Below are 63,440 nucleotides of genomic sequence, written 5' to 3' on the forward strand. Positions count from 1 at the left end.
ACAAATCCATCAAATATCGAAACTTTACACACGTTCACGTCATTGATTTTCAGTTTGCAGGGTGTAAAGTTATGTTACGCTGGATGGATACGACTCGCGGCACATGATTGACGATCCTCTTTGCTCTCCTGTGCAGAGCCGAGCTTTCTGCTGCTCAGCTTTCGGCCGTATATCACCTCTGCTCCAGAACTGTAAAGCTGAACGCTCGACAAACGGCACAACAGGTACAAACATATAGCTTTTTCATGTACAGGTCCATTTGGAGACACTTTTGGGGCCATTTCATTTGATACTGTGTCTTCTTCTTCTGTCAGATTATAGTGAAAAATAAACATCTATATCACACACATAGGTGTTTATTTTAATGCACTTTACCCATTTGTATTTGTATATTTCAATAACAATAAAGGCCATTTTCTCAAAATGTATGTGTTTCTCATTCTCTGAGGCAGGAATCTCTTCTTCTTCCATTCCCCTCGTCCTCTCCTTCCACAGAGCTTCAAGACAATCGCTTCTGCAGGTTTCGGTTCAGTCGTATCTGGGATGTGGATGGAGGTTTGTATTTAAGCGCTACCCCTTTAATATTACTTATGTGTGTGTTTTTTTAATAAAAGAATCATTTGAAGATTGGAGATTGGATCTGGACACGGTAGATGTCAGAGCCCTTATCGGCTCAGTTTCCTGGAACAATCTCCTGGACTCAGTCTTCCAGCCTGTTCACACCAATTCATCCCTCTGAATCGTTTCTATATTAAATACCTAAAAAGCCTCTGAGTCCACAGTTCTCTCAAACTCTTGACAGACTTAATTACGGGGGTGATGATAGAAACGACTTTTAACATTTCTTATGTTCCCTGTCTCTTTTACGTCTACAAACCACATCATTCTCCTGGATTTGGTTGTGGTCATAACTTTCCTGCGTAAAGAACTTTTTAATTTAAATGTCAGATGTGTTTGTGTCATTTTTCATTGGGTTTTTGTGCTTGGTTGAAAACACGCTGGGAGAAATGAACAGGAAGCCCGATGTTATTTCTTTCTTCTAATTTTTTTGGTGAAAATAAAATCCAGCGCAGAAGCAGGAGTGAGGTGATTTTCTTTCTTTTCCCACAATTTTGATCCATATCTCATTCATCACTGTATGTCAAACAACTTGGGAGGCCTCGGCGTAATGATCCCCATGGTATAATTTTGACTGACATGGCATGCCATTTCCATACACAAATTAATCGGCACCACATGCATAGAGATTAATGATTTATGTCACAGGGCACGGTTCTGCTGTTACAATCAGGAGGCGAGGCCGTCGAGCACAAGGATCCTTTTGTGTTGTCTAGAGAAATGCTCGCCGGTTTGGCTCCGAGCCAAGTGCGATGGACAACTATGTGCCATTCCAGAAATATGTCAGGCTGGATTGAACCAATCTGCTGTGGTATTATACCTGGCATGCAAACCACATTTCTGCTACTGCTGCAGCCAGGAAGGGTTACGCTAGTTTTCAAATTCTTATTCAAATGAAAATGAAGCTTTTGAACGACTTGTGTGTGTGTGTGTCTGTGTGTCTGTGTGTGTGTGTGTTTCGTTTTAATTCACAAGTGATTGTCAGTTGTTTGAGCTTCGTGGACGTAACTTCAGATCAGTGACGAGATAGACGACTTGGAGCAGGGAGAAGCAAAGAGAAGCTGCCAGACGGAATTCATGTAAATCACCAAAGATGGAGATGAAACAAAGGGCTGACAGACAGGGAGGATTTGCAAAATATGTGCATATGTGATATATTTTCAGTTCTGCATGTGCAAAGTCGATTTCATCCTGGATTTTGAGTGATTTTGATAAGAAGACAAGTTCTACATGATACAGAAACAAAAAGCACAAATGGAAATAATATAGAAAGTGGTATGGCCATCAGTAGAGCACGTACCTCCACCAAGACCCAACCAACCCCCAAAATGCAATCAAGCTGCACCAAATTAAAAACACTCTTAGACATCAGTTACTTATATATTCTTATTTATTATTTCCAGAAAAATCTGTTAAACAACACGTCTCGCAGTGTTTCTGGATATTTAAAAAAAACCTGCCTCTTTGCCCACATTGGCATCCAAAGGTTATGAACTTCCACCAAGTTTCAAGAAAATGTGTAGTTTATCTTTATTTCTGCTGACAACAAACAGCGACACTTAAACTGCCTGGAGGTAATATAAAGAAAATAAAGTTGGGATGTATAACTGTAATTTATGCAACTGGTGCCGCTTTGTAAGTCAAGGGAGTGTCATAAATTTGAGTGGTTGTCTGCAGCAGTAACTTCACGATGAAGAAGAATCTTGAATCTTTAACGTGCCTTCGTTTTGCTTTGATGCTTCTCTTTCGTCTTCCTTTAAAATGTGCAAATGGAAGAAATCAAGCAAACAGCTGTAATATAATGAACTCCACTGACTTGAGAGGAAAAGTCCTTTATTTTCCGGATCAATGTCCTGATTGCATCGGCACAGGAGAACAATGACACGTTCATTACCGACTTGATCCTGTAGTTGCTGAGTTCTCCCTTTAGTTATTGACGGCAGTCCCCCCCCCCCACCTCCTCCACTTATTTGTGCTTCCTGTGTCTGACCTGTTAACATGGATGAACCAGAATTAACACTAATACAGAAATGAAGCAATTCAACGTAGCACATACTTGAAACATCATCTCTCGTCAGCACATACTCCACGTGCTTTGTAAATTCAGAAGGTCGGAGCACAGACGCTGCCGCTTCACAGATGTTCACTGTTATACAATCCATCACCGAGCGGCTGCAGCTTCCAGTACAACACCGTCCTGATGAAGTCTGGCAGTGGAGTCGATTTGACCTCTGGATCATTAAATAAGCAGATTGTCATAATGGAAACTGAGTCTCTCCCGTCAGCAGATGTTCACGATGAGCAGGATTACCACGACGGAGGCATCGGGCCAGGGAGCTGTTCGGCAGCGGGGATCCTCCCCCTGGTGCTTTTTGGACGTCTCTCAATTCCGACATGAGGAGGGAAATCCTCAAAGAGCAGAAAACGACACGTTCGACCATTTTCACCTGAGTGTGACGACGGGTTTTTGCTGGAATTTATCGCAGAGCTGCAATAAATTCAGCTCTGCTTTCATCAGAGGAGCTCCTGAAACTTTAAAACCTGCTGGAGATCAGCTTTTCTCTCTCTGCTCAGTAAATATTTCATCTCGGCAACACAATGAGTTTAAATCAGGTTCGTTGCCTTTGCCGTCACGGTGCAGAAGTCCTCCGGCAGCAGGAGTCCGTCTCGTTTCCAGAGCATCAAGCTGTGATGAAACAGAAAAGTAGATTTCAGTCGAGTTTAGTTCAGGTTCTGATGTGAAACACAAGCTGCAGATTTAATGAACTGAATAAAGTTTTTTTTCGGACATGAGTATTATTCAGCTTATTTAAATTTTAGGTCAAAAACTGAAACATCACAAACAACACAACACCCGTCACTAACAAGTAAAGATACGAGACAGACAAACGCCTAAAGGGCCGACCTATCATTTAAAATCAGACAGCTGATACATCTTTAACCCTCCCAAGGATTGCAAAATAAGAAAGAATAGTTGGTGAAATGTAATTTGCAGATAAACGTGAATCTATTAGGTTAATCTGACTGTGTGTCACTCAGACAACAGGCAGCCAATCAGGAGAGAGGCTCAGAGATGGAACAAAATGTCCTGTTGGTGTTGGAGCTCCAGAGAAAAGCACTAGAGAGGAGAAGTAAAACTAAGATGAGATGGTTTTTGGTTCTTAAAATCACATTTGTCTTCAAGCTTCAAATACAACACAGGAACATTGTTAACTCTGGAACCTTTAACTCTTTCAACTCGGCCTCCATGAACTTTACACATCGTCAGAACATTCCACGAGTGGTTCCTTATGTTTGAGTGTAGTTGACACATTCTTTTTTTTTTTTTGCCTTCTCAGTGGATTTGAAATGAAGCCTTCAGGATGTGACTGAAGTGTCGACTTTCAGCTTTTATGCAAATGGTGAAAAATATCATAATCCCTCCATTTTCATAGGCTCATGCACCAACAGCCAAGTACTTTATCATGATGTACTTTATGGTACTTTGTCCTAAATTTAGATCTACTTGACAACAGCAGATACTGATTGTGTTTTCTCATGGAAAATAAAGGATGATATGATGCAATGTTCCAGATGAAACTGATCAAAATAAGCTCCAACTGAGTGACCTGAGTCAACATTTTTGAAAAGTTGATGTCTTTTATTACATTCTATAATCAGTTATTTGTGTTATAACAATCGAGCAATCTGACAGGTCTCCTGAGAAGACATTGAACAATTCAGTTGAGCACAACAGATCAGGAAGAAAAAGCATTTTCCATAATCTATAAATAAGTTATTATTAAAGGATATTTAATAAATGTAAACCTCTTTGGTGCACGGCTCAATCTGAGAAGCAGCATCGTAGCCATACAATCTGAACAGTAACCACAAGCAGTGGCTCACCTCTCTGTGCTTTGGTGATGAATTAGAGCTGGAAATCAAATGTGCACGAAGATGAGCGCTCCAACTCCCAGTGACTCTCAACACGATACACACATTAGGAGATGGTTGGATGGATGAAACCATTAGGAGACAACATATTCATGTTTTTATTTTAGTTGAATCACATGATGAAATAGGTTTCTCCTCAGTTCAGGCAAGAACCGAAACTGGCCAGTAAGTGTTAAGGTAGGCACCCACCTGGCTGTAGCCCTGAGGGGCACCACCAGGGGGCTCTGGTTTCAAAGCCAAGTGCAGCCAGGGGCAGTTAAACGTTCCCATCCAGCCTATAACATTAGAATGTCATTGATATATAATGTCCACATGCTGAAAGACACAATGATAAGAGCTCATCAGGACTTCATTTTCTTTAAGATTGAGAAAACTTCAGTGAATTCTTTCCAAATTCCATCGTTGGCACTTTTCCCATCGGGACTGAAACCACAGAAACCCCCACAGGACCACACAGCAGAAAACTACTGCTGCTGCTGTTACAGGAGGTTTTACCATCTAAATGAAGTCATCTCACCGGCCTTCTCTTCGTCAAGGTGCCATAATGAGGTGCAATCTAGATTTAGCAAACATGTCCTCTCCCCTGTGTTTCTTTTCATTTCACCTGGAACAAAACCACAGACGCTGTGAGAGACGAGTTGTGTAACACAGAGTGTTTGGGAGACGGCATTTGTTTGTTTAACAGTATCTGTCCCAAAAAGGCAAGCACGTCTAATGGGATTTTGCCGTGAGCCAACGACTGTAAAGTCTCTATTGTATACATTTCCATCTCCAGTCTGCGGACGCAGAGTCCTCCTGGCTGACATGTCTCTGTGTGTTAGCCGTGACCCAAAAGGTCTGCCTTGTTTCTAATTTCCTCTGTTTATTATATTTTCTTTGTATCAAAGCCTCAAAGTTTCACAGGACCACCGTGGAAGCGGCAATCAAACGTGGACAACGAGACAAAATACCCCGATTTTTACAGACAAAACCTCAAGGGCCGAAGGAGTGTGTGTGAGTGTGTGCAAAAGGGAGAGGGATTCCACAATGTGAAGTGCTGACATCTGCTGCAGGCCCTTGCAGGGCTGGAATGTGATACTCTCCTTTACACAAAAGGCCTTGGCCCTTGCAGCAGGCACAAGCAGACCCCTATATGCCCCTCTCCACGGGGGCAACACACGTATGAAATGACTGTACCAGTGCCCCATGCCTCCTTTTTCCCAGCCATTAACTTTGATTAAAACCACAGAAGCCTCCCCTCATACCTTGATGCTGGGGAGATGTCTGCTCGGCACTTTCTTTGAGGTGGTGGTTTCTGAGCTTTGTGAGACCGGGGGTAAATTGCTGCAGCATTGCATCATGTGTCTGGCTCAATGGTTTCAATATGTCTCCGGCTCTCCTTTGATTGTTGTGTCTGTGCTGCTGCAGACGGACCATTCGACTGGGGGATACACCAGTGCACTTTGCCAACAATAGGGATGGGAGGAACCACATGAATCGGTGCTGATGAGGTACAACCGTGCGCCGGGGAGAAAGGAAATTGGGAACAGGAGGGAGTATTGTTCCAAGTGGTGTCTCTGCTTTGATATGACAAATTGAGGAGCCCTTAAACATTTCCTTCCACAGAAACATTCCGGCAGAATGCACAACAGCCGGTTAGAGGAGTCTTGTGTGGGAACACACTCATCTTTCATCTCTCTATTGGGGAAATGATTCAAGGCTCTAAACAGTCCCTCCGCGGCTAAAACAAGCTTACATAGACATATTTGCTTATGGAAACTTCCCTTTTGGTTCATAAAGGTCCCAATGTGGATGTAATCTGCCGATTCCTTTGTTTAACCACGTATGAATTTGATGAACCGTGAGACTCTGGGCAGAAAAAAGTGAGAGGACCACAAGGGGCCACAAAACTGTGGGCACAGACAATGAGTCAGAAGATGGTATGTTACAGAAAGAATTCTGTACTCTCCATAAATCATCAAAATAATATAAAAGGGATATCAATAAAAATGTACTCATGTATTTTTTGTGCTGGAAGATGTATAGAGGATGAAAAAATACATCCCCTAAGAAAAGCTGTGAGGCGACAAGATGGGACACAATATGATATGATTCAATAATCCTGTATTGGTTCTTACATTTGGAAATTGTTTCTCAAATGTATTATTAAAGTTCAATATTTGTCCAAAGTGACAAATGCAGCAACTATAGAATAAGATGCCTTTGTTTTTATTATAATTATTATTAAATAATAATGAGATAATTTAACTTTTTAAAGGTTTGTGTACTAATTGACAAAAGTTTAGAATTTGTTTAGATCTTATCCTTTTCTAATCTGGTGTTTGAGTGTTGAATGTTGTTTTCTACTGTGGAGGAAACAGTCTGTGAAGTTGCTTCATGGAATCACATTGTCTTCAGTATTCACTCTGAGCTGCTTCTCTGTTCTCTGGAGATGCTGCTGACGCTTTTCCTGCAGAACAGTTTCTGACTGTGTGTGTGAACCGCCTCATTGGACCAGGCAGCAGCGGAACAGTTAACATCCCGGGGAGTTTCCTCGGCTGTGAACTTCTACTTTATGCACAGCACCTGTTGTGCCGTCAGTCTCCAAAAAACCCAACCCCAGTGTCGTGCAGCGATATTTCATCTGCGTCGTCTCCTGCGAGTTATGACTTCGAGCCCTCGCCAGACAACAGAACTCGTCTCGCTGGTGTGAATGGTTTCTGGGTACACACCGTATCAGGTTGCTGGACTCTCTCTCTCTCTCCCCGCATCTGCTCTGTGTGTGTGAGTGAGAGGTTTTGCTGTAATGCGTAAAGATCTGCGGGGGATATATCCAGACGGAGGCGAGTACGCACCGCGGACGCACGCTTCAGCCAGAATGCGTGTGTGTCTCCAAACGATCTCCTACCACAGATGATCTGCCTGCGTGTGGACGCGCACACAACTAATTCCAGGATTATCTTCACTTAAAAATCAAAAACTTTCTCTAACTCAGTGTACCAACTTTTTGCCCGAAACCAACAGGTGCGCACTTGCTTTGCGCAGCAGCGTCAGGGTCTGGGAGCTTTGGAGGAGGCTTAGTCTTGATTTAAAGAGTGAAAACCGAAAGAAATCACTCTCTCCGGGACTGGTGATTAAGATTATGTGGATTCTACTCTGCTTCTATCGTCTCCAAATGTGTCCCAAGCAGCACTGGTGTCCTGCGAGCGACCCATGTGCGTGGTGATCCAAACCATCCCGTCTACAGCGCCCTGCGATCGCCAGCCACCACTCATCCAAATGATCCTTCCATTCTTTTTCCTCCTTGCATCGCTTCTCCAACATTATGGCTCGGAAGCTGAATCAAGTCATGTCACCAAGTTTCACCTTCCAAGTATAAAGGAGCAGAACGGTGAGTTTTTAGAGCGTTTTTTTTAATTTTTTTTGTCTTCACCAGTAAAAGTCAAACATGAACTTGTTAAACTCATCACACTGTTTTCACTTGGCTCGGATCCATTCTTTATGGAGAGAACACATCTTGCTTGAGTTTAAACTGCAATGAATGAGCGTTTCATTCATTCTATCCCCGGATAGGAAGTGCAAAATTACCTTCTTTTTTCTGTTTTACCTTTAAAGGCTTCTCGTGTATGTTTAAGGGGGAAAACCCTCTGAAATTTCAGGTCCCCCAGGGGAGAGCTTTTCCCTGTGATCATTAAAAAAAGGCTCCATTCATGCAGCAGTCGTTCCGGGCGATGTCATTCTGTTGCCCTCTGAACTGCACTGAGCTGCACTATCAAATTCACAGACCCCGGGTCTGTTAATTTTTGATGACACGTCCAGGTTATGGGCTGAAACTGATCTGTCTTCATCTATTTTCTGCTTTGAGCTGAATGAGTAGATAATGACCCTCCGGGGATCTCTTGCCATCGTGGCTTATTGGCAATCGAGTTCTTTGTGGTTATAAGTGTGTGTGTGTGTGTGTGTATGTGTGTGTGCAGAAGCAGTGGGAGGACATCATTCCAACTTTTACATTTTCTGTTTTTGCACTTATCTACGTACTGTTTATTTTCTCTCATCCGGCTCCTGCATTGATTCTTTGCTTTCTCCCCCACACAGCTTCCTTAGACACATTATAGTCTTCAAGTTGAGCTTGTTACAAAAGCACCAAGTCATGACATATTGATCCGAGATGTACTCTTGACAAAATGAGTCCATCCTTGTTTGGCATTTGACCAATCCTGTGCACGCAGGCTTAAAAATGCAAGAGCAGTATAATGTGAGGTTTTGAGTCTTCACATGCATTTTCAGGGCCCCGGGCTTCAGCCGAGTGTGCAGTACAAGTAAAACAATGTAAAGCCGTGTTTTGCATGTTTGAGCTGACACATTGTTGGAGATTTACAGGGAACAGCACAAAGACAAAACAGGACCTCACAGGGAACAGTTCAAGTAGCAAACAGGCCCCGTCTACCCTGCAGATGTTGCACCGGTCAAACCCTCATTCGTTACTCAGCCCTGTGCAGCCGCTGGGCTGGACTGGCCTTGTGTGAGGACACGCAGCGCTGACTTCACTACAGTGACAGTCGGGGCCGGTGAAATCAGAGCCGCCCGCCGGGATCTCCCGAGTTTAATCAGGACGGCTGAGAAAGGAAAACAACGGGGAGGAGAGAGAGCGCAGGGAATGAATGGTGTGGGGAGGAAGTGTGCGAGAAGGGACGTTAAACTGTCAAAGAGCTCACGTTGCACACGTTGGCCCGGGGTCGAAGCCGGCCAGGCCGTCTGTAACCTTTGACCGGAGCGTCTGAGTGCTCACCGTTCTGGCGCAGTCGTTGGCCGATGCTACCCGAGCGAGACAATTTGATATCGATCTGAGGGTCGGGAGCGAGCCGGACCCGTCTGGCATATTTAGTGGTGGTTGCCTGGAGAGTCACAGTCTCCTGTGGCATTAAAGTTAGCGAGCGGCTGCTGAGGACTCCCTGAGATCCCAGAGGGGGCCGCGTCTCCCAGTGTTGCAGAGCCGCTATCTGTCACAGTCAATGACTCCGTCTCACACGTCTCCACAAAGCTAACACAATGGGCATGAACCCTGAAATGTAAATGTTGTGTGCGGTGGTCACACATAATGAGAACATTTCCTTCCTCCGCCACTGAAGATTTGGTTACAATAACATGCATTGCACATGTTGTTTTCATGTGTTCGCCACATGGCTATAAGGTTTCATGGTTATTAAGAAAAACCATTGCATGGAAATGACATCTGCAGTTGCACCAGTGGAATGCTTTGTACAGTTTCAGGATTTTTTAAACAGGGCTGAAGGAAAATGCATGTAGCCATCCATCACGGCCTCCACCGCGACGTCTGCTTACATCTTCAAGTTCTGCTTTCAACTCCACCAGGGAGGTCATGTTGTCACCCCCGATCACTTCTTTGTTTGCTCGTTAGCAGGTGATTGCAAACACCACTGAACAGACTTTAAATAAACTTGGTAAAAGGATGGTTAAAAGAGAATCCATCCTTTTTTGGTGTTGATCTGAAAAAAAGGGGCGATACAGGGTGGGTTTGTGACATTATCACATATTTCCAGAGAATTTAAGAGAAGTGTTGGGTTTTGGCGTGGTACTGCATTCTAGAGAACCATTAGAGGAGGCACTACCCCTGTTTGTTTGTTTGTTGGTTTGTTTTGTTGGTGGAAACTTGGTGGAATGATGGAGCCTGGGCCAAGAAGCAGCCCCGTTTAATTTTGGTACACATCCAGGAAGTCTTTATGACTCTCTTTAACTTTTAAAGAGGGAACTTTTCTAAACATTTCCACTGTTTTCCCAGAGGAAAAAAGTCAGACATATGCAGGGGACTGAAATCCAAGAGGGTGTGAACCTGTTCTGCAGCTTGATTGAGTGTAAGTGGACTGATGGGACTTGGCCCCTCGACATACAGTTAGTTTGGTTCAAGCCCAAAGAGCTTCTGTTCATATACAGTACAACAGCTTTCACTGGTATATATAGTTTACAAGAGACATCAGGCCACCAGACAGCAAACATGAAAACTTTACAGTCAACGGGTCCATAAAACATTTTGGCACCAACACACAACATTGTAAACAAAATTTTTTTTTGAAATGTTTGCTCCTGGGAACTAAAGCTGATGTTTTCTTATTGTTTTGTTCAAGCAACTCAAAGCGCTCGGTTGTGTTTATGAGTTAAAATACTGAACTGAAACTCAAATTATTTCTCTCTAACCTTTTGATTAGTTGCGTAAACTTAACAACATGTGGTGCAGGACATAGACTCAGACAGGCAGTGGGAAAGAGCTGAGCCTTGTTTAGCCTATACATCCTGGAATGGAACAAATAAATACTGAAATAATCCAGGCAGGATTATATTTCTACCTCAAATAGTGAAATAGTGCAGAAATGTTTATACAATATATTTGTCTTTTTTCTGTCTGAACAACAGGATTTAAAGTTTGTGCCTCTTCAGAGAAAGTTCCATTCACATCGTTGTCTAGACCCGGACACACCACACTGCATCTCCCTCCCCTGCCTCTTCTCTGGAGCTACCTGGATCAAATGATCTTTTTTCATTACAGTGAAGAGGCCTTTTTGTGCATGGTGTAATATTTACAGTGCCTCCTTCCATTAGGCGGTAATTTGCTGGCAGCACCGGTGGTTTTATCACAGCGACGGCTCATCCTGCTGATGATGCATCACAGGCTCCCTAATCATGCAGGTCATCTCTTCAGGAGACACCTCGTTCATATCACTCCTCTGAGTCTAAGTGGTCTGCCCTTCCTTTCCCCATCGAGGACCACGTTCTCTCCCTGTCCCGGCCCACCCATGAGCCCGGGCCCGGTTCTTATTAGAAAAATCCGGCTGCAGATATGTGGATTACCTGCAGATATTCCCACATATCCTCCTCTGAGCGCCACTGGAGGAAGGTATGCAGCGCGCTAGACCTGCCAATGATCACAGAGACGGCTGTTCCGCTAGAGATTACAAGATTAGTTGGAGAACTGGGGTCACAGGGGTCACGGGCCTGAGGGGGAACATGTGCAGGTTTCCACGCATACACACATAGATACGTGCACAGAGGGTTGAAGGTACAGAGTTGCATTGTGCATTCATTAGATTATGATGCAGACAAATAAGTAGTTTAGAGAGAGCATTTAAAAACAGGAAGGAGACTGGGTGGCCTTGTTGGGATTTGGGACTGTTTCAGGTGGAATGGGAAGTGTTCCTCGCCCATTCATTCATTCATTCATTCATTCATTCAGTCATAGGCAACTGGGAACATCTGTGAATAGCACATTCAGAGATCTGAGGAGTTATTTTGGTCGATCAAGGAACCGCAAGTAGAAGTAGTTTTTGCTTAAAGTTTGATAGTTGAAGTGTTTTCTAAGGCTCACACAAGCTTTTCTGTTTGATTGTTGAAGCAAATGGATTCACACCGTTATATTAAATAGTAAAATTGTTGAAATTAACCAAAAGTCTCCCAAAAACTGTTTTTAGAAATACAAACAAATCAGATCACAACATTTGTTTCATCTATTTTGAATTTGAAGTTAAATATTCTCGCTCAAAGAAACCTGATAATGCATTTACCAGTTCAAATTGGTTTGATATTCACATTCACACATTCACTAAATAGAATGGTATTCATTAAAGTCCCCTAGAATTAAATCAAGCTGCATGGAATTTTTCTAACAGTCAACTCAATCCACCAGGTTTTTTTCATCAAGATCCTCAAGTTGCTTCCTGGGAAATTGATGAAATAAAAAAAAAAAATCTTGCAATGTTTAACAAAGTAAAATAAAATAGCTGGAAATTCCTTTTGCCCCTTTGAAGAATCCACAATAAAATTGATTGTCCTGATAAACTGTTTGGGTAATGTGGTATTTAGATCCATCTTTCATACTCAACTGAAGTTAGTGTTAAAGAATAACAGTCATAACATTATCCTGAATTATTAAATCAGACAGGAAACAACATTGTTTCTGTTCTAAAGGATTTTAAATCATTCAAGATGAAGCATCATCATGTTGAATTATATATTGAGATGTATCAAAAGTCTTATTTTTTCATTTTTCTTTGCCTGACTTGAACAGATATAGTGGTTCATATAGGTTCAATACACATCCACTGGCATTTAGTGTTTCCAGCTGGCATTAAAGTTTCCACTATGCTATTTTAAGAGGTTTCCATAGTGGTCAGCTCTGTGTTTTAATTTGAAATTGCGATATGGGTCTTAAAGGGATGAAACGCAGCTTCCTGGAATCTCCATCCTTTGTTTAACACAGGTCAGATGTTTCCCGGGACCCTGGGAAAGCTGGTTTCCACTTAGAAGAAGCTGCACTTTGATCGATATGCTCGACTGAATGAATGCAGCACTATGCATTTAATCATCGGAGTGGGCAGCCGGTACGTTCGGCTGAATTAAAACCATCAAAGAGAACATATGGCTGGAATGTTGAATGAGCTCAGCAGGAAGCAGCGAGGGCAACAATTACACCGAAGTATATCACTGCTGTCAGATCAAAACCACATTTATAGAGAGGAGGTTTGTCAGGACGAGGCCAAGATGGTTTCTTATTTTCTCAATGAAGTCAATGCACTTCATAATGTGAAGCATGGATTTTTAAAACCGCATTGATGGCCTCGTCCATCTTGAAAGTCACAAAACACATCGGGTTCCCATGTAAACATTCAGTATGTATATGGAAAAAAAAGATGCCTAAATCTGCAGTTAAGTGATTTTTTCCACGATAGCAGCCGCAGGCTCCAACCCCTGGACCGGTGAATACAGGCAGGTCTATGTGCGCTGGCAGGAGGAGTTTCTCACTCCGGAGTGGAGGACCCGGGATAACAGTGTCTATGTTTTCCCTGTCAGCACTATTTGAACATGGAGTGCTGTATTTGGCAAGCAGAGCATGCCACCGCCTGCCTGCTGTTTGTCATTTCGGGCAGCGAGAGGGCCGCGTCTCCCTCCATCACCTTGAGAGGCCAAGTGACTTCTCAAGGGATCTGGGTCACAGGCTCAAGCTTTGCTGAAGAAAAGAAGAAATGTTCTCTACTGAGTCAATGTGAGTGCAGCTGCTGAGCCTGAGGAGCACGATGCATCGAACCTGCAACCATTGACTTGTTTGACCACGTGGGGGAAACACAAACAATCTGTTAAACATATTATTATTATAATGTGAACATGTGAGCAAACAGTGGACACATCCAGCAGCATTTTTATTCAGAGTCACAGGAGCAACACCATCTTGGTTTTTTTCTTAAACCAGAAGTAACCATATTTGGAGGAGCAGCCAATGGACGGCACAAGCTGTCAATCATAGAGTCTCTATGCACTCCTGAAGCGAATTTTTACTGAAGTTGTAAATCAATTTGAGAACTGGGGTCATTTTATTTAAGACTGCGATAGAAACTGACTTCTTATTGCCTCTGCTGGTCACTATTCAAGAGAACACAGGAAACATGCCCTTCAGCTTTTGGCTTCACTCTCTGGTTGTCCATTTTTATAGGCCGTCTGTGGGTGAGTAGTAAAGTGAAGTAAAGTGCATTTTGTCAACAGCTTTAATAAACGAGCACCGCAGGTAAATCCAAAACGAGTTGAGTAGAGTGAATACATCTGTTGATATTTACCAGGGCACAGATCCGACAACATGACGGATATTGTGACAATGTTCATTTCATATCGAAGTAGAAAGTGAACCTGCAAAAGAAACTGAGAAGTTAAAAGTTTTATAAGTTGACAAGAATCCATAAAATCTGATTTTCTCTTGGAAAGGTGAAGGAAGCGCCCGAGGCAAGATATTTAATCCCTGAGTTTCTGAGTGGCCAGAATCCGGAGTTCAGCGGGTGCACTCGCTGCTCCCAGGTGTGTCTGAATCTGTGTGAATAGAAACCAGGGTGTTGGTGAGGAAACACATTCATGCTCGGCAAACACTGCTGGACAAATAACACATTTAAATGATATCTTTGATGTGGCAGAGGCAGCGTTCCCTCTTTCAGCTTCTTATCGGCTCGGCATCTCTAGTGGTGTTGTTGCTGCCCTGCACACTTTCAGCGATATCAACAGTTTGCAGATAAAAGGGTCGTCAGCCGGTTGCACCATCGGCTTCACACTATCCTTTCCAAAGTTCGCCAGTTTGTCAGCGTGTTGCCTCGCGAGCAAAATAAATACAGATAATGTTTTCTCTCGCTTATCTACGGAATGAAATTACTCAAATCGGAAAGCGATTTAGTTTCCTCAGCGGAAGAACTTGGTGAATATTATCAGCTGCCTCTGCACAATGACTCAATTGGCTGCAGTCTGACCGGTTGCAACAAGAAACAGCCGGAATTAAACCAAAAACAAAGCGGCAGCAGTGAGTCAAGTGCAGAGAAATGCACAGTTTTTTAAATTTAGACTTCTAAACACGGCTCCAATGCTAACATTGATTCTGGCAGGCGGAGGAGAGAGAGAGTCTGCCTGGTCCAGTCTAAACATGAAGGGTGGAGCGTATCTGCCTTAAGTCAAGATTACTTGTTAGAGCAAATACCTGTCATTCACCAGGGCGGCGTTGCTTCCTGACCCCCCCCCCCCCCCCCTTTGTTTTTTACCTGACAGATTTTTTTCTGTTTGACCCGACGCACTGTTTTAATGCACTGACATATTGACGCTGTGTGTTTAAAAGGAAGTTGCGTTAAGTTTGTTTTTCCTGCAGCCCTGCAGGATGTAAGGGTTCATGAAACTTTATCAAAACGTAGAACACAGGCCAATCTTCATGCAAAGTCAAACTACAGTCATTCTAACATGGTTCCTAAAAAGGACAGTCTTCCTGACATACCACATCTGCATGCTTGCATTACAAGGGGCTCATCAGCATTTGAGCAACACTGTGGTGATTTCCATGGATTTTGCTCTGAGATCTGAGCGAGTCGAGGCAGGCAGCGTCTCCTGAGCGACACGGTGGGATCGCCTGAAAAAAGCAGAGCTCTCGAAGTTTGTTTGATCTCCTGTTAGCGCTGGCAGCGATGATCACCATTCCTGTTGTTGCAAAGCCGATTCCCTCTCAAGCAGCAGAGGCTCCCATTGATAAAACATTTGGCTCAAGTCGAGGCCGCGAGGTTTTGAACCGCTGCCAGGGTGGCACTGTTTCTACACAGACCTCAGTTGTGCTGTGAGCGCTGGACGTCTTACGGCTGCTGGAATCCCAGTTGGATGGAGAACCCTGGCAGCGGGATGAGTTGACCTTGGTTCCCGTCTCTGGAGGGCATGTCTGCATAGCTTGGCAGATGTCATCACCCCCTATCAGAGAGGTATTTCAAAGTGTCCTCCTCGATTCACTGGCCTTCATGGGCATCACCTCGCAGTTGAGTGACAGCGAGCTTGACCCAGAACAAATGCTGAAGGATCCCACAGCTGTGGCTTTTATGATAGAATAAGAGTTTCGTGGTGACACTCCTGGCAATGAAAAAAATGCTGAGAAGGATCATGTGAGAAACAAAACAGGAAGTGGATTACAAATCTTTGGCAAAAGCTGCTGTGTCTCAATCAACGCCTTTCCTTTGCATGTTAGTTTTGCGTTACATGTTGTTTTTGCAAACATTTTCCCAAGGTCAGAGTATCAGGGGACGTTCATGCACGGTTTAGAGTATAAATATGAGACCTTTTGTTGTTTTTGTTTATTATTTATGTGCTTTTGTTTGGCTCACTTGTTTCTTTATGTTGATTTAGTAAAGCTAGGGTTGGTTATCCTGGAAAAGATAGAAAGAGCAGGCTACAAAACATGCAACCAATACAACCCACCCCCTCTCATCTGTCATAACAGCGTTTACTGCAACTACAACTGCTAGAGGCCGTCTTCCTTTTCTGACTTTTGTTTTGTCTCTGCTGCAGCAGGTGTACGTTTCTTTTGTGACATCAATGTGCTGTAATTGATTTCTTAATTTATTATGGTAGAGATCTGTTCTGTGATTTTATATATGTTATTTGTCTGATGAAAACTAGTCTGAATGTCAAAATATGGCACATTTACACTGGATTTAAGTATGCAAGTTAATTAATGTGTAATTGTCCATTTAAAATAAATACACAAACATTCATGTCACACATCCATAAACACAAACAAGGAAGTGATGTACGCATGAATGGCAGCTGTTGGTGAAACAGATTTCTGGAGAACTTGTGATTAACGGACAAGGTCGTTGCAGAATTCTCAGGCACCGGTTGATGCTTTTTCTAAACTGTTGCAATCGTGACTCTCCCACATCCTGAAGATTTCCACAGAAACACTGCAGATAGTGTAGCTGGCTCTGCTTGAGGCCACAACACTGTCGCAGAAACCAACTGAAACGGTTTCGCTTCCTCTTCATTACAATATGTTACAATATGGATTCCTTCCTGGTGTGTGAAACCCAGCTTCTAGATTCACCAGCCACAGCAGAGACATTTCATGGTTATCAAGCAGCCGTCGTTAAATATGCTAATTCTACAAAGAGGGAAAGAGAATCACTGATGCGTGAACGTCCACTTTAGAAAACACATTGAAAATCCTCAACACAGAAATGACAGTTCCAGCTGTCGACAGGAGAATAAAATGATGTTTGTATAGTTACAGCTTTTCCAGAATGTATATGGAATATTTATTGCTTTTTGAAGAGGCTCATTTGAACCCAGATAATAAGGTTAAACAAGAAATTACACAATTGTCCACTTCTGGTTTTCTCTGCTGTTACTGAGCTGTGTGTTACTGTATAGATGATGAAATCTTTGTCAGGGAAAATGTTAATCAAATTGTTATTATTCTTATTTCTCTAAACCAATATTCCAATGTAAACCAGATGAAGCCAATAGTCTGAATAAAACCCTTTTTTTAATATCCGTAACCCCAAAGAGATCACACTTTTATTTTGACGGTAAAAAATGTAGACATGTATACGTCATGTATAATCGTACAATAACATCCTATTAGAGATTATACAGCATTTTGCAACATAGACATACAACTGTTACCAACTGAGGTCATAATAAATATATGAAAATCATTATCGAAACTAGAGGCACATTCTTCCGCCAAAGCGAATATCCTGTCTCACCATGTTAAAGTAGATAAAAAATAATAGTTTATAGTGATCCACTCCTAAATCTAAAATTAATAAGTTGTTCCTTGGGTCCTGCGCCACATAAATCCTGCACAAAATATTATGGAAATCAGTTTTTGCATAATCCTGCCAACTAACAAATGAATGCTAATGAAAACCTAACGTCCTTGGCGGTGGTAAACGTAGTCACTTCTAATTTGGTCAAATATTAGGACCAACAATGTCTTGGGTTTCATACATTATTGAAACTTTAAACTTTAAACCTTTTATACCATTATAGGAAACATAAGACATTTTGCTGTAGATTCAATTGAACGGTTCTCATTAAAATTAACTCTTCAGTTAATTGAACTTTCCATTTTCCACCATTAAAGTCTTGATTTATCCAGTAAATGTTAAACTATGTGTTTAAAATCTTTCTGAGTAGCTTTGTTATAGAAGATTTCAGTGTTCACACTTCATAGTGTTACTCTTTAATGCAGAGTCAGCTCATGTGCTTCATATCCAAGATGCCACTGGGACATATGTGTCTGACTAGCTTTCCTCAGTAGAGCTCGTTCACACCGAGCTGAACTGATGGACATATTAATAAAATGGACTCTTATTCTCCCTGCATGGCTGATGTGGCCGTGCAGCGCGTCCCAAAGCTGCAGCATCACTCGAATATCTGACCCGACAAAGTTTATACGGAGGAATGTTTCTCACTTCCAGCTCCCATTACCCTAAAATACCGAACCCATAAGCCAGGCACGCCCCTGGAAATCAAACTACCTCTAGTTCTTCTTTATGTGCCACCGACGAGTCGGAGAGTCAGAACCAGGAGCCATTAAATGGAGATGTGAAATATCCCGGCCCTAATGCATTTGGGGGGGGGGGGGGGTGGGTTGGGTGGGGTGGGGGGTATAAAAAAACACACCTGCCGCAGTAATCATCTGTGCCGCGCCGTCCCATGCTGCCTGGATTATGTCAGCTAACACATGGCGAGATGTGATATACGACGCCATGCCAGTGGCATACAGAGACGGTAACCCAATCACATACTATTTTGAGAATGTGTGGCTTTTCCCCAAAGCACGAATAGGTTTTCGGCGCAGACTGGGTACGCTCGCTGCCGCGGCATTCACACTAAGGGATCCCCACGGAGGGGGGGGGGGGGGGGGGGGGGGGGTATCCATTTCTACGGCCCAAATGGAATGAAAATGCACATTAGCTATTCAGTCTTATGAGGGACTGGAATGATTTCACCAACTGTGGCTGTGTGTGTGTGTTTGTGTGTAGGGGGCGTGCACGCTGAACACTCTTCACATCAATCTCCATTTCATAAGATAAGAGTGAAATTACCCTCGGTCATACAGGGTTGTTGTTTTGTTCCGGTGCTCCGGGTTCGGACCCCGTCTCTTTCGCAGAGTTCTACTCTCCCTGATCTGGAATTTTACTTTGCTGCAACACTCACTTAAGAAGTGACAGCTGACACCGAGGCTAACGGAGGACATACGTCAAGCCCCGCTCAATTATTATTTCTTAATTAGTTGCGGTGCACATCATATCCTGACACTTGGCTCGGCCTCGTCCATCCACTGTTGTTCACTATGGAAACCGCTGTGATGAACGTGAATGTGCAAACTGGAAACCCTGTGCTCCAGGACCACGAGCCGTCCTGGTCCTGCACGATGGGAGACGTAACTTGGCAGCAGGGACGGACTTACTGGAAAAAGGCACTTTATTCATTCAACAGCCCCGAGCTGAAACACACTGATGTCCACTTAGCGCCACCGTCAGTGTGTAGCACGAGTAGCTGTCTTTGTTCTGCACGTGCTAATTATGCGTAGTTCATGAATCACTTGATGATTTAAATGTGATTGCGGTTGCGGTTCGGGCATTTGGTGCAAGGTGTGGACAGAGGAGTGCTAAATGCCCAGATGGTTGAGAACCAGTTGAGGCAAAAAACCACATGTGACGAATTCAGTCAAGTGCTAAAAACACAGGCAGGTCTGGAGAGGAGCTGGAATCAAACGCACGGACACGATGGTGTAATCAAAAGATGTCAAACAGGCTCAAGAGTGGAAGTAATGTGATCTCTTCCAACTGGTTGATTGGTTCATCCGAGGCCGTGCCAAAGCACTGTGGACGCCAAGGACAGTATATGTTAATCTCAAAGGAAATATTGGGTATACTGTAAATTACTGTTAGTTCGTTTTTAGGGAATACAAATACATGTTATATAATAATTATTATCATTATGAATTTATAAATGTTCCCTTCTTCACCTGAGAGTTTTAATCCTGACGGGTCGATGATATGACGATGATTTCTTACTCAAGACACTTGGACTTGTTGCAGCAGGAAGAGCACAGGTGTAAAAAATAACTTTCACCGTGGCTCTTCTCCAGCGAGGTGGTGCCAAGAAGCTGCGCCAATGGGCCACAAGCTGGCACGGCTGAAGACTGAGTGTTGTTAGTCAGACCTGCGGTTGACAGGTGAACATGGCCACTGTAAGAAAGGTTTGTTGTTGGTGACACTAATTTGAGAGAAACCAAATGTCTAGATCCTAGAATGGTGGTGAAGAAAATGCTGGAATGTAAACAGAGAAAGTGATGAGAGGAAAAGTGGCCTTGAACAAAGAAACACAAAGACTGAATTCACAAAGTTAACAAGACGCAGGTGAAACAAATGAAGGCGGAGCTGGGAACTCAACAAGACAGGAAGTAAAGTAAGAGAGAGACACAATAACACAGGAAATAATGAACTCAAAGTGCACAAATTATAAATCCAACAACCAAACGCAAGGTAAACAACAAGGTCAAAGAAAAGAGCCGCAAAGGATTTAATGAGAAGGCGGAACCATTTCGCACATTCTCTCTTATTTGCTCCGGACCCTTTAGACGTTTCGCTTTAGTCCAAACTAAAATAACAGGTGTGAAAGACGCCTGAAATAAAAGTCCAAACCAACAATCCAGAAAATGTTCAGATAAAAAGAGGTTGTCTCTGTGCAGAAGAAACTGAGTCATGGGCTCGTGGACCAGTAGCAGGAAGTGGAGGCAGCATTAAACAATATAATACTTTTTTTATTTGTTTTGGCCACATATAAAGTGTTGGACTTTTATATTTAATAAAACTTGCCATGTCCTGCAACAATAGATCACATTAAATAGATAATCTGGAGAAATATGAGCGTTCTCCTTCATAGAGGTGCCCTCTGTGCTGCGTGGAAGGAACTGAACAGAATGTTAAATGTTTTACCGTCACTATTCATACATCGTCTTTCTTTTTTTTTTAAACACCCCTTTCTTCTTCACAGGGAAGGTAGTGTGGTAACAGCTTCAAGGACACCTTGTGAATGAGTAATGCAGTGAAAGAGAAGAGTATGACAGGTTACTAACCAGTTGAGGTGTTCTTCTTCCTCCTCCTCCTCCTCCTCCTCCTCATCTTACATCTGTTCAGCAGCCTCTAATTAGAGCTTTTACACACACCGGCGCTGAAACGGCCCGGAACCGCACCAGCTAATGAGACGCCATCGACCAGGCGGATCCTTCGTGCACGACAACGTTTGTCAGAATCCATCTTTCATTCGCTGCCGCGTACGGGCACGTTTGTTCAACACTTTGTTTCCCTTCACACCTGATGACAGGTCTGAGCTGAAATGTAAAGTGGCCCGATGAGTTGACTCGTCTTTGGCGTAGTTCGCAGCGTCGGAGGTTGGTGCTGACGGATCATCGCAGGCAGAGCGTTGACGTCTTTGCATGCTCGCTGCAGACGTGAAACATTTCTCACCGTGTTTCCATCATGTCGAACAGGCATAATTCGGCCTTCCGCTACTGCACAGCATGTTTACTTCACAGACACAAGCATGAGCAGTGAAATCTGAAGAGTCCAGAAGCTGTTTGTTCTGTTTTTTTAAAGTCCATCGTGTTTTAAAGGGAGCCAGTTGAGGAAATCAGCATTTAAATTATAATAATGAGATCGTTCTTCCACTTGAATTCACAATAACAAAGTTATTATAACATGGTCATTCAAAATAAAGACGTTAACTAGCATGCATGGAAAAATGATTGATAGTGGAAAGAATCAAACAAATGATGATGCATCAAAGACCACGAACATACAGGAATATAATTTAGAATTAAAAAGGAGATTGTCCTCAATTATGTCCAAAAATGGACGTTTGTTAGCGGGCGTGTGAGGTTAAAGAAAAGGAAACTATGACTTCACCTTTCAAGGATGTGACTAAAATAACAGGTGAAGAGGGAAAGACGAGCAAAACTAACAGACAGAGTTCTCATCGGGTCACAAAAGTGTTGAGAATCACACCATGGATTGTCTCACTGATCAATCTGATGAAAATTCCCTTGTCGCCAAAACAAAAACACAATTATAAGGTGTGTAATTACTTTCCCGCTAATTTCCCCAGTTACTTCACTGTTTACTGAGCAAATTACTTTTTAACTGTAACTTCAGCCACAAGTTTTACATTTCTGCAATATTTATTAATTTGCACAACAACAACCCAAAAAAGAGGAATAAACTCAAACATCACATCTTTTCAACAAACCCCAGTACCGCCACACTCACACATCCTGTTTTGTGTATTTTCCCGTCTTGTGTGTAAACATAAACAAGACGTTGTGGTTTAACAGTCTGTGCACAGTTCACATATTTACTGACCATTGAGAGCCGGAGTCGGATTTGCCCCGGTGACTGCATGCAGCGCTCTGCTGCAGAGGTCCTGTCCTCAAAGCGTTCGCAAAAGCTCATGCTTCACTGCGTCGTGCAGCGACAACACAAAGTGCATTCATTCATATGATAATAACAATAATATAATATGGTCATATATATACCACCTGGGGGCAGTTCAAATAGCCAACACAACATATTTATGTATGAGTTTATGTAATTTATGGCAAACTTCTTAGAGAAACTAGCTTATTTAAACATCCAGCAACATTTTAATTCATCGCAACAATAAATAAAGTTTAGCCACTTCTCTTATATGTTTTTTATTCGTTCTCCCTAGAGCTCTTCCATTCTTTGTCTTCCATGGTGGAAATATATGTCTTTTAAGTGGCTAAAAGCTCCTCAAGGTCAAACTGACTCTGTCTATCGGGGCCACACGTGTTCTATAAAGGTTGAAATAGAAATAGTAAACTGAAATCATCTGAAATATATGAGGGAAGCTGCTTTAATTCTCTAAGTTACAAACTACATTACACAAGATCATTTTGATCATATGTTGAAAATATTGATTTAAGCATCAGTCAGGACACATTCATTACTCTATTACTTTAGAAGATATATAAATAAACAGTTTATCTTCAGGGTCTAACAGAGACCAGCTGTTTCCTGATAATTCAGTCAACAATTGGCTAATCAGTAAAACACACGTGAACCAACTCTGCATTTCTTTGCATCCGTTGTGATTACAGTTTGCTGTTTAAGCTGCAGCTCGTCATTGACTGTTCTTCGGGAACTGAATTATGAAGATTTGGTAAGAAGCCTTTTTACCCAAGATATACAAATCCACTTTTCCTCTAGCAGAGGCAAAAGGCATCCGTTTTGTAACCACTTATCTTAGCATGTGATTACACAGCTATTGTTCCTTAACTGCAGCTTCGCGAACATCTATTGTTTCCACGGATAAAATAAGGCTTTCAGTGACTGGCTGTGTGCTTCCATCTCTTGTTTATGTCTCCGTGATAAAGACCGTATTAAACAGTGGGGTTATATTTAGAGGCAAATGGACTCGGATGATCGAGAGGCCTATTTACGAGCAGTCGGAGAGGAGTTCTGTTTGTCAAACGGAGGACAGTCAGCGGCTTAATGACCTGTGTCGTCAATTAAAAAGGCAAACTGGCTGCTAAGTGCCCGGCTCCTCCATTTATTTGTCATCCCTAAAAGAAAAACAGCTCCCAAACAAGCACATAAAAATTAGACCGGCTGACGTCACAGGAATCCTCCGGTGATAAAAATGTGCATCTGGGCTGATGCAGAGTTGATTAAAGATCTGATACAGACTTTTGGTTGTAACCCTTCGATACACAGACAGAAAGCTCAACCTTGGCGATAAGTAATTCATGATCTGATAGGCAGCAATTGCATTAGCATAGCAACTGATTAAATTATGTTCCACTGACTTTATGGACGCAGGTTAATCATAATCACACTGATCAATCACAAATTGACAAATCACATCTAAATCCACAAGCTGTTAGTAAAATCTCCCAGAAATATTTGTTCACGTTAGTAAAATAATGTCTGCATGTAAATGTACAATAACACAAACAGCTGTTATGATTCTAACATGGTTGTGTTGTCTGTGGATATCTCTTCAATGATGAGCTCTGATTGGTTTCTCGAGCTGATTGGTCTGTTGTTTTTGGGGGTGAAACATCCATCAACACCAGAAATTGCGGATTTGAAAACAGTTCCGATGTCGACAGCACTTTAATAACCTCATGCCGTTCACATTCGATAACGCTAAGACCAGTGAGAGGCAGAGGGATGAGGCTGTTCATCAAAAAGATTTCGAGTTTCAGTTTTGCTTTTTGCAATTTGGCTCTGCAAGGCCGCGTACACTGCAGCCCTTTGTGTTTCTTCAAACAGTGCTGCCACAATGATTGAAATACAAATCCTTCAGAAACCGCCGGATGAATGAATCCTTACAGACTTTCTCTGTGCGCAACATTGCAATTATACAATTATTGTATTCCCCTCTTAGAGGAATTAACCTGCAGACACTAAGTCACTGCCCTGGCCTGCAGATGTTTCCCCCCAGAAACATCAATTTTCCCATGTTCTAATCCTCAAATTGCTACTCATGTCAACTCCAAAGATCCAGGTACAAACTTGCTTGGCTAGGCGATGGCAGCCCTTTGGTAAGTTGCGATGTTGGGATGTATGCACAGATATTGTTCCCTGGGGTTTAGAGGACATGCGTTTCACTTGGGCACTGATGGTAAGAGGCGGTGGACTGGATGTGTGGCTGTTGGTTGCTGAATTATTTGGGTACACATGCTTTTGACCAGTGAGGGCGTCCAGTCGAATCATGTGAGAGTTTCAGGACAGTGGAGTTAGACACACACTGCTAGCAGCTCTGCAAGAGTCACAGTGGTTCTGACCGAAGCAAGAGACCAAGGCTGTAGTCGGCAGTAACAGGCCTGTCTGTGTAAGTGGAGGATGTAACAGGAAAAGAGCAGTTGTGCTCGACACAAACACTCCCTTGGTAAAAGAGGTCGAAAGGAACATACTTTCATTACCCTGAGTTCTGCACAGCAGCTCCACTTCTCCAGATGGCTGAGACAAAGGTTTACACAGGCTCAGTGGTGTGGAGGTGATTAAAGATCCAGGACAAGATGCGTAAAGAAACAGATCAATTTAGTCTTGAGATGCCACATTTACATTTGGTCTCTGCAACTTTGCATGAATCATTCAGTTTGCAATGGCTGAAAATTCTCCAACCCTCAGAAGGCTGTTGTGTTAAGATGGACGTTGGTTCTTGGCTGCGTTGCTCTGAATGTTGAAAAGCACCGGGAGGTCCGTCTCACTTGGATTTTCATGATTCGAGATAAGACTCAAATAATTGGACGAGGGGAGGAAGATGTGTGAAGACAAACTCGCTCAGTGTCTGAATCTGGCCGTCGCCCAAGATGCAACCTAAGCTGTACTGAGATTCCAGCGCAGATATGCCGGGGTCCCAGATCAATTTAGAAATCATTAGTTGGAAGCATTATTGACCTCTTCCAAGCTGTTCATTGCAGATTTGAGTGTTTCTGTCTTGGAGCCAGGGAAGTACAAAGTGGGTTGTGATCCTCTATCCGTCCTCTCGGCGACATTTATTGCAAAACCTGGATCTCTGATCAGGCCTAATCGCAGTGTCTGGATCTGGTTCGGCAAAGCTGTCTTCCAATCTGTGGCCGGCCGAGGATCAAACTAGTTTTCTCCAAACATCCAGCTGTCCGGCTCACAGATGTGACTACAAAGCAGCCCGGAGCTGCCATTCACAGCTGTGGAAAGAAGTTTAAATAAGACGTGGTTCATCTGTCAGCGCCTGGTTTCCTGCCAGAAGGGGCGGTTAGTCCCATTGACCAATGTTTGTGAGAAACATCTCACGAGCTTCTTACTTTCCTTTTGCTGCCGAACTAAATCATTCTGTCCACTTAACATAAATTAACTCTGATTTTGAGGTTGATTTGGGGCACCATGCATTACCGAAGGCAACGGGGCTAGATTGTAATTTGGTGAGAGCGACAAGTTGTAACTTGTGAAGTGGCCTAACGCTCATTATACTGAGCTATATTTGAGCACATTGAAGGCCCTGGCAACTGCTCTAATTCTTCGATTTTGCCAAGTACTTGTTTATTGCCCTCCCAGAAGTAATTTGTCAATTTAGGCTGTTTCGCTTGTTTTATTCCCAACGAATCAGTGTCAATGCTACTGGAGTTTTGCGATATTTGATAACCAGGCATTTATTACCTGTACTAAGGAGGCCCCCCACCCCCCCTTCTTTCTGTTTGTTAGTTTGTTTTTCAGAAGGAATATTCCCAAAACTACTGTACGTATTCCTACGAAACAAGGTGCAAGAACATGAGCCAAGAAATTTCCCTTTAAAAGTTGGGCTGGATCCAGACAGAGAGGTGGATCCATGACATGTTCAGAGTTTTCCCACGGAATGATTCATGGATCTGACATATTTAGGGGACAAATTGTCTCTTGAGTGTATGTAGCATGTGTAGGGCCTTGGCAAAGAGAGTGCTTCATGTTCAAATATGTAGTAATTATTAAAGACATAATGAGAGAGATTTACATTTCATTCGCTTGTATCTGTTGGTGCGGTTTATTTCATAAATGAGAAAACAGAGACGGGAGGGGTTTATATTTCACTTCATGACTGATTCTGGGGCTGATATCATGTCTAAATCCAGGCTTAGGGGCTCAGACACAGAATTCCAGAGGGTCAACACAAATGGACGGCTGTAGTGAAAGGAGTGACACTCAATCTTCCTTCCTCGGGATGCCAAACACAAGTGTGGGCACTAATTAGAGGCTCCAAGAAATCACTCAGGGGCGTGGAAGCGCCGTAACCCGAGGAGAGGCCGCTGTGTGGTGACGGGTTTCACTCGGGACGGGGCCGGAGCCTGAGGGGTTGAAAGACTTCTGTTTAGCTTTGTGTGTGTCTGCATTTCACACAAACTCACAGGTGCTGGCACATGAATTTACATTTACTACTGTAAACAACCTGCCGCTGTGGCTTAAATAAATAACATCATTATATTTGGTCTTTGAAATACAGCACCATGATATTATACATATAAATACAATATTTATCTAATCTTCTGCATGTTTAAGAGCTTGCTGCAGAAAGATAAAAAAAACTAAATTCTGCTATTACCTGTTTATAACACGTTCTAACCATTGATATAATAATCTGGAGAACCAATGTACTTCATAATGCATAAATTAATTATTGTTGATAACACATGTGCAGATGGAAATCCACCAAAATGTGCCTGCAGTTGTTTTAATACTATAAAACACTTAAGTTTGAGATCCCTGTCTCTAATCCCTCATTCTGTCTCAGACATTTATAAGCATATGGTCAATATAAACCTTCTGTGGGAAAGCTGTACATACACACACACACACACACACTCACACATGCACACAGACACACACTGGCTGTATCAGGTTTGGCCATCTGATATGATCTGCAGATGTTTTGCCTCTGCAGCAGGTGTCAACAGATGTCGCTCTGTCCTACTTGGCCAGGTTGACCTCGTGGAGAGCAAGAGGGAGGAGAGAGAGAGAGATAGAGCAAGAGGGAGGAGAGAGAGAGAGATAGAGCAAGAGGGAGGAGGAGAGAGAGAAAGAGACGCTACACCCTTCAGTCAGGCGACCTCTAGCTGCAGCAGTCCTCTCGGAAAAATGAGCTGCCCAGCTTACGGGTCCCTGATCGGGTCGTTCTCACCCCCCCCCCCCCCCCCCCGTAGTTGCAGCAGTGTGAAATTGAGCATTTCATTGCAGGGATCCATAAACCATCACGTTATTATGTTACGACACCGACGGACTGATTACGTTTCTCATGACCTCTGACCTTTGCACTTAAAACAGCTTTCTCTGACATAATCGTCCACCTGTTAAGTGTGAAAGGTTTGTAAAGGGCATCGGGGGGGCGGCAGAGGGGGTCGGAGCCCACTTGCATCTCTAGCTGTGTTTCTGATGCTCTGGTAACACAGTGGATATGATATAAAATACAGAATAAGATTTAAAAACAGATGTGCTGACTAAAAACCCCTTTTCCAAAATGGTCAATCAAAATGTTTTCATATTGCATCTTCATTTATTTTATTTGTGCAGTGGGGGGAGTGTCCATTGCACTTTGCCAGTGGGCTCCACCATGAGTGATCGAGGTAGAGCTGTGTTGTTTTGCCAAAGGGCACTTCAGCAGGTCACACATTATTGACAGTTGTTGATTGATCAATATTATCAGGGACATTTCTGCCGTGAGAGAGAGAGGGAGTGTACTCTCTGGCACGGTCGAGCGTGGAGATAAGGAAATGCCTCGCAGCCTTGCTCAGGGGAGTCAGTCAACGCTACTGGATTTCAAAGAATCTTCAACTAGACGGGGTCTCAGTTAGAGATTCTAACTCTGCCGAGGCCCAACGGTCCATTTTATGAAACTACATTTAAATCAGCTAAAATCTATGGTAAAAGAAAGTGATTAAAAATATTGATGGATTCGCACCTTTGTTCGGATCAATATCATTATGCAGAATCCATGTGGTTCCTGCATAATTCTGCTGACAAACCAACCAATAAACAAACCAGTGGACATGGGGAAAGTTAATAACCAATAATATTAATATCACACAGTGTATTTAAAATGCTTATGAATATATATTAGCGAAGGCAGCTCCTATTGGATCACAGTAAATACCTGTTCCCTTCCAGAGAGTTAACATGGAGCAGAGCTGGATATGTAAATCTGTGTTAATATAATGTATGTACCTCAACATACATGCACCAGTCATTCAGTTCATAGGACATGTGTAATCTGGTGAGTTATTCCCAGTCTATAATCAAATCCTGCTATCTGTGGTATCTTTCCTCAGCCGCCCTCTCGTGGGAATCCGGGTGTCAAGCCTGTTCTGCTTCAGTCCTGCATACAGGAGCATATGCCTGGCAGATTAAATGGCTGCGGAAGGGTCCCACGCAGCCAAATCATTTTTTTAATGGTATGAAAGATTCCCATGGCGTGTTTCAGCCCTCTCTCTGCCTGACCGACTGTAAACCCAAAACCAATAAATATCCTAAGCAGGGTTGGGAATTTACTGCACCTGTAGTAACCGCTGCACTGTCTTTAATAAGCAACAGATGTGGGAGTGATTGCATCCAACCTGAAAAAGTCATGCCCTAGAAAAAAAAGGGAGTCCTTTGTTAGGTACTGTTTCATCACCTGGATCAAGCTGCTCCGGTTCTGTAGCTCGGGGGGGGGGCTGCATTCCTTTTTGATCAGCGGGTAACAGCACTGAAATTAAAAACAATTTGGATTAAGTGTCAAAAGTGACCCGGCTGTCGATTATCAGACAGGAAATAGCTGTCGTGAGCGGTTATCCGTGATGCGTGAGGCTGCTGGGAGAACACGGGGGAAGTCCCAGCGCCAATCTACAGCAACGTCATGTGTGAAAATAATCATCGGGGCCAACGAGCGGAGCAACCACAACCATGTGGCGGTGTAATCCTCACCAGTTTGATTTCCAGTGGGAATTAATATATTTCCCCTTTTTGTTTTAAGTTCGAGTCCGAACCAATTCTTTGGGGATGTAAGTGCTGCGGCCCCCCCCCCCCGACTGTACCTCGCTCGCCAGAAGAAAGTCAGAACGTTGTGTCTCCTATATCATTCAGTGTGACCACCAGATAAACTCCAAAGCCGACACACATGTGGTGAGTTAATGTAATGATATCATGTGAGGAAAGATGAATTTGGTGAGTCTAACAGAAGCCAGAGTGAATAGTTCTCATTCCTCCCGCAGCTTTTATATGAGAAACTTGCAGCTGTCCGGACAACGTGGGCAGGTCTCATTAGTTAATCCTCCCTTGAAGGCATCTGATATTTATTAATGCAAGGTCTGCCAGTGTGTGTGTGTGTATACTCCTTTTACCTCTTAAGGACCTTTCCCAGCATAAACATTGACCTTGTAAGGACAAGTAGACCTCATGGGGACCAAAGCTCAGTCCTGATGAGGCACAACTCATCGTCTGAGGTCAGGTTTTAAGATTCAGGTTTTGGTTAGCTTGTCCAAAATGAATGGAAATCAAATAAAAAGTCTTTGAAGTAAAAATCCCATTCCCACGAAAATAGATTTTAGATATCAGCCATAATATGGTAACCATCCCAGATAGATGCCGGAACCAGAGGCGTTTTCTAAAAGTAGGTGTTACGCTCTATTGTGTCCTCGCTGCACAGTGTTCTATGTATGTGGATATTTATATTACTCCTTTATTACTGTTATAATTCGTATTACCATCAGTAGCAGTGGTATTAAAATAGCCTCTCGGTGCTTGTGTACACTAACATAACAATGTGCACATGTCTATGGTTCCCTACATGCTCGCACCGGTCCTGATGTGGCAGGGGAAAGGTTAATGTTTAACAGCATGAATGGTTCCACCAACTAATGTGTGAACAAAGCACAATGGCTGCACTGTATAGGCTCCTATTTATTCAGAGTCACTTCCTCCCTTAATAGTCGGCTCCACTTTCCTCACAGAGGAAAAAAAAAAGTAGGTCAAGGAAAAGTCATGTTTGAGGTAATTCACTCTGGGGGACCGCGTCTCTGATCATTAGATGACACTGGTTAACCCCGGGAGTGAGGTAATTCCCAGAGTCAACGTTACACCCAGAGTCCTCCGCGGCCGGCAGCGTGTCTGTGCATTTTTACAGTATCGCAGACGGAGGGTAAATCTGAGGGCGAGGGTGTGAGCGGGGAAGGTCCAGCTGAGAGGGAAGCATGAAAAGACGCCGTTGTTTATTGAAAAATTATATAGGAAAGCTTCAGGACTATAAAGGAGCGTTGCTGTGTGTATGACCTCGTGAATGCCTCCTTTTTAATCTAATATTGGTTTTCAGCTGATGAACCCTGAAGGAGCTCGCTCTCGAGGAGTTTCTGCTTTGATGCAAGCGGACAAAAGATCCCAGTGCAGAATCCCTTGGATCGCTCGGTCCTGAGCTTCATGCACCGAGACCTGAACAAAAGAGGAATGCAAACACACTGCCCCCCCCACCCCCCCCACCCCCACACTGAAGTTACTGGTGTTAAGTGAGTGCGGATTAAGCTTGATATTTGCAGACTTTTTTGGAGGGAACATGCTTTCATCCATGCATATCTCTGGACAGAGTTTTTCATCAGGAACTAATGCTTTAATATTGAACATATTTTTTTTCCCTATCTGCAAAATCGAGCACAGACTTTATATATTCACATCCTCCACTTAATTGCAGTCATAATAAAAATGCATTTCAGTCAATATTAAACAGATTTTCCCCAAGTGCTCTAAAAAGCAGACATTTAATCATAATCCTGCAAATATATGCCACATCTATTGAAACCATGCGTCTCGAACATGCGATACAAAACATATTGAGTCATATATTGTAGGATCACAATTTGTCGTCTTCCTTCACATTATTGAATGTGTACTGTATTAGCCTGCATGTCAGAGTCCACACTAATGGGGTTGTAATTAAAAACATGTCACTGTGATGGAGGGCCACGCTTTAATAGCATGAAAGCTATCGGCTTGTTTCCTCCTGAGCCAGCAGATGACTGTAAAGACAGTCAATCAAAGCCAGTGTGTTGCAGCGACTCGCAGCACAACTGACAGAGAAACCTGCCATGTTTCTGCACAATGACGTTAAAGAAATATTGACTCAAGGATTATAACATTTCACTAGATTTATTTGAATAGTATGATGTTTGTATAAACCCCCCTGACAAAGTTGTTGTCCCAGAGCAGAAATTATTGCTTAGAGTTATTTGTTTCTTTAAGTCCAATGTCTATTTGCTGTCCAAAAGCACAGCATATATTGGAAAAGCGATGATTTGCCAGGAGAAAGTGGCTTTTGCTTGGTTTGACAGTTTGTACTCTGGGTCAAACTCTTCACCCAGTCATGAAAGAGCCTGTTCATCGAGAAGTCGTGCCTGGGCGATGTTTTGCTTTGCATCTGGCACACTGTCATTCAGTCTGTTCCCACCTGGCTCGCCACCAAACCCAAAATGAAAACATCAAAGTGAATCTGCAACCTGAAGTAACAGTTTTTTTTTTGTTTCCTTTCATAAGGTGTCAGTGATGTATTATCTGCTCGCTGTGTTGACAGACAGCGTCAGACGGGACGCCAGGACACAAGGTCCAAATGAAGTCAAGTTACATTTCCACAAAAGCGTTGTTTATTTATTGAATCAGTGAGTTCCTGTTAACGACAAGGGAATCCAATGATGCTTTGTCAATCTTCTGGAAAGTATTGTTACACGTTATTGAGTTATTACTGCGTTAGAAAAGTATGTGTGAACAATATGTGCAGCGGGCAACTTTACGGGATCTTTGAGACAAAAACATGTGAAAAAAATCAATCCCAGACCCATCTCTTAACCTGGAGCTACACCGACATTTTACGTAATCTTCCACGGGTCATACTCTACCACAAAACCAAATTTCGTGGAAGTCGGTTTGGTAGTTTTTGCGTTATCCTGTAAATAGGCTAGCTAGCTGATTAGCCAGCTGAACAAATCTTCCTGACACTGACGTTTTAGCCTGGTTTTATACGTCTTAAAACAGCAAATAATAATATGTTGATTCAAAAGTTATGAAGAATTATTGATTTGGTAAATTTGTTCATGTTATGATCATTGTCTATACTCCAATAGGTGTAATGTGACCTGTGTGAGCTACAGAGGGCAGAACTGTTGATTCTTTAGTTTTTGACTGTCAGTGAAAAACAGACCCGGCTGAAGTTGGTTTGTCTCATTTGTTTTCAGTGACCGACTCTTGAAAGATTTGTTGTCCTTGGAACCGTCCTGAGAAACTCTCATGGAACCGTTATTTGACTTTACACAGAGTGAGAACATAGGAACAAACTTAACCTGACTATGTTTTGGTTTCTATAACGCAGGCAGATAACCTCAGAGTGAATCATACCACTGGGCACGAATTATCCCCAAATCAAATTTATGGCAAAATGAAGAGTAATCAAGCTCAAAATGTGTCTCAAATACAAATTTGTCGACAGAAGTTGCACAGAGGAAACGGTTACTCATCCGTCTAATGCTGTGACAAACTTGCAGCAGCACACTCCCTCTCCTGAGCATATTAAGCCCCCGCTGCTGGTTCTACTGACGGCTAGACATATTGGATTGGTTTGTGTATGCTGAATGATCATCAGTACGAAAATAAATGCAGCTCAAACAGATCGAGGGCAGACGGAGGACGGAGCACATTTCTGTGTAATCTTGGAGAACGAGACTTCAACACAGCATGTTGATATTACTAACAATGGATTGAGCAAGCATTGATATTAGCATATTGTCGTTCTGCCAATTGTTCTGAGGCCAAAACAAATTCGATGAGGGTGTTGACGAGAGCAAGTGCTGATTATGCAACCTTTGGCCTCTGTAATGCATTTCCATGGATTCTATGGATAGTTCTGAAAGTGAATAACTAGAATCCCACCAAGCAAAGTTATGACAACAGTCTCTCTGTTGTCATCCACAGATTTGAATTGATTAATCAGGAAACTTCTGTCCCTGGACGCCCATCAGTAAATGGCAGACTTCATAGAGTGAGGCCACTAATACATGCGCTTGGCAAATCATAGATTAATCTTTCTATCAATCGTGACAGTTCACTTCAACCAAACTTACTGGAAAGATTAGCATCGTATGTCCATTTGATAAGAACTACCTAAAGTTGATTTTACACATACTTGACTTTTTAGTTTGCCCCATGTACCGTCTGCTAACATGGATGAGGTGGGATTTAAGCCCTATACTGCAGCGATCCAGCAGGTTGCGCTTTGGCTTCCCTTTTGGTTCCAGTTGTGTTATCGCGTTGTGCAGTTATTTATTTTAGCAACAGAAGTTTCTGCAGTTAATGTAAATTACATAATTTTCACACACTTTTACACCTTGGTAGAAACTCAGCTGTTTCGAGCATGTAAGCTAACACTATATAAAATGTAGTGTAAACATCTAGCACTTCAGGCTGCATTGCAATGGTTATAAATACAGTGACTGTATATGACTAATATACAAAAGCATTATAAGTTACTTGGAAATGATCTATCATGTCCTATTCTTGCATTTGAGCCGTCTTTGTGTTGAAAACACTCCAGTAGTCAGAACATCTTCAGGGTGAGGTCATTGCAACGAGCCTCAGGTGGAAGCTGCCTGGCAATTTGTCTCCTGAAGGTGACAGGACCTGATGGAGCCCTGAGGGACTGACTGACAGGCTTCATCACCGTGATTAACACCCTGCACTCACTGGTCCCAGTGGGCTCTAATGGCATTATGAGAGGAGCCCGGTGAAACCCATCATACCTTTGAGGCTGAAGTTTTAGACTCATGACTTCATGATAACAACAACACAGGATTACAACTTTTTATGTTCACATTTCCCCATGCCCTCAATCTGTCAACTCTTTCTGGGCCTTCCCACTGCTGAGCTCGACCTCACTGGTGTAAGACTGGTCCTGTCCGCCCTTCATTGAATGGACACTTCAGTCCTGCCTCTGCACACGTTCTGCCTTTCAGCCTCTTGTGTTTATTATTTCAAGCAAAGCCCTGAGTGTGAGTCAGCCTCAGATCCAGGTTTCCTTTTAATGGGGAACCATTGGGCCAACGACTCATAGCATGTCATCCAAGCAGTTATCATGCAGTCAGTTGACATGGAAAAATAAGATGTTGAAACTTTCACTTAGAAGGTTTTGTATTAACTCCTGTGCAAAAGGAATGACCAAATCATTTCTGTCCCTCGCTTGATGTGTTGTCGTTGGTCTCTGTTTTTTAGGAGTGCAAGATTCCCATCAGGAGAAGATCATAACAGTGTCTGGAGAGGGAATGGTCCAGAGCCCAGACTTCCCACACAGGTATCCCAGGAATACTGCATTGGCCTGGAGACTAGTGGCCCCGAGCAACATGAGGATCCAGCTCAACTTTGATGAGAGGTTTGGTCTGGAGGACCCAGAAGATGGAATCTGCAAGTAAGAACCTACACAGATTCTACTTTGACAATAGTATCTCAATGGTGTAAATACTCGCAGAGGCTTATGAGGGAAGAATACGGTTACTGAATGTTATCACCTGTAGATTGTTTGTTTTTTGATTGGCACCATTGCATTCCACAGAGGAAATATTATGAACTATTATCATACAATCACATTATGTATTCAAATGTCCAAGTCTTCTAACTTGGCTGGTTTTCTAGATCAATGTCATCTGGGCCGAAGGGTTAACACACTCCAAAGCTTTACACGTTTCATTTTGAAAGATGATATTAGTAGGATTTTACTATATTTAAGAACAAAATCTGTTTTCAAGAAGGAATTTCCTCTTCATATGTCATTTTACAATTTTTTTCAGCCTTTTAAAATGTCTGATATTTCTGATAATATGGTGCTGATGTGTCAAAAGATTATGTATTGGGTTAATTCTGAGTACTATGCTACTACAAGTATAACTTGTAGTATCCTGTAGTATTAAGATTTTATTCCCATAATATTACATCTTAATTATTGTAATATTACAACCTTACTCACATAATATTATTCACTATATTCTTTACTCTCGATTTCTTTGACCTTATTCTGGAAATCTCTGACTTGTAAGTCATTAAACCTACATTAAGGAATGATAACGTCCTCCGGCAGTTAGAAGTAGTTTCCCTCTGTTTGCTGGTCCAGCTCTTAATCAGAAGTGGTCTTCCCCAGGTGGCATGTTGGACACATGTCGCTCAGAGGTAGAGTCGTGTCCTGTCTGCATTGTGGCCCATCTTGAAAGATTTAGAGTCAGAGTGTGGCCATTTGTGAAATTGCCTTTGGTTTGCCGCTGCAGCTCGTGAATATTGAAAAACCAGGCAGAGTGATTTGTTTGACCCAGGACACCATGATGACATAGTCGAGGAAGACATATGTTATTAGATGTAGTCAATATTTTGAGCTGCACACGTGATTATTCGAAAAGATGTGCGTCACCCCCTGACTGACAGCACATAAAGACAAACACACACACATGCACACACACCTATGCATTCATCCTCTTCTTTACTGAGGGGATCACTTTCAATTACTGTCTGGGTTTGCCTTTGTTTCCGTTCAATTTAAAAAGGGAATTCCAAGCTGCCGACAATCGATTTACGCTCTGTGCATTATGCTCAGTGCTCTGCTGTCAGTATATCAGAACTGACTGGTTAAAGCAGGGAGAGGAGCCCGACCAGGGGAAGATGGAGGAGCTCTGGGGGGAGGGTGACCTCAAAAGTCATTCCTGGAGAGCCCCCTAATGGATGGAGAGGTAAATAACAGCCGCAGTTCTCCACAGAGCTGCTCGGGATGATGGATGTAGCAGCGCTGGATGTATCTTTTGAGAAGTTAACTGAGCGTGGAGAATCTGAGGAATATGTGGCTGTGAATCAGTCAGCCTCTGTTCCAGCGTCAGCTCTTGTGCATTTAATTACGCTGATCAGTGAACTGTTAGAGATCCTGACTCCGATTCTGCTCTGTCAGAGATCGACCTCGGCTGATTCCGTCGGCTAAAGTGCTGTGATGTGCTGCCATCAGAGATTCGTGCCTCTGTTCCACATTATACTTTCCATATCATGTCTGCATTGGTTTTTGTCAGTAACACAGAGGATCAGGAGTGCAGGTAATTCGAGCCCTGGAGCACACCTCTGAGGTGGGCCGGGTTCCTGTTGACGAATGCACCCGCTGTCAAAACCCTGTGAGGGAAAGTTCCACCGGGGGGGCAGGGTGCAGATTGACAACTTCTGTGCCGTCCTGCCTTCACAAGACCGCACTAGTCGGCATCCTCTGGAGGGGGGGGTGGGGACAATTACAACATCCTTTTCCAGGGTCATGCAAGTCATCGCCGTGTGTCTGCCCCCCCCCCCTGACTCCCGCATATTTCATTCTCTTCTCCACCCCCCACAGAGGCCCAGTGGGTTTTTGATCAGATCTCCAGATCCAAACTCTTGGCAGGGCCAGCAGACAAATAAGTGCAGCATGCAGTCACAAGCAGAAACAGACACACGTTCACAAGTTTACCCACTTGTCTTCTACTTCTCCCTGCCCCACCCCCCCCACGCACACACAGACAGAGGCTCTTGTGCATAAGCCTTTGGCCTCGTCTGCAAATCCCCTCCATATTTGATGTCTGTCTAAAAGTTTAATCACAGAATTTCTTTCATTCCAGCGGGGTTACACCAAAAAGCCAAATTCAAACACAGTGCTATTGAAAGGCTCCTGTGACCTTGTTTCCAAAGCACAATGTGATGCAGATAAACAAGGGCTGTAATCTCCTGTCCGGTGATTCACAGCAGCGGCTGATGATAAAGCACAACAACAGGGCTGAGGAGTGTTCGGCTCCGGTAGCGAGCCCCGAGCGGAGGAGTCTTTGCAGAGATGAGAGGGAGGCTGTGTAGTTGAGATGCTCATCTTTTATTCTGTTTGTCTGTGGCACGATGAAAAGCATTCTCACCAAATCCACCGGCGGAGGGGGATTGGTCTTGCTGCTGTTGGCATGGCAGCAGAGTCGCGCTTGATAGGGCTGTTCTCAGAAAAGACATTTCTGCTCCCTGTCTGAGAGGAGAGGACTGAAAAAGAAAGAACAGTGTTTGTGTTGCTAATCTGCATCATCTCCACGGTAGATATTGCATCTATTAATAATGTACCAGGAGAAAAGTATGCAGGAGAAGGCTTTGTGAATATTAAAACACTGATTCCTTGCATCGTGCAGGAAGATGATTCTTTTCTGGTAGCTCCAGTAAATAAGATTCCTTTCGTCGGTGTGATTGTGTTCACTGCGTCTGTTCACACAGTTTGGTATGTATGTCAATGCATTTGTAAATCAGAGAAACCGCTGTTCGACACGGTGACTCTGAACACATGGCGATGTGTAATGATCAGGGCGCCGTGCATTATTGATGAGCCATCTGTCAAAAGCTCTGGAGCCGTCTCACAGAGGAAAGTTTCTCTCTGCATTGACCCCCCCCCCCCCCCCCCCCCCCCTCCGCCCGTGAAAGAAGCTAAACGGATATTTTATCCTTTTCCAAAAACATGTCATGCCAAGTGTAGTTTGGGTTTCACATAAATGAATGTTTCACTCGTTAAGATGTTTCTTCATTGCAACTGTGAATATCGAGTTTTTTTGCAAAGGGAACAGTTTGAGTCTTACTTTCCCCAATAAGTTGGTTTGTGCAGATTACAAACTTCCTGTGTAACCTTCCAAATCAAAAAGGCAGCGGCGTCGGTAAATCTATGGACCCCATTCCCCCCAGTGCCCCTCCCCTTCAGTTTATTTAACATCAGAGAAAATCCATTTGTAGTCTTGCTCATGTCCCCCCATGTTGTTTTATTGAAACCAGATTGAACTGAATCTGTCAAGCCTGTGCAAAATGTAAACAATGTCCTTGAAATCCAAATATCCGAATTGGCAGCACTGAATGAGAGGTTAGCGTGCCTGTTGACGCAAATGGCAAAGTGATTAATCCCAGACTGTGAAGAGTCAGTGAAACAAGGCTGTATTGAACGCAGCGCAGCCACTGCTCACACACACACACACAAACTAACAGACACACACACACACACACAGGTATAAATAATAAAGGCTGAACTCCTGAACTGCGTGACTTAAGTGCTGAGGTTGGTCAATGTTAGCCTTGGCACTCCAAAGGTTCTGGAGCGTGGCCATGTGCTTCTGCACCTCATAATGTTTACTGGTATTATGGGTTGGCAGGGTGGCAGGTGGAGAGAGAGAGAGAGAGAGAGAGAGTGACTGTCATGTATAGTAAATATAGGTTTGTGAAGTTTTGATCCACACAACAAGCAAAATGGTGCCTTTGTTCCTATTGTTATATAATAAAATGTTACCATTTTGTCGGGGGAAATTCATGGCCTTGAATTGGGTGTCAAATTTCTTCTCAGCCATGGACCCCAGACAAGATAGATAGAATATATAGCAGGGACCCTCATGTCCCTTGAAATGATTTGACCTGTGTCTTCTATGATGTGTGAAAGAACATCCTAACAGAAATGTCTTGGAAAGATCTTAGACATGTAATACAAAATGTGTCAACACAGAATATACATAATTTTATGGATGAATAACCAAAACCCTGTCTGTTTGTTTATTGTTTTGTTTGTTAGCACGGTTATGTCAAATTCCTTTCCACAAAATGCTTAAGAACGGATGGTTCCCAACGGTCAGAGCGACTATTTCTTCTTTCTTCAACATTGTGAGATTTTTGGACATTTTCACTGATATTCTCAAATTTGTGGATCTTGATGAAAGGATCAGGTTTGTGTCTGCCATTTGGATTCTGAAGCTTGATTGAATTTAAGAAGACTGTTGGGCCTCGGTGGAGATAAGTGCTCCACTGAGTGCAATGGATTTCTTCACCCACAATGTGCGGCTATCAGCTGCCAATAGCTACTGCAACTTTTAAATTGTTGTTTCTAGTCAGAGAAGAATTATGTACCATTTAAACTGTGGTGCAGTTCAATTTACATGGATCATTTCTGCGGTTGTTGACAGGAATTGTTGCCAGTGAGTGGAACAGCAATTCTGAACATTCGATATGATCGAGTCAAGAATTGAAAGCAGAGCTGTCTGCAGGCCATTTTTCTTTTTGCCTTTTTTTTATTCACATCGAAAATCGAAGCCTAAAATGCTGCCGAGCAAGAACAACAGCGTTCAAATTCAATGATTTGCAAAATGAGTGTTTCAAACTAATTTGTTTTGGAGTTCAAGAAAAGAGTCACAGAATTTTCCCAAAGTCAACACACAGTGGAATAGAAATGCGGAATGTTGAATTAATTAAGACCATATTTCAATGACAACATGTAGTGTCTGTGTAACAGGCCTGTCAGGAGGCTGCATCAGCGAACATTAACCACCAAACAGTGAGAACAGCTGCGTCTGCTGCACCGCAAACCGACCTGAGATCAGTCCTCGTCTAATTCAGCCTGTAAATAACAGACACATCTGTCATCGCGGAGGAATTTGTCTCTTTCTTTAATGAGGTCAAACCCCCTTATTTCCCTGGGCAGTGTTATTTGTATTTACAGTATCACCATCAATAGCTGAGGAGCCAGCGCCGTGGCAAACGTTAAAGGTGCTGACAGACTTGACGAGCAAATACGTAATTAAAACAGCAACTGGCAGGCGAGTGAAAGTGCAAACACGGTCTGTCATAGTTGGAAGCTGGATTACTTGAATAAGGATAATTTCATGATAATTAGCAGTCTCGGACCCAGGGAACCAGTAACGAGTGATGTCATGAGCTGCTTCCAGACACCGCACACTGAGCTTTCCATGTTTTCCTGATGTTTTTCCAGAGAGCGATGTGTTGAGAATGCAAATGTCCAAGTTAATTGCCAGCCCACTGTAAAATATCCGGAAAATGTTCGAGTGCACACACGTGAGAAAACAGCAAGAAAATGTATTTTTCACCTGACAAACAAAAAAATGAAGAAGACGCAAACAAAGATGGAAAAATGGAAAAACAATGAAATTCAAGAGATGTTGGCGATATGGGCCGATGCCTGGTGGTGTCATTGTGCTGTAAACAAAAATACATGACTTCTGCACTGGAATGTATTTGTCATGTTCTACCTCCTGCCTCTCCTAACCAGGCGCCGCCCTTTGTCTGGATATTACAGGAGATTTGCTGTTGTTGTGAACGCATCTGACCTGGTCAATCTCCTGCTGTGTTCTTAATAAGTGAAAAACTATTCTGTCATGTCTCAAATCAAACTAATCTCCTCCCGCACTTTTTTCTTTGTCCGACCCTGCCAGGTACGACTTTGTGGAGATCGAGGATCTGACTGAGAAGACCGTCCTGGGTCGCTGGTGCGGGTCACAGTCAGTACCAGCCAGTCAGACATCCAAGGGCAGCCAGGTCAGGATTCGCTTCATCTCTGACGAGTACTTTCCCTCTGAGCCGGGATTCTGCATTCGCTTCTCCCTCCAGCCTGTGGTAAGCACATTATCAACGGTCAGGAATTGAAAAAAATGTGCACAGAGAGAAGTCGTAGCATTAAATTTCTCTGCTTCTGTCTCGAACCTCGGGGAGGTCACATGGGAGTATAAACACGCAAACACAATTAAAATAATGTGCTTGTTGCATAACCCGGTTTCTTAATTTGCAACCATCCGTTTCTGCCTTAGTGTTCCCGAGGTTCTGAGCATCGTTGGGGAGAAATTATGTTTAAGCACTTTGGAACATCTGGCTCATGCACTGCCATTTAGTTTGGTTATGAACATACACAGAAGCTAGGACATCAAAATCACCATTATCTCTGCATTGTGCTGAGTAAGATTACATGTTCCCGTTCGCCATAATAAAAGAGAAACCTAACTAAGCAATACCTGGGTTTTCCTTCATGAGCTTAAATAGGGACTTTCTAAAAAGCAACCTTGGGTAATCCAAACAGACATATCAAAAATACACTTGCTTACATGCTGCCTCTTTGACTTTCAGATTACAGCTTGTGTGTGTGTGGTTTTAAAACTCTGTAATTTTCACATTTCCTGGGACTAGCGTGGTTTCTACTCTAAAATAACTGTTGTGCTCTCCATTACCGCTCTATATAAAGCCATATACCCTCTGAACCCGGGCTGTATCTCCAGGTCCAGTCAGATAATTGTGACAGACGAGGTGTCTCGGTGTCACCGGTGTCACTGGTGATGTTCCTTGATACCGAAATGGAAGAAAATAAGTAGCTTCACGTTCACAAAGAGGTTCTCTGACCCCGAGGGGGGTTCACTCATGCCCCCTGAAAGGAAAGTAGGAATTAAGAGATGAAAGTGCTTTTGCTGTGGTAAATTGTCGGGCTGCTGGTCGCCTGTTTCATTCCTTTTAGCCAAAAGGTAATACCTTTCTTTATGTGTTTTTACAGTACCACCCCCCCGACACAAAGATACCCCTGATACCTAACTTTAATCTTTCTGTTGAAATGTATACCAGACAACGTAACATAACATAACCTGTCTTTCTCTCGGCCATTTCCTGTTATTTCTCCCTTTTCCCTGTAATAGAGAATATAATCACTAGTTTTCTTTTTGGTTTCCGTTCGTCTTTTACACTTTTGGCAGATATTTACCCAATAAAACTTAAAGAGTGTGTGTTAGCATCAGCCAAAACCCATTCAGTACATTACTGGCTTTCATTGAAGAGCACATGACCCAAGTCACAAGGTTTGTGCCACAAGTGTGATCACAGACAGGAGTTCGATATCGATGGAATCAAACTACAGTCGTAACAAACTTCATCAGAGCTTTTTGTAAGATAGAAAAACTACAACAGCAGGGACAGAGGCTCTTGTCAGTGTTTCAGATTGTAAACGGATTTAAGGAGCGTCTTGTTCTCTTTGACACAACGACTAACATTCACACATGAATTGATAAAGTGCCTCTATACGTGGCTTTTTACTTGATTTTAGTTGGACGATAGTTTGACTCAGATTCTGAGATTCTGCTTCTTCTCACATCACATGTCCTCTTGTTAGGATGAAGGCAGTGTATTTATTTTACTCAGCCCTGACCAGCAAGTCCCGAAGGACGGATCTGTCTGATTGACGTCATTTGTTTTTCACAACAAGAGCATTTAAGAGTAAGTCTACTATTAAGTGCTTTAAAGTTCATTGGACTTCCTCCTTATGGCATCTTGTGCATCACATTACATATCCATGCTAGTTATCTGTTGCAAATCTTCTGTAAGCTAACTGTGTCGCAGGATGATTTGTCAAGTGCTTCTCAGAACAAGGTAAAGGAACAATGAGTTAATTGGCTTTAGCTCAGAACATTGCATTTAAGAGAACAGTGTGATTATTACCTTCAGAGCTGCCACTGCTTCTGTCATATGTTTCTACAACCACTACAAAGATCTGAGACTAAAGTCTTCTCTTCTTTGTGTCCTCCTCCCACTCCATCACATTCTTTCTGTCTTCAGACCACACACACACTCACACTCTCACAGAATCCCTTCGTCCTTTTCTCCTGTCACCGACAAAAGCCCAGAGATAAACTAAAGAGACAACTGCCATGTTTTAACCTGCCATGTTTTAGTTCTGTTCACTTGCTTTAAGTAAACAGCTCTACTCCTCATTAATCCCTAATGGCCCGCAGCACTGTGAAATCTGACAAGCACTACTAGACCACTGAGGTCACGGATAGTGATTTGTCTTCTCCCTGCAACTTGTTCCTCTCTCTCTGCTTCTGTTCTGAAGCTTTTCTTTTATTCATCATTAGTGAAGTTTTTCTTCACCCCGCAAAAACAAAATCCCAAACAACATCGTTGATAGCAGGGCTGCCTCACACAGGCTTCACTGAACATGATGAAAAACACGCCAGGTCGAGAATCTAAGATGAATATAACAAAATAAATGTGTCTCAATGGTGAAAATTCAACCATGTAGAGTGAAGAGAGTGGAGTGTAGAGTGGAGTGAATTAATGTGGAGTTACTGTAAATAGCAACGTGCATTCAGCTGAATTATGACTCACATGTTTTCTTTTTGAAGCTGCGACAGAAAATACTGCTTGTTTATTTTGAAAGGGGTGACATCATTTGTCGTCTAACTGCTTCGTGTCTCCGTTGCTTCGAGTCGTGAGGACACGTTATCAAACTAGGTCTGTTGTCATTGTTGTGATTGAAGGCCCCCTAGTGGCCAAAGAAGTTGTACGTTAAAATGAGCCGTTAAATAATGTGGATCCTCCGGAAGTCATTCTGATGAGGCAGAAACATTTCATAAAAATATGAAAGGTAGAAAATCGAATTGATCAGTTTACACCAGATGTGAAAGTGCCTTTTCTCTGGTGTTCTAATGTCGACCTGGAATAGTTTGAGGGAGTGAGTTCATATTCCCTCTCTAGAAGGTGCGGAAATCGTGAAGGGGGGGGGGGGGGGTAGAGGAAGCTTTGGCCTCTGCACGTTCCCTTTGAACCTTCCTCCGACAGAGGAGGAGCAGGCCTGGAACAGCAGCACTCTGTTTCCTCTGTGGTCAACCAGCAGCTACTGAACCCCGTGCCACGCAGGGGCCAGCACTTTAGTTTATATTTAAACAAGCAATAATTCCTCCCCACCACTTCCATGCGATGGAAGAGAGGGGGGAAAAAATAAGACCCGCTCTGTAATTCACAGGAAGAGACTTCGGGGGGAAAGCAAAAAGGCCGAGGCAATGAGGTTGTTAAAACATAGAAGAGAAGGAGTCTGTTGAGCGGAGCGTGAGGGGTGTTGAGTGGCGGGTGTTGTGGCTCCAAGGAGCAAACAAGACATACATCATTGTCTCTGTGAGGTCCAGAAGTAAACTGCACCGCCTGCCACCATGATCACTCCATCCCCTCTGTTTGTTTTAATGGGTTTAATGAGTTTTACACTCTCAGGATGAACATCACTTCTGTGACGGTTCCCCTGAATAACAGCATAAGCTGAACTCTACAGAGATTTAGGGCATATTCTGCAAATTCTACTTAAAGCAAACGTTAATGACCGGCAATGCAACGCAGGAGTTTCACTGCTGGCATGATGAAACCGAGGGCTGTTATTATACCAACCTCAATTGCAGCGTGTGGCGCAGAGTGAGAGAAGAAAACACTTTTTTCACGCACAACAGGCCTCGCTGCTTACTCAGAGCTTTCTCGTGCAAGGAAGCGGTTTGTGAGCTTCATGCGAAAGAGAAGATATTGTTTTCCAGAGCTCTCCCAAGATGCTATTTCAGAATGTTCATCTCAACATAGTTAGCTGAACCTGTCATTTTAGGGAGCAGAAATAAGATCATGCGGTCGTGGTTCATGAGAACAAAGAGAGTTGGAAATGAGGTAATCACAGCTCGGGAACACGGTTGGGGGGGGGGGCTTGGAGGGGTCGCTGGTGATAAGAGGTACGTTACACGTTGACTCTGTCTCAGGAAGTTTGAAAAGCAATGTTCCTTTATACCCAGGTATTACATGACTATAAGCCCTGCCTCCTCCATGTTAGCAGATGGGATATTTAGGTAGTTCTTAGACCTATTAAATACTAAAAGCCCAATTTGTAACTTCACCATGTTGACCTCAGTCCTTGAAACACAGCCACCACACAGTTGCTTGTATTTATGCCGGAGACATTCAGGATTCGGGACATTCTTTCCGCTGTGAAATCCATAAACCGAGCTTTTGAGTTAAGGAAAATGAGCAGCTTTGCTTATGCTATTGAGCCTTTGTTTTTATACTGTAAGACGCCAAGACCCGGACTGACCCGGGGGCTCATTGGGCCAAGGTAAACCTGTAATCTGTACATTTTATGCTGTGTCTAATCAGCATTAGTTCTTGAGTTTATTCCAATCCCTTCCTGGGAGTGGATCCACTCTGTCTTTCAGTCCTTTCCGTCTCTACATTCCTGAAAGGTTGGGACTAAGACCTTCACTATTTTAACAATCTGAGGACGTGGTCAAAAGTGCATCATACATGTGCAATGCATTAGGGTTGTATCCAAAACAACTTTTGTTCGTTTTATAGTTTGAAAAGTTTGTCAATCAGGTGCATGGCTCAAACTGGTTCCAGGCTCATAATAATCATGATTTATGCCTTAAAAAAAATCACAGAGCCATCTCCCATTCCCTTTAGAAGCCCACTGCTGTTGCACCTAGGCAGCTTGTCATAAGGTGAAAGAAAGCTTTCACTTGGTGCATAATCATCTGTGTGTTTGTAACTTGCCTATTGTGCATTGTGTTACAATTGTGATAATGCACTATTAAAATAACCGTGAAATGCATCAGTGACTTGGGACCAGGTTTTTGGTGCAAACAGAGAAATCACTTTCCACAAGTGCATTTGATATTCAAGCAAAGTCAGCTGAGAAAATGAAAACTCAGTCGTTCAGTCTGAAACTAGACATTTCTGCGCTGACACTTTGATTGGCCTCTCGAGCGTTAGTTATAGTGATTAGAAACAGCTTTACAATGCCCACTGTTGAAATTCCAGGATCATCAATCTATCATCATCTTTACAATATATCACCCGTGGAGCTTTGCTGAGCTCGGCCTGGAAGCCGCTGTGAAGCCTCCCTCGTTCTGTTCCGAGACAATGTCATTAAATCTTTACGTGTCGAGCTTCACACACTTATTCTAAAGTCATGCCAGTTAAAGTTGGTGGTCCGTTACCAAACTCACTTCCTGGATTCCTTAAACAGGAGCTCTCAACATTCTGCTTACAGCTTCATTCACACCATCTTGATGCGTCTCTGAAGGATCGCTCGGCTTCCCCATCTGGGGCCGGGCGAGCACTTTGCTGCTAATTGGGGGTGTGCTGCACCGTCAACATTCACAAGCTGTTAATTGCTCCTAGTCAGAGAAGAAGGACTTTTCACTCCACCCTCACGTGTTCCTCTCGGCTGTTTCATGACCGGTCCTCTCTCGATGAGATATTTCTTTGACATTTCTGGCTGTTTGTGTCGGTCGATGCCAAATAAACCAAAGAAGTGCTCAGTGGTTGAAGGCAGCCTCATTAGAAAGGAGTCAAATCTGTGGCGTGAACACAGCTGTGCATCAGCTGTATGTCTGCAGCCTGTGGTTCTGCCATGTACAAACCACTGGCAGCTCATCTGAAAGTCTGCACCAATGGGACCCGGGTTCAGAGTGTTTACATGGAGTCATGCTGTCAGTAAATCTCAGGGGTATCTCATGTGTTATACTTATTATTCAATGTGAAAATGCAACTTTAAAGGTGTTTTTTTGTTAAGGCTCAGTACCACCAGAAATCATAGGGGGCAGTGTGGCTAGTATTTCAAACAAGACAACCATAGGATGGGAGGAAGACATTTCAACAAGGGCGGTGCACATGTTCTTAGAAACTCTCAACTCTGCGATGCTCTCTAGCTGATATGTTGCTTGAAAACCATTAACGGACGCATCAAATTGTGTTGGCAGTGAAAGTCATGTCTATTGAAACAGAAATATCAATTTTTTATACATAAAGGAACAGAAAAGAGCCTTAGCGGTGTCTATACATCAATCTCATATGTTTTGAAATCGGGTTTTTTTCTAAAAATAGAAAATATGCTTTGAAATAAAGTGTTAATGGTGATGTTTTGCCCAAGTGGTGTTAAACGTGCTATGAATGCTATTATTTTTTGCATTTGGTAAACAGTATATGTCAGAGCCATGGCATCTACTGAAAGGACAAACTTTTCCTCCTCTACCCCCCCCCCCAGTCCTCACTGGATCCTTTTGAATTCTCTCCTATAAGTCATCGAAGGGACGACAAAGTTTCTTGGAATCGTTTTGATTTTCTTTTAAAAAATATCTCTGCCTCCCCAACAACTCCTTCAAGACTCAGCTCCCAGCAGCCGACGTTTTTAAATGTTCCACAAGCGACATATTTTTTGTGTGTAAGTATCACAATGCAGCCTTCTACCTGTCAGTCACGAGAGATTAGACAGACCAGCGAGCTGACATGTTGTACAAACGCAGCGTCACGGGACTGAAAGGTTTAACAGATTAGCCTCTTCTCTTGTGGGAAGACCCAACACCTGAGGTATCAATCTTCTTTGTACCTGAACGGTGCAGCCTGGAGGCTTTGGAAATCAGAGACAAATAACACTGCTGCCTATAGCTGGGGGGGGGGGGGGGGGGCAAACGCTGCAATGCAAAGACGGGAGAGGAGCCGACGTAGACGTGATCACGTTTGACACGTTAAAGAAATATATTAATTCACATGTCCTCTCGACTTCAGTGCATGGAGCCACTTCACGTAGTCAAAAACTGAGCTGTGAGATTTAACGCATCATTATGCAACTATTTTTTTTTTAAATAGCTGCTTGGAAATGAGATTGACGGTGCACTGACTTTGAATAAGGAGAATGGTGCAGCTTTCATTCCCACTGCTCACCCTGAATGTCTCTTCTTGCTCTATGTGTAACTTTGGTGAGTGGGTACAATCCCAAGAGAAGTTTGCAACTGACTGAGTTGCAGGTAAAAGTGTCAGAATCAGACAAGAAACTAGTAGCTAGCTGACGATAGCCTCGGAGTATTTTTTTTTTTAGTTCTGCTCAGAAAGTAGGGACGCTACGATTCAGAGTTTAAATCCAAAATATCAAACATTCTTGCTAATTATTGGGGCGACCGAGATGATTCTGACGGCAGTTTGGCTCTGTGATTAATAAATAAATAAATAATCTGTTTATTTATTGTATCCTACCTTCATGAAATTAGCCCCTCAATTTGAAAGCATTACTTAACCGACTAATGCTTCACTCTTGCACTTACAGGACTCCTGCTTGTCAGATTTGTTTCTTCTGCGCTTCTCTTTTTTTACGTGCAACAAGTCTTTCAAAGTTCCATGGCCAACTGAATACCAAGTGTAATGCTGGAAAAATAAATTGTACCACCTTGGTTCTTGAATAAAGACATAATAAATCACCATGTGTGGCTGCTCTCGTTAAGTAAACGTTAATATTTTATTTAGAGTGGATGCTTCTTCTTCAGCTCTCAGAATCAAGTGGCCAAGTGTTTATGCCACCCACTGAAGACTGTGGGAATGAGTTGGAAAAAACACCAGTCTGTCTGGGATCTCCAGTCACACATTACCAGGTCTAACACGTACAGTTTAAATTGGTTCCCAGCTGGCCTGCACTGGCCGTCATGGTTGCTGTTTAACTCAGCTCAGATCCAAACCACTGTAGCATTAAATGAGCCTGAAACCAATTTAAACCTTGTTTTTTTATCGTGACATAAACTGCAGAGTCAAACTTTCCTTCTTTACAGTTCATTTCTTTCACACCGGAGACATTAAACACATCCTGTCACTGATGAAGAAGTTGTTCCATCCGAGTAATTCTCCGGTTTCAGTATTAACAGTTAGTTAGACACAGAGAGTGCAGGAACAATGTCCCATTCAATCAAGCATCGAATGCATATTTTTTTGTTGTAGCTCAATATTTACATTTTTTAATAAATGACTTTTCTGTTCCATGTCTCTTCTTCGTCTGTTTCCTTCAGAGTGAATCAGGTCCAGAGGTCCCTGCAGTTCCCCCTCCCTCCCTGCAGGGCATCGAGGATCTGTCGGAGGCTGTGGCCGGGCTGGGCACCATGGAGGAGGTCATGAAATACCTGGAGCCAGAGCGATGGCAGCTGGATATGGAAGAGTTGTACAAACCCTCGTGGCACGTGCTCGGGAAATCCTTCATTCATAACAAGAAAGCCAGAGGTAGGACACTTTCAGTATGGAGGTGTAGTTGGGTACATTTATGTCATATAAGAGAGAGTGTGTATTTCTTTGGTGATGAAGTGATTCTGACCTCGTCTCCTCTGTGTCTTTGAGGAGGGGCTGATCTCAATCTGCTGCGAGAGGAGGTGCGTCTCTACAGCTGCACGCCGCGCAACTTCTCCGTATCCTTGCGTGAGGAGCTGAAGAGGACAGATGCCATTTTCTGGCCCAGCTGCCTCCTGGTGAAGCGCTGTGGTGGAAACTGCGCCTGCTGCTCTCACCACTGCTACGAGTGTCAGTGTGTCCCCACCAGGGTCACCAAGAAATACCACGAGGTAAAACACCAGAGATATCAACAAAATACCCTAAAGCGATTAAATGATACACTTATATTTAGCATAAACATCATGTGTAAGTGTTACTTTGTTTAATTAAATCACTATTCATTATATTAATGCACATTAACTCCAAAATAGCCATTTACATTGAACTAATGTTATAAAGTTACATCAGACAATTTGTTTAGAAATCGAATGTCAGATATTTAGTTGATATCTTATATTTTTTGTGAAAAAGGTACATGTAAATATATGTAATAATGTCCAATTTAATTAAATATATATATAATGGTGTTTAATTACATATCTTGTGAAACACAGAGGAACAAAAATCAATGGGTAGTTTAGAGATAATGCAAAAGCTGTTATTTGCTGTAGTAGTATTTCCATTTGATTCTGTTCAGTTTTCTTCCCTTTAAACAATATTTCCAACAGACGGACACTTTTAATTTTCCCTGTAGCAGAAAGTCTCTCAGTCCAAAAGCAAACCTGACGCTACGCTGCAAACTAATGGAGTAATTTCTATTTCTTGACAATTTAGGAGAACATGCTTAGCTTCAGATGCCACATTGTAATGCATGTATCCAGTCAGGTTTGAAATGTGCGGTTTAAAAGTGAGAAATCTCAACATCTGATGGGACTAATAACTTAGTCACTGGTATTAAAACACACATCCTTGTTCTTTGGCAGGTCCTGCTGCTGAAACACCGGAGCGGAGGCCGAGGCCTGCAGAAGTCCATGACGGATGTGGCCTTGGAGCACCACGAGGAGTGCGCCTGTGTGTGTAACGATGACTGGGACTGACCTCACACACGTGTAATAGAACCAGCCACTGGAATCACAAAGCACGTTAAAAAAAAAATGAACCTCTGCCACTGTCGCGACGCTCTGTGCCTCATCCACTTCCGCCGGGGAGCTCCAAAAAGATTTTCCCCTTTATCCTATTGTCCTTTGGCTAATTGGATGGAGCAGAACAAACTGGAATCCAATAAAACTTCTGAATCGATTCGACTGCTGTGGAATACCTATAGAGAGACTCAAATTCACTGGAGCAGATCTGGACTCTTGCCTATGTGCCCTGAAGACTATTTTCAAAGAAGAGCATTGAGGCATTTTTTTTTTGCCTCTTCTTCTCGAGGTCTTTCTCAAAGTTCAGCCTGTGTGGGCTGATAGTGTCATGGAAAATGGGAGCTTTCTTTGTTCAAGTACCTTTTTATTTGTATAAGTGAGCCGGCTCCGGCTGCCTGACTCCCTCGGCTTCTCTATTATTACTATCCAGGCAAAGGAAGGTGCTTCTTCAACGAGCAGATTTTCTTGTGTTTCGCCGAAGGTTAAATCTGCAGCCGTTGCCTCCTCAATGAGACTATATCACATGTAAATATTAGCTTTTTCTTTTCTGTACTTTTGTAACCTTTCTACCAAAGATTCTCAAGGAGAAGATAAAAGTTGCACAAGCAGAACCCAACTCATTACGGCTCCTCATTCAACCCATCTTAGCAAAAATACAAATCTGCTCTTTTTTGTATTAGATATTTATTTGTCTCATAAAAGGGAATTTTTTGTTTTTTGTCCAAACTGTGTCACTGTGTCAGTAGATATTAGTCATTTTCATCATTAGTCATTTTTACATTGTGTCATGGATATTTTTTTCAATTTTCTGTACACCAAAGTTATTTATCTCTTTTGCAACAGCTGTTTGTGTATCTCATTGTACTGAACAACAAAAATAAATTCTTCCATTTCTAACAGGACGTGCAGAATCGGGTGTAATGAACAGTAAACGAAAGAGAAGATGATGTCAAAAGCATAAAACTATTGCTTTTGTATTTTCAAATGTTTACATTGAACTGACCTCTCAAACTAAAATAGGTTATAAATAATGATGGCTGACATAGGATCCAAAAAGTGAAGCCAATAGCAGCCGTATAAGTCATTAACCCTGTCTCATCCATGTTAGTAGATTGGACATAAACCAAACTAAAATGTAAAAGTACACGTTAAAAAAAAATTTCTAAGATGTTTTTTTCTGATAGTTCTTCAAAAAGAAGTTATCGGTCTCATCCAATCCTACTTTACATTTACTCGCTATGTTGGATGACAAGTGGCTCTTAGTGCTCAAACAACTCTGTTGAATGAGGTTGACAAATCAAACCTGTTCCGAAAACAGGACTTGTTGACTTGTGGCGACTGACACAACGTCAGATCGGATTTATTTTTAAAGTTGATGGTTTGGGACAAAACAAACGGTTGTGCAACTGTTGTGCAAAGACTTTAAATGCGGTTTTAGTTAGTAATTTCATACTAGAATAACACGTTGAAACCGACTTACAATTGGTTGAGTGTATCTTCATGGGTTGCGCATCCCGACCTTAATACCGTGATCACTACTGCACGGAATCCGGCTCCGAATTATCTCATGGTTATGTGGTTTATGGTTATGTCTCGAAACAAACAATACTGAAGGAGCAGGAGTAGATGAAAAAAATGTGCATTTTATTAACAAAACAGTACAACAACAGAAAGACAAAAAATTCCCTGGGAAATGCAACAAAACTAAATCATACAAGAGAAAGACAACGAGCACAAAACTAGACAAATTGAAACCACACTCAACACAAGACCAAGTTTGGACTCTGGGTTCCTGCTGGACCTCACAATTCAACCCATCGGCACAAATACAGCAGATAAATGCAATAGGTTGACTTAATTTAATGTGTAGCTGTGCACTCAGGATTCTGTACGAGGGACAGAAATGTTTCCTAACAGCTTTTTTTTAATCCTAATATAACATTTTTTATCTTAAAAACCCAAATAGTGAACACTTCTCCCTCAAGCCTTATCTGTTTCTTTTTTAATTCCACTTTCTCCTTATCAGACAATGAGCAGTGTTGTCCATTCCCCCCCCCCCCCCCCCCCCCCTCAGCCATCAGGTCACCCAGGGAGAGGTTTTCATTTGTCCATCTCACGCTGCTGTCCCGGCCAATTATTCAGATCTAATGTGCGGCCTGGCAGCCATCTGCGGTGACGCCAGATGCTACTGTATAAACACACCGGCTCCCAGTGTGGTTTCTATCATAAACAGACGGGCTTCCTTAGTGGGCGCGGGGGTAACTTTGCAGAGGAAACCTCAATGCACTGGCACAAGATGTGACACAGCACGGGCAGTGGGGCCTTCCTCTCAGCGGGTCCGCGTACACAGGAGTGCTCAGTGAGGATGTGACCGACTGCAGTCCGGCACTTGACGCCTCCGCCCATCGCCCGCATGACCCTCGGCCGCTCGTTGCCTCCATTGCCGTGAAACCAAAGCCGCCTAAATCAGGTTAGACCGCAGCATCATAGTGCAATTTAAACGTCTCTACTTAAAACCGACTGAGCCTGAGTTCTAATTCATTTTGTCTGAGGAGAAAAACAAACTCTTAACCAGCGCTTTTAAAAAAATAATAAGCTCCTGATGACGTGCTCACGAAAAAATAAAAGTCTAACAGGGTAATTAACGTGAGTGGTAACAGCCACTGTGGGCTGCAGACAAAGAGAAGGGCAGGAGCTCCACAAAGTGCAGGAAATATTAACTATGCACATTACACATGGTGGAACAGTTACCTAACACCACAGACGTCAAAGGTAATGAAGAGCACAGAATGATTTTATTTTATTGCACAGAATCCCAACGTACATGCACAGTGAGGTCAAAACTTCCACTTCCTCCCACTCGCAGGTCAATGTTTGAATCCATTTTTGTTGCATCAAATAAGTAATTAAAACCACACTTACTGTTAAACATGCAAACATGTACAGTATAGAAGCAGGTACGTCAGACTATGGCACGTCTTAAATGTATGAAGCCATTGGGACGTGTTCAAATCTAATCTGAATCCTGCAAATTAAGTTTAACGGTGAAAAAGAAGTTGCTGCACCAGGCTATTGACTCAGATGTGTGTCTCTTCATGAATCCTGGCCGTGTTTTGAGAGTAATGTGCAATAAATTGATTAGACTGTAATCTACCATTCCCTTAAAAAATCCCCAGTACTAAGGTGCCGCTATTAATCATGACGTTTCATCACTATTTGACGTGAACTTTTTAGTTTGGCCCTTGTCCCATCTGCTAACATGGAGAAGGCAGGGTTTTTGACCCATGCAGCCAGACAACAGGAGACACTCAAGATGCTTCGGCTTCACTTTCGATGAGCAGACATGTCGTCCATCTTCATATCGAGTCGAGAACTATAGAGAAACCAAACTGTTCCTCTGATTAGCAAAGCATTTGATAGAGAAACTGAAAAAGTCCTCTAGAGGAACCAGACTCATCTGAAAACGACCGGTTGGGTGAAAGGAGAGAGAGAGAGAGAGAGAGAGAGAGAGAGAGTGACTGTCTGTCGTCTTTTCAGTCCATTGGAGGTTGAAACTCCCGCTAACCAAAGGCCGAGCCACAGTGACAGTGTCTCCATCTCCCTCCTCCACAGATGAATCATCTTCATAACAGGCACAGAGCTCTCAGTCCCAACATCTCCTCCCACAGAGACTCTTTTCACGAAGCCACTGGACTGACCTCTAATAAAATGCTGCTGTGACCTTAACGCTGCATCTCTGAAAAGCTGAAGATGATGAAGCTTCCCACACCTCTTTTCACACAATCACGAAGGAGTCACTCAGTTCAGTGCATCACACGTATGAAAAGATTTGTCCCTGACGTCTCTTCTTTCTGTCAGTGGACATATAATAGACGTCTGCGTTTATGCTATCAGCAGATTTAGTTATTTTCTGACAAAGCTAATCAAGCACTTTCCACCTCTCTTCATCTGTTATGCTGAGCTGACAAGCTGCTGGCTGTAATATACTCGTTGAGTGTATACGTGGGAGTAGTATTGATCACCTCATCCATTGCTTGTCAAGAAAAATAAATATGTGTCTTTCCCTAAAAATGTTGACTTTAATGTTTTAAATCCCATATTATATATTAGTGTTCGTCCACAAGACTTAAATCAGATTATTCTGTGTGAAGAGTCTTCAGTGATTTCTGCCCACTGTCTGTTTGTAAAGACAAACGATGACAGCTACACAGAAGTGAGGCCATAACATCTTGACTGCCCTCTTGTGGCTGACAACAATATCAATAAACACACTTACTCCATGTTAGTAGATGGGAAATGGAGCAAACTAAAAAGTCAAAGTACAGGTCAAATGTTTTTTTCCTCCTCTAAAACATGGTTTCTCTCATTCTATTAACATCAGTAATAATCTTTACAGTAAATGTAGTTTTAATTTGTTACTTGATGCTATGAAAGTGGGTTGAAACGTCATGATTGACAGCTGTGACTAGCGATTGGTTGAGGGCTTGTATCATCATGATCTTGATTTGTGGAGATGCTTTGTCCACCTTTAAGTTTCTGACAGAGAGATTACAAAAGGTTGTAGGAAGACACAAAGTTTCGTCCCTTGATTTATTTCTGCTTATCTTGCAGAGTCTTGTTTCCGTCTCCCAGGACCTGAAGTTACCCTCCGGCTCCGTCTCAAACCTCGACCTCCTGCTCTTCATCCAGTGGTTACAACACTCGTCCTCTCAAGGTTTCACTTCCCTCTTGTCATTTCCACATCCCTGCTGTGTTGCAAGTGCATATGCAGTATTTATAAATATAAGATTTCAACTCTCCTTCAAGGAAAAACTTGACAACTTGATTCACACTTACCCAACAAGCTGGGGATATTGTGACATCTGTGTGTTTCTGAATGTATTTTTCTGTGGTAAAGGAAGCCCCCAGTAAGAGCATGGGTCACACCTTGCTGCAAGTGCACGGTTAGCTGAGCCTGTGCATTGACTGGTAATAAAGGAATATAGTGCGGATCGGTTTAACTTAAAACTCTGTATCTTGTAGATTTACATGTGGTCGAGGTTTGCTGGAATAAAGAAAAAAAGTAAACACCATTAAACTAAAAACTAAGCGTTACAGTCCTGTTCTATTTTCCATCAAGTCATATTATTGTCATACCTACAAACGGGGGATTTGGAAAGATTCACGACAGCCTTTACAGCGTCTCCATATTTGCAACCATCCATTTGCTGTAACCTACAACTGACTGTAAATTTCTACGTGCAGCCTGGGAATCGATTGCAATGCGAGGTTGTTCATAATGGGGCTGCGTGGGTCTCAGAGCACTGACTGACAGGGGGGGGGGGGGGGGGATATGGCAGCCCCGTCCAGATGACGACTCCAGCATTCCCTAATTGGTTCCCCGTACATGAGCGGAAAGGCCAAATTTACGGGTGCATGTTATGTTTTGATAATTATAGGGGAGCTGCAGTTGCGGTTTTCGAGGAAGCGGCTGCCTTCGCTGGGAATGTTCGCCTCTCGACTTCGGCGTACAGTATTAATCATGGGTCAGGAAATCGTTTGCAAAAAAAGCCGCCCGGTGGAGGAGAGCTCAGCGCTAAGAGACGCTGTCGGTTGAACCATTGGACAGATGTCTCCCATTTTCAGTCTTCATCTCCTCATTACGTCCAGCGTGTAACCACTCCACGTTACCACACGGAGATGAAAGCATTTTCAGATTTACCCCAAAACTCTATAACGCACCATGCATTTAACATCCGGCCATGAATCCTATACGTGAGAGCACAGCACACACAACAGTTTTTTTTTTTTTACCAATCTGGGAAACCACAAGAAAAGTTGAGGACAGTACCTGAGAGTAGCAGAGAGTTTAATGTTTTGCAGATAGTCACAGTTTCATAAGCCGCCATGTAAATCCTCAGATGTTAAATATTGTTCTGGTTTTAACGACTCCGAGTTCTGAGAACGTGAAGCTTCTCGAGTATCTTGATTTGACTTTTCAATCAAAATTCAGTCTTATTACAAAACTTAATCTCAGACTTACATTTAGTCCTTTCACATCTAAATTATCAGTCAAATAATTCCAGAAAATTGTCATTAAAAGCAACCTATCACACACACGGTCAGTTAAGTTAAACGTAACCTGCATGTCTTTGGACGGTGGGAGTAAACCCGCTCAGACACAGGGGACAACATGCTAAACCCTACACAGAAAGAACTGGGACTCAAACCAAGAACCATCTTGCTGTGGGGTGAAAAGCCCGACCACTGCATCACCGTGCCGCCCTCATGGACAATCACAATCAGGTGTAAAGAGAAGCTGACTCCTCTTCTGCCTCGATCCTATCCTGTCACTTTCATGCCATGTGACTGACTTCCTCACGTTATCCCCGAACACATCTGGGGTTAGTGATAGTGTGTGAGCTACTTCCATGTCCCCCGCCCCCCCCCCCCCACACACACACACACACACAACATGGTGGCAGTACTGTTGTAGATATACAGAGGGTCGAGGACTGATGAGCTCTGACACACGCGGCCGACGGCCATGAGGGAAACGCATCCTTAATAGAAAACAAGGTCAAAAGTCACAGATTCCTGTGTCATCATGTTAATTGGCAGAGAGCTTCCCTTGGCCTGGAGGTTCACTGTGCATCATCTAATGATGAATTCAAACAAAGGAGAAGGCAGCTCCCTCTTGTTCTAGCCTTAGGTTTCCTCCTTTAGCATTATGAAGAGCTAAAATAAAGTATCATATGAGATTCAAGCAACTCATAGAAATGAGTTCTTGTTCATTTTTTGTGAATGAAACTAAAGATGCTTCGGCTCCAAGGAGGAACAAGTCAAACTGAATTTGGAAAGAGGAACACAAATTGTGTAATAAATGGTGCATAGCGTGCAAGAAAGGTGTGAGATATAAAAGAATGCATTGGATTGGTTTATTTGTTAATGATTATATCACAAATATAAAATCAGATCAGCCTAATTTTTGCCAAAATATCTTCAGAACCGCATCCTTCCACCAAGTTTATAAATATAACCTCCTTGGTAGAGATAAAAATAACATTCATTGAAAGACAAGCTAACGGAATGGGTTTGGTTGAATCACTGAAATTGAAATGGAAACGTGTTACAGAGGAAATATTGTCATTATTAACACAGCAAACAATTTACATGTTACAGGAGAAAAATGTGAAATTGATAAACTGTTATTTAGATGTGCCACTTTATGCATAATCAGCTGGTTGTGCAATGAAGTTTTACTCTGATGTAGTTTTCATGAAGCTGCAGGCGATAAGGGAACTTCTTCTTCTTCTTCTTCTTCTTCTTCTTCTTCATCTTCTTCTTCTTCTTCTTCTTCTTCTTCATCAAACTCTCCTGCAGCGGTCTGGCGTTTGACGGTGCCCTACTTGCAAGACAAATAAAACGGTGGGTGCTGAAATGCCATTAATGTGTGCATATTAACTTTGAGGTGTCATGGCGGCTGATTGATACGTTGCGGGCACGTAGCTGACAGATGTGTGCTCCAGTTGGCCCTGGGGCGCTAAAGGTCACATGGTCTCCCAGGGGTCTGTGGGTCAATCATTCGCTGGGAGCTCTGGGCGCTGGGCGACACAGACAGATATTCAACCAGACTCCTCCGGACACTCCAGGACATGTATGGAGCTGATTAGACTTTTACAAACCAGAAATACACACAGAGGAGTTGTTGACTATTTAATAATGAATGTTTTACTGTGAATTCTGTGTTATAATCCGTTTTTGGTGTTTAATCAGCCGAGTAGATGTGAAGTGCTTTACCCAAATTATGACTCATAATTTGGGTAAAGCACTTAAGAGATCAGGGAATTTTATTCAAAACGCAAATGCAAAAGAGACTTTTTGGAGATTCATGAAAAGACCTTGCATAATGCACATCAAATATACATAAGAGAGAATTTTACATTATTTCAATCGGGTAAAATGCAGATTATAAGTTATTTATTATCCAGAATAACACATCTAAAGTTTATTTTATCTTTAAAATGTTTACTATTTGTTTTGGTTGTATGCATGTGGGAAAAAATCAGATTTTTCAAAAATAGTTGTGATGAAAAATAGCTGTTAACTACAGGTTGCTTCACTTGTAATAACTGTGTAATTACTCCTTTGCAATGGAAGTTAGGTTCTCACCTGTTTGTTTGTTTGTCACACAACAACTACCTACATGTGCCAAGAAAGAAACTTAAAAATCTTGCCAGACAAAAGCACCAGTATCTATGAGTGTGGCTAATTTGGTGCTGGGACTTCATACTAATCTCGGTATAATTAAAAAAAATTGATACCGAAGGATTTATCTGTCTCAAGAACATTTCACTGTTGTTGGGTCATTATCCGATTTATTGAAATGATAACAGCCCTTCCTTTGTATCCCGAAGCTAACACAATGCAGCAGTGTGGGGCTATATTGGTGTTTTCTGTTGTCGTCTGTGTACACAACACAAGATTTACTCTGGAAGAAGTGGTTCCACTGGATAACGGTGACCGGCTGCGGGGACTTTCTTTAGCACAGAGATTTCTTGCGGCGTGTCTGTGCCGGCTGCTAATTGGCCCGTTAATGAGCGCAACCGCCCTCCGGAGCGTTTTACATCAAAGCCGAGATTCACCAGGTACGACTCCACACACCTTCTCTAACCGGGGGGGGGGGGGGGATAAAACACGCAATGGCCTCCACACACGTTCTCCGATACAGCGACGTGAAGGAATGAGTGTGAGGTTAATGAGTTTACTCTGCAGCCTTCAAGTAATCACCGCTGAAGATACACACTGTAAGAACCGACACCTGCACATTTCTTCTAAGCTCATCTGCCCCTGACAACTGCTTGGAGGAGCACAGCTGCTGATCAAAGTCAACCCCGGCTCCATCCCGGGCGTTTGGGGATTAAAAAAAATGTAAGCAAGCTAGAAATAAATAGTCTGAGCAAGTTTGAGAGAAACTGGCAGCACAGACAAACACTGATGTCAAAGTGCGTGTCAGTAGGTTTCAGAAATGGCGGCATGTCTTCCTTGTCTTCCTTAAAAGGAGAGCGGCTGCGCTGTGTTTACGAGGTTAACGTGATGGGAGAGTTTATTTTAGCTTCACTCAGGACTTAATTTAAAAATACTTTGTCTACATTGTTAACAGAGGAAGGGCGACTTATTCACAGTGTGTGTGTGTCACTAAATAAAACGGGATATTTAAGGGGCCGTGTGCTTCCACTGCTTTTAAGTCAAAGCAAACATTTGCTTCAGATTAGTGCGACCCTGATGCTATCGGCGCTGAGTGCACTGATTTTCTGGGGTGTTCACCGGTACGTCGCACAACTACAGCGACGTTGTGTTGAGAGTTTCCAGAAGCTGAACGTCTGGAAAAAGTCTGCACGAGAGAAGATGCCTGTGTCATCAGCCGGGGGGTTTGGTTTTCCTAAATTTGTACACCTCCGCTTCCAGAGCGTAAACTGACCCTGTCCGTTGCGTTTTTGTTTTTTCTCCCGGTGACCACATCAATCGGGGAGATTTTTTTTACACAACTGGCTCAGCGGTGCCTGGACATGAATGGGTCATTTAGAGCTCTGCTGACTGGGGCCTGTGTTGCCCCTCACATGTGGTCTGTGACCCTCGTTCCAAACCGTGTCGAAAAAGGAAAACAGGATGCCCCGAACCATTTGACTCGGCCCATTTGTGCGTGTGACTAAGAGTGAGGCGATGGGGCAGGTCCGGGCCTGCAGCAAAGAAAATAACTCACTGATGGTCCGAGGCTCCTGCGCCTGCTGTGTTCAGCCCACGAGCTGGTGCTCGGCTCTTGAGATGCAAAGCAAACTATGAACCACAACCTATATATAAAAATATATATACGTGTATATAACCGACACATAGGATTTCCTCTGTTAATATATTCAAGTTGGAATTCCACTCTAAAAGTAGATTTGAAATTAGAAACAGTTCCTCTTTATTAAACTTTCTGTCTCATCCTCTGATAGATAACAATGAAGATTAGTTCTGCAAATCTCTTTTTATACTTTTTAATAAACTCAGACTAACATTTAGAATACAAATTAGCATATTTCCTTGTTTTCTTTTATAATCTAATGATAAGAAGTCAGAGATCGTTCATATTTACACACATGTGCAGAGCAGCTCAAGATAATCTGCGTCTTTCAAATAACTTCAACTGGAAACGTCAATCGACATTTCGACCACAGTATGAGCCGAGCCTGGCCCTTTAAGAAGGTGGCCTTGTGGGTATAATGTGTGCGACGCAGTGGACACTCGACGTGTGTTGCTGTTGATGTCAGTGCTTGTGTTCTCTTCTGCAGTTAGTTCAATGTTACCACCAACAAGACAAGGCTAAGCCGAGTCAACCAGCACAATACCAGAGGTCTCTTTACTGGTGTTCACTTCCACCCTGAGACAGAAACACAACGTGTCATCAGAAGCCATCACTCTCTGTGCAGTGCTTGACAAAGAGCCTTTGTGTTCTGCTAACACTGAGACGTAGAAGCCGACACGGAGCAGCAGCGAGTTTCCTCTCTCCCTGAGGAACGTGTCCTAACGAGCACGGAGCACAGTTCCCGTCTCACTCCGGGATCCGATCCTTTGTCCGGGTCTGTGTTCAAATTCAACAGGTTCCTTCTTGGTTGGAATCTGTTTCGGCTTATGAGAGAGAAGGAGACGATTAAAGGAAAGGTTGGATTTGTGCGTCACTGCCTTTAAGAGTCTCACAACAAAAGCAACGTGGGACTAGTTCACGCAATAAATGGACTGTATTTGTAATAGCACCTTCTCTAGTCTTATCTAATGCTCAACTCACCAGTGTATACGTCACACACCATTAATCCACTGTTGGTACAGCCTTCAGGGGCAATTCATAGCCGAGTGCCTTGCCCAAGGGCACTTCTCACTTGCCCGAGTACACCCCTGGTTGTTTACTGAAGAAGCAGGGGGTTGAACCACCAACCTTCTGGTAAGTGGGCGACCCTCCTTACCTCCTGATGTCCGCACAGGGAGTTATGGAGGAAGGATATTTCATGCAGGAATGGACCTACAGTGAATATCTTTTCTTGAATTAAATATTATATCCCAGATTCTGTTTCTGCCGCGACATGTCTGTCTGAATACGTATTATTTTCAAATACTGGGACAATAATGAAATGGAAAATACGTAATGCAATACATACTGCAATTATGGAAATAATTGCATCATGCTCTTTGTTTGCGAGAGAAAGCGTTGCAGCTGTGGGGGTGATTCAGGAAGGGGGATAATTTCAGTAAATTGGTGTGATCTTCAGTCGCAGGTGATCTCCCATTGTCCACTGGGAGCGTTCGCCAGAACCCGTGGACAGATTTACAATCAGGGTTTCAGTATATAACGTAACTGAGGAAGCTTTGATGTAGAAAATGCAAAAACACACCCCTCAATCTCAGAGCCTCAGTTTCCCACAATCCCTTTTTTGTCTCGAGACGATCTGGCGTTGTAATTTTTTTTGTAAATCATCGGCTCCTGGAGTTTCTTTAATACAAACGTCTTTGAAGTCTATCTGAGATAAGATCAAACAATTTGATATAAAAAAAATTGAACAGAATTATTAAATACAGAAGTTATTAAAGGAATTATCCACCTTCCCTTTGTCGGAGGAGGCATCAAAGCCTCTCCACTCCCCCGGGTATTGGCCTGAAAACGGTGACGGAGCATGACGAGACTTGAGCACAGCTCACACAGCTCCAACAAGTGGGTGCTCTTTTTTGTGCATGTTCCCATTTTGAAATTATTAAACCAGTTACAAGAGCTTGAGGTTGAAGAATCTGCAATCTGCTGAGGACCTTTTGTGTAATTTCCTCTGAGTTAAAATCCACAGAAACATCCAACGACAGATCGATAATCTCGCAGTGCTCTGAATAACGTCCCCGGCAAACATCTTTAAGAACGTAGAAGTCCATATTTTCTCATTTCCAACGACATAAGCCACTGAAACGATTCTCAACAGGTGAAATCGAGACTCTTAACTTGAAATTACAGTCATTTAAGTTGTGCTTAGGCCTCACAGCACAGGCCTGTAATTTATATTGTCTGTTTAAAGAACACGCTCTGACGTCTCTTAACGTTTAACTATGACTTCTTCTTCTTTTAATGCACGCTGTACATACACAGCACTACATGAAATTGACGGGGCGTAGAGGCTTGTTTTCATCTGAAGGCGCATTGTGCCAAGTGACTGCAGGAGCGGGGCTGTTTTTATTGGCTCTTTAGTGCTTGGCTCGAGGAGAGTTTAGCTCCAGCAGGCACAGCCCGCAGTGTCTCCAGGAGCTTGTGAGGTCCTGACTTTGCTTTCAACTTCGCCAGCTTAGCGCAGGCGGTTTGTCATTAGTTTAACCACCAAACAATCATTTACATTCCATCTAATTGACAAAAAGCTTCACCTCCACATGTGCTTTTTTTTTTTACGACACTTCACAATGTTGCCGAAGTGCCACTGACGCATGGATGGACCCGGTGTTACTGTGGCAAACGTGATGGGAGTTTTCATTTGAGAAGCTATACCTCATTTACAGCTTATAGTGGATCTGCGGTACTAGCCTGTGTTTTTAATGAGGAAATAGCTCCGGGGTAAAAGTCGGGCGCTGCTGCTTTATGTGTGAAAGATGTGAATGGTCCATTTAACCATGCAGCACTTTCATCTCACAGAAAAATCCTATATGTGACTGTGGGAAAAGGGGATCAAACACGTGGACGACTCTTGGGTCCTTGTGATGATTATCGGTGGTGAAGGTTGCAGCGTCCTGTCGGGGTCTCCGAAGGGACAAGGACAAACAGTTCAATATCTTAGATTCAACTTTAGATTCAACTTTATTATTAAAGTGCAAGTGCATTGAGTACAAGTACAACGCCAATGACAGTTTGCATCTAACCAGAAGTGCAAAGACAGTATTATGTACAGTTAAATGCAGGAAAGTGAGAACTCCAGCATAAGTGCGGCTATAACTTTAAGTATTTACAGTAGTAGACATTGGATAATTGGCCAATACATATATATAGATGATTAGTTTAACCACGCACAGATTAAAGTGGGTCAAATTGGAGAGTACAATCTAGGTTGTATGTACAGTACAGTATATAAACCCAGTTAGTATATAAACATGTACATCCGGTTGTATGCATTCTATAATTGAACAGTATGGTGAGTTCAGTGTGTACCAAAGGGAATGTTCAACCATACGAGTTCTTCTCTAA

At 42.8% G+C, this 63,440-nt stretch overlaps 1 protein-coding gene across 2 annotated transcripts; it reads left to right on the plus strand.

Annotated features, from left to right (window-relative positions):
* The first annotated feature begins 7,060 nt into the window (after positions 1-7,060).
* On the plus strand, positions 7,061-51,098 carry pdgfc (platelet derived growth factor c). 2 transcript variants are annotated; one of them, XM_062393058.1, is made up of 6 exons: positions 7,061-7,921; positions 34,644-34,836; positions 40,643-40,823; positions 48,821-49,028; positions 49,143-49,363; positions 50,057-51,098. In XM_062393058.1, exons 1-6 carry the CDS (start codon positions 7,744-7,746, stop codon positions 50,168-50,170), a joined length of 1,095 nt encoding a protein of 364 aa, XP_062249042.1. In that variant the 5' UTR covers positions 7,061-7,743; the 3' UTR covers positions 50,171-51,098. The 2 variants fall into 2 exon arrangements, with proteins under 2 accessions (XP_062249042.1, XP_062249043.1); XM_062393059.1 differs by having other exon boundaries at positions 49,146-49,363.
* The last annotated feature ends 12,342 nt before the right edge of the window (positions 51,099-63,440 follow it).

This window comes from Platichthys flesus, chromosome 8 (genome assembly GCF_949316205.1).
Source record: "Platichthys flesus chromosome 8, fPlaFle2.1, whole genome shotgun sequence".
NCBI lineage: Eukaryota > Metazoa > Chordata > Actinopteri > Pleuronectiformes > Pleuronectidae > Platichthys > Platichthys flesus.

Bases quoted from the DNA above. Each gene is read 5' to 3' on its own strand.
- pdgfc (XM_062393058.1), top strand. From the start codon at position 7,744: ATGTGCGTGGTGATCCAAACCATCCCGTCTACAGCGCCCTGCGATCGC. The intron at 7,922-34,643 runs GTGAGTTTTTAG...TCTGTTTTTTAG, and splicing joins AAGTATAAAGGAGCAGAACG to GAGTGCAAGATTCCCATCAG. The intron at 49,029-49,142 runs GTAGGACACTTT...TGTGTCTTTGAG, and splicing joins TCATAACAAGAAAGCCAGAG to GAGGGGCTGATCTCAATCTG.